We start from the raw sequence: 72,089 nt of genomic DNA, 5'->3' as shown, positions 1-72,089 counted from the left end.
AACCTGTTCATCCACGTCAAACTGCCTCTCTGCAGCTTTGTTGTCGTGTCGTTCCTTCTGTCGATACTGCTTCCTTCTCACCGTTTCTGCGATGCTTGGTTTCAGGAAGTCCAATCTGGTTCGCACATGTCTCTTTAAAAACAAGTCAGCCGGTGACTCGCCAGTCGTGCTGTTAGGAGTTGTGCGATACCGAAGCAGGAAGTGTGAGATTTTATCATCAATGCTCAGGTCTTCCTTTGCCAGCTTTTTCATGCCTGCCTTGAAGGTTGCAACATACCTCTCAGCTAGGCCGTTGGTAGCTGGGTGTCTCGGAGCACCAGTTGTGTGGAGGATTCCATTCCTCTTCACGAACTGCTGGAACTCATCTGATGTGAAGGTTGTTGCATTGTCAGTGACTATTTGTTCCGGAACTCCATATGACGCAAACAGCCTCTTTAGCCTGGTAATGGTCGCTGCAGAAGTTATTTGTGTCATTTTGTAAACTTCCAACCATTTTGAGTACGCGTCGACCACGATCATGAACATGTTACCCATGAACGGGCCCGCAAAGTCAATGTGAAGTCTTTTCCAAACACCCCCAGGGAACTCCCATGGGTGTAGTGGGACCTGGCGTGGCATGTGTTGATCCAGCTGACAAGTCTCACACTCTTTGCAGACTTTTTCGATGTCGATGTCGATTTTAGGCCACCAGACATATTGCCGTGCGACTGTCTTCATCTTCACGATGCCTGGGTGACCGGCATGGATCTCTTTTAGCACTGCTGATCTCAGTTTTGCAGGTGCAATCACTCTTGTCCCCCACAGGACGCATCCCTGCTCCACAGACAATTCATCTTTCTTTTTGTGAAACACCTTCAGTTCCTCTGGTATTTCCTTCGGCCATCCTTCCATGATGTACCTGTGCAGCTTTGAAAGCTCTGAGTCGTTTCTTGTTGACTTGGCGATCCGTCTTGCACTCAGTGGTGCCCCCTCCAGGTGCTCACACACCAGTGCATCAATGTATGCGGACACTGTCTCTGTTCCGGCATCCTTGGTCTCAGGCAGCGGAACACGTGATAATCCATCTGCGTTGGCATGCTTTTCAGACTGGCGGTACAGTATGTGGTAATCATATGCAGATAATATGATGGCCCACCTCTGGATACGTGCTGCCGCCATTGTTGGAAGTCCCTTATGCTCTCCGAACAGTGTTAGCAGAGGTCTGTGGTCTGTAATTAGGTTAAACTGCCGTCCCCACAGGTATTGGTGGAACTTTTTCACACCAAACACCAAGCTCAGAGCCTCCTTCTCGATTTGTGAATATTTCTTCTCTGCTGGGGAGAGAGACCGTGAAGCATAGGCCACTGGATGCTCTTTTCCATCTGGCGTTGTGTGCTGAATTACCGCTCCGATCCCATAAGCAGAAGCATCACATGCGAGAGTTAGCGGCAGGTGAGGATCGTAGTGCATTAACACTTTGTCACTTGTCAAAAGTTGTTTACACTTGTTGAAGGAATCTTGTTCAGCCTTGCTCCATCTCCAGGTGGTTTCATCTTTTAGCAGGCTGTAGAGCGGTGCAAGCACTGTGCTCTGCTGCGGCACAAAACGTCCATAATAGTTTACCAGCCCCAGGAAAGCTCTTAACTCTTTGACGCTTGTGGGTGCTGGTGCATCATGTATGGCTCTCACCTTGTCTTGGGACGGGTACACACCTTTTTCATCCAGCACATGACCCAGATATTCAATCTGAGTCTTGCCGAACTCACACTTGGACTCTTTCACCCTCAATCCGTTCTCCTGGAGACGCTGTAGAACTCTGTCCAAGTTCATGAGGTGCTCTGCTTCGTCTCTGCCCATTATAAGGAGGTCATCCAGATAAACCACCACGTTGAGGTCCTTCAGCAGGTTCTCCATAATTCTCTGGAAGATACTGACAGCAGAGTTTACACCAAAGCAGAGGCGGTTGTAAACAAACAGTCCTTTGTGAGTGTTTACAGTTGTATATTTCTTGGAGTCTTCATCAAGTAGTACCTGTTGATATGCTGAAGCCAGGTCTATTTTTGAGAACAACTTCCCACCACTAAGTGTTGCCAGCACCTCCTCAATGCGTGGTAGGGGGTATATCTCGGTGTTTGTAGCCTGGTTCACAGTAACCTTGTAGTCGCCGCATAAACGGAGTGTGCTGTCCCGCTTGGTTACCGGGACTACTGGGGCAGCCCACTCACTGTGCTTTACAGGGGAGATGATGCCATCTTTCTCCAGCCTTTCCAGTTCTTTTTCCACTTTTTCTTTCATTGCAAAAGGCAGGGGGCGTGCTTTGTGGAATTTTGGGGTTGCCTCAGGCTTGACAGAGATTGTTGCCTTGACGTCCTTTAATGTCCCGAGCTCATCTCTGAAAACTTCACTGTATTTTGCAATCACCTCAGGAATAGACCTGGGCGGCTGTGTATGTCCACTGACAGTTTTAATCATTCTCCAATTGAGTTTTATTTGTTCAAGCCAGTTTCTCCCACACAGTGAAGGACCCTTCCCTTTTACAACTACCAGTGGCAAATCAGCAGTCTGATCTTCATATGTCACTTTAGCCATGAACTGTCCTCTCACTGGGATGGGCTGACCTGTGTAGGTTTTTAGCTTGACACTCGCGCCCTCTAGCGGTATGTGTGAGAATGATCTTTCGTACACAGTCTCTGAGATAATGCTGACAGCGGCTCCCGTGTCTATTTCCATCAGTACATGAACCGCATTTACTTCAAAGTCAACGCTGAATGGCCGCCTGTCTGTGTCACCTGCACAAAGCACTGGGAACATATCCACTTCTGCCCCTTCTGCATGGACATAGCCTGTGGTGACTTTTTGTGTGCGCCTCTTCTGCGCTCCTCTCTTCTCATGCGTGGGACCGCCGGCCCTACACGCTTTTTGGATATGCCCCACTTTATTACACTTATGGCATCTACTGTCCTTAAAGTAGCAGTCACTAGCGCTATGATTCTTGCCTTTGCATCTATAGCACTCTTTTTGTGCTGAAGGTGAGTGTCTCTGTTTCCCGTTTACCTTGTTAACAGAAAAAGCGCCGTCTCCCTTCCTCAGCTGCTGCACATCTCGTTGAGCTGTTTCCATGTTCATTGCGAGTTCCAGGGCTTTTGCAAAAGTAAGTCCGTCCTCTGAGAGCAATTTCCGCTGGCACGCTTCATTATTAATCCCGCTGACGAAACCGTCTCGTAGGGATTCATCCAACCGGTCTCCAAAGTCACATTTTGCGGCTAACTGTTGTAGCTCCGCCGCGAACTGAGAAGCCGACTCATTACTTTTCTGGACACACCTACGAAACCTGAAGCGCTCCGCGATGACCAACGGTTTAGGCTCGTAATATCCCCGCAGAACGGTCACAATCTGCTGAAAACTTTTATCCTTTGGCTTTTCTGGCTGGACCAGATTGCGCAAAAGTCCGTAGGCAGAAGCCCCCATTGTGCTCAACAGAGTCGCCACTTGTTTGTCGTCTGCAACATCGTGTGCTTCGAAAAAGAGCTCCATGCGCTCCACGTAGGCAGACCATGGCTCAATTTCAGGCTTGAACTCGTCCGGTCTTGCAAAGGTCGCCATTTACCTCGTCCAGTTTATCTCGTCGCCAATTATGTGGTGTATTATTCCAATAACGAAGGCAGCTGCACACGTTTAGTAGCTTTTACTATGCAGTTCGGGGTAAACAGTACAACACAGGTAGCACGTGAGTATTTTACAGAAGCCTTACTGGGCATGCGCAGACCACTACTCCAGTACGGCAAGCCTACCAGGTCAAACAGTAATAAGGAATACGGCATTGCTGTAATACATCACAGTTCCCATTTGTGTTAAGTGCAGGCCTAAAAATCCCGTGAATTTATTTAGCCTATATTTTATAAATTATATGTAGGACCAGAGCGATATCAATGATGGGACGTCGGTCAGTGTGCGTTCGCGGTAAAACTATTTGCACTTCAGTCTAAAACCATGCCGCCTGGGTGATTTTGGCTGCTGCCTTGGTTAAAACGTGTGTGCATGGGGGACCGTTCAGATGTATCGTCATTACTTTCAATATAGATGCGCATCATGCGCGATCACAATGTGTCAGTGTTGGGTCAGACCAAGATTCTCCCTCGGTGTCTCTCCTACTGTTTCCCACGGAGCTCTGCCCCGTTTGAAAGGTGAAGGAAGCCCATATGTGAAAAGACGTCAGGTCAGTAAAATGTTGAACAGGCTGATAATCATGTGAAAGTGAAGCAACCTCATTCATAGTTCGCTCTGATTATACAATATCCAATGTAGACGCGCGACATGCACGCACACAACCGAAAGCAGCACCGTAGCTGCGCGCATTCGATGCGACGGCGACGCGCTTGTTTTTTCGTGCACGAGTATCAGCTGTGCGCTGCAGACGTGCACGGTTCCCTATGTTGCTGTGTCAGGCAGGTGTTTCCCACAGAGCTCTGCCCAATTTAAATAAACACAAAGGTTTCCAAAGTGCTGTACAGACAAACATAATCACAGAAGGCTAAAAATGAAGTAAAGGTGAGGTGTCAAGATGGGGGGGCGACCGCCATTCCGAAGGACCGCCATTCCGACGGTCTGCCAGTCCGAAAATTCCCGAAGGTCCGTCATTTCGAACTTCCCGAGGGGCCGCCGTTCCGAATGTGTTTTATTTTGAAAATTGACCGGATTCTCTCGTGGTTTGACTTCCTGCCCGGCTTGACACGACGCGCCGCGGGGACAGCGCCCGACCGGCCCCTCCCCCTCCCCCTCCGCCTCCAAAGTTTCACCCAGGTGCGAGTCTGATGCATTACATCCATGGTCTGATGCAGCCGCGGCACTCCTGCTGAAAATAAATGTCCTTGCTCTGTGCTTTGGTTAGGTTTAGGCAATGTAGAAAGGAGATGGTTAAGTTTAGTGAAAAGGTTAGGTAGAGGCCAATAAAATCGCAGTTAATATGTATCTCCCCCGGGAGTCGAACCCTGATCCACCGCGTCAAAAGCAGATGCTCTGACCACTACGCTACCACCGCAATTAGGCTTCTTTACTCCGTGCCGTAAACCATTCAAGATTTTTTCAGGTTCGGAATGGCACCCTTTCTTTCAGGTTCGTAATGGCACCCTTTTCCCATAAATAATTAAGGGTCGGCATTCCGACAAATTAAAGTAAACGTTCGGAGTGGCGGCCCTTCGGAATGGCACCCTGGAACCGTGACGGGCTCCCGCTTGGCCCGTGGCGATAATGTAATCCCCCGCGATGACGTAGCGAACGCAGCCATGACTGTTAACGCCCCTCTGCAGCCCGTGTGAAAATCAGCTGCAGTGTCTCATTTGTCCACGGGGAGGAGCAGTGATTTTGACCCGAGTTAATCTGTCAATCACTTTTCCTCCTCCTTTCTTTTTTCCCTCAGATGAATCGCTATAATTGCCTCCAAAACAGGCGATCTATAAGTAGCTTCAAAGATAAATAAACACCGACAGAGCACAAAAAAAAATGTATATCACTCGCAGTTTACCTGTCTACAGAATTTGCATTCTAGTAAATGTTTGCCTTGTGGTGGTTTTAATGGTAACACTGAAGCATATGGTGCGCAAATAAACCCTAACCAATAAATGACCAACATGCCAACGTGTCCGTGAATATAAACGCACGAGACTGTGTCAAATGAAAGTGTGGTCCTAAGTGACCGTCCTTATATTCAAACAAGAGGAAAGAGAAATAATTATAATAATATAATATATTATATTAATTATAATTAATTATAATTAAAATAAAACCACATGATTGTGCGTCGTGCGCCCTCGTCATGGCACAGCTGAGACTAAACATAGGCTACTGGATGTTTTTTGTTTGTTTGTGTGAAACCTGTAATATAAACAGTTATTTACAAGCCCCTCTTTCAGTTTTTGCCAGTCGGCAACCATGAAATCTGCTGTGCATCTCTGGCTTGCTCATTCACTCCCGATCCGCAAATAAATAAATACATTTCTAGTGACCACAGCGAGTCACGTCTCAGAACCACGGGCTACATTTGTGTATTTATTAGGGCTGTGCAAGTTGCGTTATGGCAACTCATTAAACCATAACGCCGACATTTATTATTATTTTTCACCACAGAATACTAATATCCCTCCCCCTGCGCTATGCTGACCTGACGCGTCTAGAATGGTTGACAGCTCTCTCTCTCTCTTTTTTTCACTTTTAATGATAAAGGCACGTCAAACCAGCCATTCCCATTAGGAGAGCCAAATGCCTGACGCGTGATCTACTGGCACTGACGCACCTGTCTTAATATGGAACTCAACATGAGAGCGAAGGTGCGCTCTGCTCTTATTTCCATCTCACCCCACACACGTCGACCTGTGTCTTGTGAAGACGTACAGCGCGATGGAGAGAGAGAGAGAGAGAGCATACAGTAGACTATACAGCGCGCACTGCACACCAGCTGATCCGCCGGTCCACTGAGATAAGCAAGTTAGTCAGATAATCAGGGCCGTTGCTAGGAATTCTGGGGCCCCTGAAAGAATACTAAAGTGGGCCCCTGCCCCCTGACTTTTCCACTTTTTTTTTGATCATTTTTTATTTAGCCTACTCTGTTTTGATGCTAATGCAGCATTACTATGAGTATTAGTCAGGGTCTTATGCAGAATAATTCAGTCATACAAAGATTAGACTAGGTGCAAGCAGGTGTCTTCAACTTTGTGAAGTTGTGATATCAAATCGGAATGGGGTTTATAGGGGGATTGACAGTATAGGCTCGTGCTATAACTAGTACATTATAGTGAAAAATCAATACATTTAATTAATAAATTTAATCCAGAGGAAGTACAGAGTTAAATGAAATTCCAGCACTGACTCCATATGTTCAGAACATCTGCAATCCTGTGTGTGTGTGTGTGTGTGTGTGTGTGTGTGTGTGTGTGTGTGTGTGTGTGTGTGTGTGTGTGTGTGTGTGTGTGTGTGTGTGTGTGTGAGAGAGACAGTTGAGGGTCCTGTCACTATGCCTCCTATTGATTATGCGCCCTGGCTACTTGGCCAAGGGGATGTCCCTTTGTCCGAATGGTTAGCGCACATGACTGTTACCCGGGAGTCTGGGGTTTGAAGCCCGCCCTGGACCCTCTTCACCTTGCCACATGTGCCTTTCCTAACCTCTGCCATGAATCACTGTTGCAAAATTACAAAAAAATTTGTAAGATAGATAATAATGTAAGATAATCATGAAAATAAAAATGTTTAAAGCAGGACCTTTTAAGGAAATACCTGCTCATTTTCTAATCAATTCATAGTCAAAGCAGTGGGGGATGCTTGGAGATGGTAATGCTCTGGAGCAGGTGTGAATGTTCAGGGGTTTGGAGTGTGTTGTTGCTCAGGAGAGAGTCTGGTCCAGCTAGCCTTCCAACATAACCTCCCCTCCCCCGGTCCTCCTTCAAAGTTGAACAGCCAGCTCCATTGCAGGCTCTGTGCGATTTGTGTGACAATGGGTGACCAATAGGTGGCCCATTAGGGCAAACAAAAGACTGAGCAATGATGATGCTAATTCCCTGGTCGAAGGCATGCACTGAATACCTGCAACTGCAAACATCTTCCAAAAGGCTTTCATCACTCCCTTAGTTTTTTCCTATTTAAATGTAGATTCACAGTACATAAATTGTGATAAAAAAAAATGACAGTAGGTATTATTAGCTACAACAATTTATTTCCAGATAAAACAGTGGCCAGCGCATCTCCAGTAGGTCTGTTATAATTTCACTTCTTAAATCAAACATGTACTCGTGGTTCTATGAATTATGTGAATTTCCACTCACCACCAGCGGCGGCACTTTAAATGCCGCCTCTGGCGATATGTACTGTTCTGTGAGAGAAGCGCCATCTCTTGGTCATGTCATGTATTTCATTGAATGGGTGGAGTTCCAGTAAAAACTAGTCACACCCAGGAAAAGGAGGGGGTCACTCCAGCTGCTGGGACTTTGCTGGAGCTCTGCTGGAACTCTCATGGAAACAGCATGGGAACAGCATGGCAGCAGCATGGCAGGGGAATTTCTATGTGGCTCCCACTGTAGTGTGGCTGCACCTTAAAATTTCAGACATGTCAGAAATTCATCCGACCGTCCGACGGTGGTTCGGCAGCCGGCGATCGGTCGTTGCTCCCCCCTGTACACTGTATGAATAAAGACGCACGACGAGACGGAAAATCGGGCCTGAGTGTCGCAAGGTCATGCGACTCAAAAATCGTGTCAAAATCAGGCTAAAATCGTACAGTGTATGCCTGGCTAAACATACAGTAAAAGTTGTTGTCAACTCCCCTTAATCTTCCAGTTATCTCTGCTTCTCGTGGTTCTGTGTCACTAAAGCACAGCCTCACTGCTCTCTCTCTCTCTGTGTGTATGTGTGTGTGTGTACTGCATATACAGCCCTGTCTCATCCAGGGAATAGAGAACTGTGTCAACAAATAAATCAATGCATGGAAAACTATCCCTTTATAATATTAAAGAGAATATCAACTATGGATGAAAACTTGATGACTGGTTGCTACCCACCACTTAACTGAATATTATTACTTATTACAATGTGGTGTCAGACCTGATGCTGATCTGTCATCACTGATACCAGTTTGAAGCAAAAACACAGAAGCCTGCTGTCTAATCACCTAATACAAGCCCATCATGCACATTTTTCATAGAAACATAAAGAACACACATTCAATATGATTAGGCTAACTCTTAATTTAATTTGTCAATTGTTCCGTTTATACAAGCCAAAGGAAGCATAGTATTTCAATGCTTGAAAAAAAACCTCATCTCTGAGGCCGTAAATGAGAGGACTCAGACATCTTGGTGCAAGATAAAACAGTAAAAAATTTAAGTACCTGACAATTTCAAACAAATTGTAGTTAATCTGAATCAAAGCAACTTCTACAAATGGACACCACATCTGGATGAGACAAAGCAGAAGCTGAAAACCATGAAGAGCCACTGTTCTCAACCCTTTCCTTGATGACTGTTTATCCTCTCCTGATGCAGCTTTGGCCACTTTCATTATTTTGACATAGGAGAAAACAATGATGATGGACATAATCAAGAACTGGACTTGATAAATAGCTGACCTAAGATTATGCTGCCATATGTGTAACATAAACAGTTCCACTGAACAGAAGTAATATTGTTTGTAAAAGCCAAGTGATGCTGATGCAAAGAAGGTGGAGAGAATGAGTATCGCTGGTACAGAGCTGAGGGCATGAATGATGAAAATACAGTTCAGAGTATTATGCATGGAGCTCAGCTCTCCATGGCGCAGGGGCATGCATATGGCTACATAGCGCTCCAGAGTCATTGCTGCCAGAGTAACTGGAGTGACTGTAACATACAGAAATAATGCAATAAAGATGATAATGCATACCCACACTTCAATAGTAATACTAAAATGGGTGAAGATAAGAAGGATATCAGACACAAACAACAAAAAACTGTCTGACAGTAACGTGACAGCAAATAAGATGTAACGAGCAGTTGTGTAGAAATATTCCTTTTTGAAAAAAGTTATGATGAGCAACAAGTTGACGAAAAGAAAAATCATCACCAGCGTCTGCAAAACAACAAACTGGATTTTTAGCAGCAAGTAATCATAACTAGACATTGAGTTATTAGCAGCCATATGTTCATATATTTGTTAAGCAAAGTCACACTTGGTGGCACTGCCAAAAATTAGTGTCCTTATGTATGCCATCAATACAAAATTGGGTTGTTTTTGCAAAATGATCAAAGTCTGATTTGCTCAGGTAGTGTGTTACAGACAACACCAGGCTAGACCCTCCATGTTGTCCAAGCCTTCAGAGAAAGTGCTGGTTACTTTAAAGACTCTCTCTCTCACAGAGTGATGTGATGTAACCCTCTCAGGTAAGGCTATTTTCTAGGCGAGGGTAATTTTTTTTAAGAGATAATGAAGCTTAAAAGTTGAAAGCCAGTTTTTCAACTTTTCAAATCTCTTGTATAAACATACTGTTTCTCATGGAAGATTTTTTGTGTGTGTGTGCCTTAAACAGGTTTAAAGAGACCTAGAGGAGTTTCCTTTTGGTTATAAAAGAGTCTCATATTAATTAAATGTGGATAAATCTACATTACTCATACTTGTTAATGTGTCCATTTTCAATAAATATATCGTTGTGTCTTTAGGTTACAAGTGTGACCCACACTGAATGTGTTCACATTTGTTTTAAATTGTATTTTATTAGGGCCACGGGCAATCGCACCGGGCACTGGTCCCAACAGCTATGAAATAGCTGCAGGGACCAGTGCCCGGGCAAAGCCCGGGCACTACTGTTATTGTGTGGATTTTTTCCTAGTTATTATTTTCTTTCTTCATCTTCCGGACGACTTTCGATTCGCAACTATTATTATTATTATTATATATCAAAACGTGCGGCTTCATCGGGATCGGTGGGCTATTACTTTTCTCAACAGTTTACGAATTTTTCGCGACGTAAGTCGCGAAAAACTGCGCAAAATTTTTGCATGTAAGTCAATGGGACGGGCGGAAAAAAAAGAGCGAAAAAGACCAATCATTGGAGTTTAACAAACGTCTACTGCTCAGGCATACTTTCACCTAGAGACTCCATTTAAACTTTAAACAGTAGACACAAGTCTTGTGTATTGGCATATTACTCCACGTTTTGATAGGTCATATAGTTTTTGATCAATCCCTGTTCAATGACCATGATCATTTTTGGAGAAATTATGAGATTATAATGGGTGTGTATTGGACGGAATGTTCGTGTCAGAGTGCGTGACATCATCGGTTAGAGTGGGAGAGATGCCAGAAAAACTCCAGATTTTTTCTCTTTCCAAACTCGGCCCGGCCACAATTTACACTCTACACACATATTTTTTTCAGAATTTGTAAGACAAACTTGTCCTGTCACTCATCATCTGCTCAAAATATCAGAGAGACTTACAGAATTTAAACTCTGAGCCTCTAAGTGCGGCCACGTCTGTCTCTGCTCCTCATTGACTCCAATATAAATATTTTCTGAGAGAAGCAGAACAGCCTGATGTTTTAAAACTGCCAGCGTCGCCAAAATATTTACTGTAGAAACACCAAATCGTACCAACATTTTCAGTAAGTCCTTAGAGCAACGTTGATCTGTGTTTTGTTCTGATAGGAGTTACCGTTTTGTCATGCTAAGCCTAATTGTGAGGCCGGTGCAGAGGCAGAAAATGGCTCTTTTTCTCCACGTTTCTGTCTGTCTCAGCCTGCGGGGGCCCCTATCGCCGTGGTAACCTCTTTGATCCTCAGGCCAGAGCTCGTTAACTTCATAAACAATCCACCTGGCGCTCGTTTAAATGTTTATAAACACCGACACAGCTAAATCAGACTGACACAGGATGCAGCTACTAACTAACTATGTGTCAAGTCAGTCACACACACACACACACACACACACACACACACACACACACACACACACACACACACACACACACACACACACACACACACACACACAGACTCTAGAGCCAGCTTCATGTGATTACAGTCACACACACACACACACACACACACAAACACACACACACCTTCATGTGATTAAAACACAGTTAACGTGCAACAGAATTTAAACTTAAACCATGATTTAATCTGGTTTTAAAGTTAAACCTTGTTGGTGTCAAATGCGTCAAATGCCTCTCGTGGGAGCAGCTGATAGAGTCCCCCCCAGCTGAAAGCAGCCCACCCCACCAGCCAGAGGGTCCAGGACCATAGGGACTGCAGTGGAGGAAGGCTGCCTTAACACCCTGCACAATGGCACCCAGTACACAGAAGTTAGACAGGACCAGTCAGCCCATCACCTGGTCCGTTCAACAAATCAGTTTATGCTACTGTGATTTATGTAGCCTAGTTAAATACTACAGTAATCATCATAGTGTATTGGCAGGAAAGACCATTTAAATCTGTATCAAATATTGATTAATGAATTAATCGATAATTTACATGTTGGTCTTGGTTAAGTACCACCTTGAAAAAAAAAACAATGTTTTGTTGCTTAAGCTATTCAGTCATTCAATGGTATACTAAAATATTATATATTATATGCGATTAAAATGCAATTAATTGCGATTAATTAATTACAAAGTCTCTAATTAATTAGATTAATTGTTTTAATTGAGTCCTGGCCATATTACACAAGATAAACACACACACACAGTTAACCTAATGTGGTTACAGCTCCTCCATATCAGTGCTTATAGAAAGATGATCATGTGTCTGTCTGATCAGCTCTGTCTTGACCTTAAGATCGTGGGTTTGATTCCCATGTTGACAGAGATGGCAAAATCGGCAGTAGCCGTGGCCCATTCAAAATTTCCCGAGAGGAAATTTTCTAGTTGGTAATATAATCCTGTTTCAGAGCAGTTGTAACAACAGTAGATAATCTCATGCTGTGACACAAAACGGCCAATAGGTGGCACTAGTAGAATGTTGACTGGCCGCCGGGAAGCGTCTCTTTTTCTGTGGGGCGGAAGTTCCTCCTCATTCATACGAGAGCTGCCATGGTGAAAGCAACTTCTGCTCTTCGTTTCTTCTTGTTACACAGGTTGGTCGAATGTTAAGCAAAATAACAAACAGCAAACATGATTATTAATATGGTAAACATGATTAGAATATCGTAAAATAAGGGTCATAGCCTTAGCGTGTGTAAAGGGTGGACACAGTTTGAGTTTGTTTACATCGGTGGCGCTAGCAACGGTAGACTAATGGCCGCTGCGCAGTGTTGTGCTAAATTTGGACTCCCGCTGCATTTAAGTGAACATGTTATTCTTCTCTTTTTTTGTGTTAAAATATTGTCAAGTATATTGAATTTTCTGTGTTTCAGAGTGTATGGTGTTGAGTTAAACTTTTACGTAATGGCTCTCAATAAGTTACATGTGAGGCTCATTAATTGAGATGTTGTGAATAATGTGAAATGACTGAGAGTAATGTCAGTAATAGGAAGGGATTCATATTCCTCGTTAAACATGGTTTAATACTGTGTTATATGTGCCTTTGAAACACTCTTGTGACATATTTCGAGTAATTGTAATCACTAAGAGAGAGATAAAGATATTGTGTTTATTGAACTTTGTTACTGAATAAATTCATACGAGAGCTGCCATGGTGAAAGCAACTTCTGCTCTTCGTTTCTTCTTGTTACACAGTAATCTGCCTGCCTGTCCCTCCACTCGGGACCTGCAACACAAGCTGCCATTCCGACATCCCACCATTTAGACATAGCACCAGACATTCCGCTATTCCAAGAGTACCGTATGCAGGGACATCCATACCGGAAGTCCCAACCGGAAGTTGCTCTTCTTCGTGTGTATCATTTCTTTGTAGATTAAAAAAATAACTCAGTAACTCAATTGGTCCATGATAAAATATTTTTTCCCAGCTGATATCTTAGTTACAACATGATTGAGCTAACTAAATTGTTGTTTTTTTTTGCATGGATCGTTTATTAAGTTATTAAAAAAACGCTGCTAACAGCTAACAACTAGTTGCCCAGCCGCGCCGCTCCTGCTGACAGCAGACCAGGAGAGAGAGAGAGAAAAAAGAAATGAAATGTCTTTGGTGGGTGCTTTGGTTGGGTTTAGGCAATGAAGAAAGGAGTTGGTTAAGTTTAGTAAAAAGACCAGGTAGAGGCTAGACAGGCCAGAGAGAGAGAGGGGGCGGCGCCCTTGTCCCTGCACACGGGTCCCTCTCCGCTATTCTGACATGCAAACATCCCACCATTCCAACAAGACTTGAAATGTGCATTACTTAACAGGTGACTCCCTTCTTCAAGACATGCTGATAGAATACGTGGATTAAAGCAAAAAAAAAAAAAAAAATCTTTTGACTGAAATTTTTTTTCAAGCTAAATCATATCCCCCGTTCATCCACTACGCCGCCCTTTGAGAGCGGTTCCTTTTTTTTTTGCCACACAGTTTCTTCTCAAATATTTTCATATAAAAGGAGTATAGTGTGTATGCCTTAGCCCAGGAGTTCTCAACCTTTTGCAAGCTGCCCAGTAAAATAGCAGCACTGCTAGCCCTGTCAAACATGAAATATTTTTTTTTTTCATAATTAAAAAGTGATTCTGAAATGTGTCTGGAGTCAATTACTTGTTCAGTATGCAACTTTATCCAGAAAACGATTGGTTTTGTGGAACTCAAATATCCTATGTCGCATCACAGCTCCGTTCCTCGGCTGGGGCCAGCAGTAGTTGCATTGCTAGCCTTTGGTCGAAGCTGGACGCTGCAATTGGGTTAAAATGTTGAATGACAGTATCATCAGCCAATCAGATTTTGATGTGTTATTGACAGAACGCCCTAGGGCCAGCGGAGTTTCTAGTGCTGGCCTTGGTGTTGTCATTGAAATTAGCCTGACTGATTGTCCCATGGGCAGCTGCGTGATGACGCACGTAGTCTGTTATTCTGGAAAGCTGATGGCGGGTGATTTAACAGCAAGATTTTGTGATATGACTGCGGACCTTTGCAGAAAAAAAAAAGATTTCTTGCAAGACAGACGCCTTAAATGGATGCTAACTCAAACCAACAAGCTTTGTGTGGCATATGGGAAACTATGGTACGACTGGTTGACAGCTAGCTTGGAGCACAACAAGCTGTTCTGATGGACATGTCCACTCTTCAGTACAAGCCGTGGTGATGAGTGAGTGCTAGTTTTTTTTATTTTTTTTTGGCTCTGCATAGTGTTGGGCTAATAGGCTACTGTATGCTTTTGGTGTTGCTTCTGGGTCAAAAACTCTCTGTCTCTGTGTGTGGGTGTGGTTGTGTGTGTGGGTGTGTCTCAACCATTAAGAGATTGTTAATTTTTGTGGGCACGCTCTTTGGCATGTGTCTGTTACAGAAATTGATTTTATTTTTGAAGTGATGAAGAAGTCGGGCAGCAAACTGTTTTTTGATGTTTTGTGTCATATGGTGCATTGTAAAGTGGTGAGTGATCTAAGGCAGCCTTTCTCAAAGTGGGTGCCGTCTGACTGCGTCAAGGGTGCCGTGAAAAAAATACCTCTTCTGACATTTCATAGAATACATTCTCTTTACATATATGCAAAGGGGCCGTGTCCACCAGACGCCCTTTTAGCGCTCTGGGTGTCTACTTTCCATTCAGATCCTATGGAGCTTGGAAAAAAAGCTCTCGGCGCTTCCTTTTTTTGTCGCGGCGCTCAGAGTTGAAATATGTTCAACAGCGCTGCACTTATCAAGCGGCTCGGACGTGAGGCGGCTCGTTTCGGCAGCGTTCAGAGAGAGAGAGGGAGAGAGAGACCGCTCCGTGGACATGGCCGTTGGTCACGGCGCTCAGAGCAGTAAGGGCCGTGTCCACCGGACACCGGACGCTATGAAAAAAAATGCGTTGTACCAGGCACACGTCTCTGATGGTGAGTCACACCCCCTCCTCTTTCCAGTGGATCTGTGTCCGCTCTGTTCCGACTCCGGTGCGTTTGATGTATAAAAACACACTGCAGTGCACACGGTGGAAACTCTCTGATTGTTCACAACGGAGTCAGAACGGAGCGGAGACCGCCGGTGGATATTCATTTGAGCGCGTGCCTGAGCTGCGCGCATGTAGACCATAGAGGCTGCATTGCACTGACCCGTGTTCTCCCATTATACGGATATGCGGCTCTTGGCTGGATCTAATTTCTTCGGAACAACTTGTAATGACACCAAAGTTATTTGGGTGAGTAAATTATCGTATTTTATGCTAGAAATAAGGTCCAGAATGTAAAAACCGGTAATTATCCAACTGTCGGAATGGCGGTTGCCCCCTGTGTCTTTATTTTGATATTATTTTTTAGTGGTCGACTCGCCCAGCAGCTGCCCGGCGGGTCATGGGAATAATGCCGGCGGTCCGCATTTTCTTGGTATAGATTTCACTCAATCTGATAGATGTGTGAAGATGTCACAGGAGACACATGTCAACAGGATATTGGAAAGGTTTAACATGCAAAACTGTAAACCCAGGGAAACTCCCGTGTTTAAAAACTGTGTTATACAGAAGATGCTGTTAAGATGTGTGATGTTAAAATGTATAGAGAGGTAGTAGGCAGCCTTATATATTTAACAACATGTACAGGTCCAGAGTTAAGTTTTGTGGTAAGCAAGTTATCACAATATTTTTGTGAACTAACAGAGGAACAGTGGGTAACTGTGAAGGAGGTATTAAGATACCTCAGAGGTACAACAAACAGAGAGTTGTGTTTCAGAAGAAATGACAATGAGAAGTTAGGCCTAATAGTTTATAGTGATGCAGACTGGGCTGCTGAGCTGATACTACTGACAGATGCAGCACCAGAACAGTTAAATAGTTTCATGGAAAACTAAGAAACAGCCCACAGTAGCGCTTTCAACATGTGAGGCAGAATATATGGCTCTGGCCTCTACTATGCATGAGTGTATCTATCTAGAGCAACTGTTGGAAAATATAGATGATTACAAATACACACAAACAATAGTGTATGAGGATAACCAGGGAACAATCGCTTTAGCCAAAAACCCTGTAAGCAGACAGAGGTGCAAGCTTGTGGATATTAAATATAATTTCATAAGATCCATTGTGAACGAGGGAAAAGTAACCCTGGTATATTGCACTACTGAAGATATGGTCGCAGACATCATGACAAAACCTGTCATTGGATCAAAACTGAAAAGGTTTGCAGGTATTATGTTTGGTGTCTAAAGAGTGGAAGAGATACACTTCTGTGTTGTATCATATTGTGTGTAAATTTTTGTTTTTGATTTCAGCAACCTGAGTACAAGTGGGGGTGTTAAGAGACATTCTTTTATTTGGTGTACTCAGTGGTTATGATACACACAACATAAGACTGTGTAATAATGTGAGTCGTAAGTGTAAAGGCCAGAAGCTCATGCTATGTCATCACGTTTTGTTTAAGCCACGACCAGTGTGTTGTTTTTCTGTTCTGGGGAAGCTGGAAGTTAATTCTGCCATGACACAAGAGATATGTGAGTGTGTGCTAGTCTCGAATAAATATGCTCAAAGAAGCTAAAGAATATCTCTGCCTCCGTCAACTTATTCTCTGAGTTCAGCGCGAGTAAAAGCTGCAAAGCTCAACAACACCTTTTGACATTTTGTTGTGTAATGACTAAAAAGTGTTTTCTAACGTCACCCTGACCTTTAATCTTTGATCACCAGGTCTAATCCGGTCATCCTCAAGTCCATGTGGCCATTTGTGTCACAGTTAAGGGGATTTTTTGGAGGAGCTGACAGATATTGTGATCATAAAGCAGAAACCATGTTTTGTGAGGAAACCTTGCAACTTCATCTTTATAAAGTTGTTATCGGCCTTCTACTGTCTTTCCTTCATTTTTGTAATTTGTTTTAACTGTGTGTGAATTCTTCTTCAGGGTGTGTGTGTACACACCGTACATGTGTAAAGCCGGGCATACACTGTGCGATTTTTGAAAATCTTGTCGTTAGTACCAACACACACTGTACAAGTAAATCTAGTCTACGATCTACGGCCAAAGCTCACGATTGATGTACTCACACTGTACGGTCCGATCATCGAACACGACCAGAGTACTCACACTGTACGGGTGAAAACCATGTGAAATCGCCCCGTCGGCCCCTGCTAACTGTTCTGTCTATTGACAGCTGTCAATAAAGATTTATTTGAAAGCACCAAACAATGTCTGCCCAAGCAAGTCAGAGCTTTTCTTTCTCTCACACTGTGACCTTGAGAGATGCAGCACATCTGAGAGGAGGATCGCGCCTGTGTGTGTGCATGTGTGTTGCCCCTTCTCCACTACACAGTTAGCCCTCTACTCGACTCGGTTTAGGTGCTTTTAATCACAGCTGAGTTCTTCATAGTTCCTCCTCAGCGGAGGCTGGATCATGATACTACAGCGGGTCCGTCAGCGCCGCGGTCACCCGAGCTGATTGTGGCAGCGGTCACCAGAGCTGACCGATGCCGCTCTAATCAATGAGAGCATTTTCCACGACTCTCTTTTTTCTCTCCTTTCGTCAGCTCCAAACTCACTCTTCTGCACTGCGATTACGAACCACAGTGTGGTTTCCAACACAGCTGTCATTTAACTCACATGTCAGAATAACAATAGTGGGGGGGGGTTACATCCTCCCTGGAGTAATGTGTTTGTTTATCTGTTTGTGTCTTTTCAGGCGAGCTAGTCTGCACAACCCATGTTTAGATGTTTTCTGTTTATTCGCTGTTTATTTATGACACTTTGCGCATGTGCACTGAGGGAGAAATGCTCCGGTCATCTCGGGGCTCTGCTTCCACTCTGCGACAGCCTCCGTCGTCTGACTAAAGGTGCAGCCACACTATACCCGACCAAATCGCGGACGCGGAGTGTCGTGTCGTGTCGCACTCACTGAGAATACATTGGTCGCACCGTAGGGTATCCCAGCATGCTTTGCGCGGCGACGGTGACACCCAACGGCGCAACCCAATATATTTTCAATAAGGGCAACTTGACACTCCGCGATTTGGTTGGGTATACAGATGTAGCCACCCAGAAGTTCCCCCTGGTCCCTGGTGGGACCACTGTGGGACCGTGATGGGTCCGTGGCGGGTCCGTGACGGGCGGGGCCACATTTAACTCAACATGAGAGTGAAGGTGCGCTCTGCTCTTATTTCCATCTCACCCCACACACGTCGACCTGTGTCTTGTGAAGACGTACAGCGCGATGGAGAGAGAGAGAGAGAGAGAGAGAGCATACAGTAGACTATACAGCGCGCACTGCACACCAGCTGATCCGCCGGTCCACTGAGATAAGCAAGTTAGTCAGATAATCAGGGCCGTTGCTAGGAATTCTGGGGCCCCTGAAAGAATACTAAAGTGGGCCCCTGCCCCCCTGACTTTTCCACTTTTTTTTTGATCATTTTTTATTTAGCCTACTCTGTTTTGATGCTAATGCAGCATTACTATGAGTATTAGTCAGGGTCTTATGCTGAATAATTCAGTCATACAAAGATTAGACTAGGTGCAGCAGGTGTCTTCAACTTTGTGAAGTTGTGATATCAAATCGGAATGGGGTTTATAGGGGGATTGACAGTATAGGCTCGTGCTATAACTAGTACATTATAGTGAAAAATCAATACATTTAATTAATAAATTTAATCCAGAGGAAGTACAGAGTTAAATGAAATTCCAGCACTGACTCCATATGTTCAGAACATCTGCAATCCTGTTTGACTGTGTGTGTGTGTGTGTGTGTGTGTGTGTGTGTGTGTGTGTGTGTGTGTGTGTGTGTGTGTGTGTGTGTGTGTGAGAGACAGTTGAGGGTCCTGTCACTATGCCTCCTATTGATTATGCGCCCTGGCTACTTGGCCAAGGGGATGTCCCTTTGTCCGAATGGTTAGCGCACATGACTGTTACCCGGGAGTCTGGGGTTTGAAGCCCGCCCTGGACCCTCTTCACCTTGCCACATGTGCCTTTCCTAACCTCTGCCATGAATCACTGTTGCAAAATTACAACATTTTTTGTAAGATAGATAATAATGTAAGATAATCATGAAAATAAAAATGTTCAAAGCAGGACCTTCTAAGGAAATACCTGCTCATTTTCTAATCAATTCATAGTCAAAGCAGTGGGGGATGCTTGGAGATGGTAATGCTCTGGAGCAGGTGTGAATGTTCAGGGGTTTGGAGTGTGTTGTTGCTCAGGAGAGAGTCTGGTCCAGCTAGCCTTCCAACATAACCTCCCCTCCCCCGGTCCTCCTTCAAAGTTGAACAGCCAGCTCCATTGCAGGCTCTGTGCGATTTGTGTGACAATGGGTGACCAATAGGTGGCCCATTAGGGCAAACAAAAGACTGAGCAATGATGATGCTAATTCCCTGGTCGAAGGCATGCACTGAATACCTGCAACTGCAAACATCTTCCAAAAGGCTTTCATCACTCCCTTAGTTTTTTCCTATTTAAATGTAGATTCACAGTACATAAATTGTGATAAAAAAAAATGACAGTAGGTATTATTAGCTACAACAATTTATTTCCAGATAAAACAGTGGCCAGCGCATCTCCAGTAGGTCTGTTATAATTTCACTTTTTAAATCAAACATGTACTCGTGGTTCTATGAATTATGTGAATTTCCACTCACCACCAGCGGCGGCACTTTAAATGCCGCCTCTGGCGATATGTACTTTTCTGTGAGAGAAGCGCCATCTCTTGGTCATGTCATGTATTTCATTGAATGGGTGGAGTTCCAGTAAAAACTAGTCACACCCAGGAAAAGGAGGGGGTCACTCCAGCTGCTGGGACTTTGCTGGAGCTCTGCTGGAACTCTCATGGAAACAGCATGGGAACAGCATGGCAGCAGCATGGCAGGGGAATTTCTATGTGGCTCCCACTGTAGTGTGGCTGCACCTTAAAATTTCAGACATGTCAGAAATTCATCCGACCGTCCGACGGTGGTTCGGCAGCCGGCGATCGGTCGTTGCTCCCCCCTGTACACTGTACGAATAAAGACGCACGACGAGACGGAAAATCGGGCCTGAGTGTCGCAAGGTCATGCGACTCAAAAATCGTGTCAAAATCAGGCTAAAATCGTACAGTGTATGCCTGGCTAAACATACAGTAAAAGTTGTTGTCAACTCCCCTTAATCTTCCAGTTATCTCTGCTTCTCGTGGTTCTGTGTCACTAAAGCACAGCCTCACTGCTCTCTCTCTCTCTGTGTGTATGTGTGTGTGTGTACTGCATATACAGCCCTGTCTCATCCAGGGAATAGAGAACTGTGTCAACAAATAAATCAATGCATGGAAAACTATCCCTTTATAATATTAAAGAGAATATCAACTATGGATGAAAACTTGATGACTGGTTGCTACCCACCACTTAACTGAATATTATTACTTATTACAATGTGGTGTCAGACCTGATGCTGATCTGTCATCACTGATACCAGTTTGAAGCAAAAACACAGAAGCCTGCTGTCTAATCACCTAATACAAGCCCATCATGCACATTTTTCATAGAAACATAAAGAACACACATTCAATATGATTAGGCTAACTCTTAATTTAATTTGTCAATTGTTCCGTTTATACAAGCCAAAGGAAGCATAGTATTTCAATGCTTGAAAAAAAACCTCATCTCTGAGGCCGTAAATGAGAGGACTCAGACATCTTGGTGCAAGATAAAACAGTAAAAAATTTAAGTACCTGACAATTTTAAACAAATTGAGGTTAATCTGAATCAAAGCAACTTCTACAAATGGACACCACATCTGGATGAGACAAAGCAGAAGCTGAAAACCATGAAGAGCCACTGTTCTCAACCCTTTCCTTGATGACTGTTTATCCTCTCCTGATGCAGCTTTGGCCACTTTCATTATTTTGACATAGGAGAAAACAATGATGATGGACATAATCAAGAACTGGACTTGATAAATAGCTGACCTAAGATTATGCTGCCATATGTGTAACATAAACAGTTCCACTGAACATAAGTAATATTGTTTGTAAAAGCCAAGTGATGCTGATGTAAAGAAGGTGGAGAGAATGAGTATCGCTGGTACAGAGCTGAGGGCATGAATGATGAAAATACAGTTCAGAGTATTATGCATGGAGCTCAGCTCTCCATGGCGCAGGGGCATGCATATGGCTACATAGCGCTCCAGAGTCATTGCTGCCAGAGTAACTGGAGTGACTGTAACATACAGAAATAATGCAATAAAGATGATAATGCATACCCACACTTCAATAGTAATACCAAAATGGGTGAAGATGAGAAGGATATCAGACACAAACAACAAAAAACTGTCTGACAGTAACGTGACAGCAAATAAGATGTAACGAGCAGTTGTGTAGAAATATTCCTTTTTGAAAAAAGTTATGATGAGCAACAAGTTGACGAAAAGAAAAATCATCACCAGCGTCTGCAAAACAACAAACTGGGTTTTTATCAGCAAGTAATCATAACTAGACATTGAGTTATTAGCAGCCATATGTTCATATATTTGTTAAGCAAAGTCACACTTGGTGGCACTGCCAAAAATTAGTGTCCTTATGTATGCCATCAATACAAAATTGGGTTGTTTTTGCAAAATGATCAAAGTCTGATTTGCTCAGGTAGTGTGTTACAGACAACACCAGGCTAGACCCTCCATGTTGTCCAAGCCTTCAGAGAAAGTGCTGGTTATTTAAAGACTCTCTCTCTCACAGAGTGATGTGATGTAACCCTCTCAGGTAAGGCTATTTTCTAGGCGAGGGTAATTTTTTTAAAGAGATAATGAAGCTTAAAAGTTGAAAGCCAGTTTTTCAACTTTTCAAATCTCTTGTATAAACTTACTGTTTCTCATGGAAGATTTTTTTTGTGTGTGTGCCTTAAACAGGTTTAAAGAGACCTAGAGGAGTTTCCTTTTGGTTATAAAAGAGTCTCATATTAATTAAATGTGGATACATCTACATTACTCATACTTGTTAATGTGTCCATTTTCAATATCGTTGTGTCTTTAGGTTACAAGTGTGACCCACACTGAATGTGTTCACATTTGTTTTAAATTGTATTTTATTGGTAATATAATCCTGTTTCAGAGCAGTTGTAACAACAGTAGATAATCTCATGCTGTGACACAAAACGGCCAATAGGTGGCACTAGTAGAATGTTGACTGGCCGCTGGGAAGCGTCTCTTTTTCTGTGGGGCGGAAGTTCCTCCTCAGTCATACGAGAGCTGCCATGGTGAAAGCAATTTCTGCTCTTCGTTTCTTCTTGTTACACAGGTTGGTCGAATGTTAAGCAAATCATAACAAACAGCAAACATGATTATTAATATGGTAAACATGATTAGAATATCGTAAAATAAGGGTCATAGCCTTAGCGTGTGTAAAGGGTGGACACAGTTTGAGTTTGTTTACATCGGTGGCGCTAGCAACGGTAGACTAATGGCCGCTGCGCAGTGTTGTGCTAAATTTGGACTCCCGCTGCATTTAAGTGAACATGTTATTCTTCTCTTTTTTTGTGTTAAAATATTTTTAAGTATATTGAATTTTCTGTGTTTCAGAGTGTATGGTGTTGAGTTAAACTTTTACGTAATGGCTCTCAATAAGTTACATGTGAGGCTCATTAATTGAGATGTTGTGAATAATGTGAAATGACCAGTGACGGCTGGTATCAATGGGCTAGTGGGGCTAAGCCCTCCCTGCATTACACAACAAAAGATGAGGAACAAATATTATAGCCTATATTATATTTTCTAAATAACATACAAAAGATTGTTCTAAGTCTTAGTAAAATCGGAACTGGCAACGATATTAAATAGTTTCAAGAAAAACACAGGATATCTCTAAATGGGCTAATTTTAATCAGCCCCAGCTCACCGAGTCTGCTCTCATTCATTTTCCGACTGTGGATGATTGACAGGTGCCATGTCCCGCCCTCGCCATTGACCGACTGTTGGGGCTAATTTCATTCAGCCCACAGGCCAATCGGTTCTGACCAATCAGCAGCGGGCTGACGCAGGGTCAGTGATTGACAGGCGTCATGTCCCGCCCCCTTGGTTCACTTGTCATTGGGGCTAATTTCATTTAGCCCAACAGCGCTGTTTCCAGACCAATGACAGGAACCGGAGGGAAAGTTGTGTTGTTGTGGGAGGGAGAAGACAGAAACAGCGGCGCTAGGCGCTAGCATCACAGGTAGCATTACTTTACTGCTCTAAACTGTCTTTGCTAACATGAACAAAGTGGAGAATCTAGTTTCTAAACTCACTGGGAGCACCAGACTTAAATGACATGGCAATAACAGACCAGAAAGGCCGTCGATATGAGCTGCATATCGTCTTTTTTTTTTTTTTTAATTGAGCAATATCGTCGGGTGTGTGTGTGTGTGTGTGCGCACGCGTGCGTGAGAGAGAGAGAGAGAGACTGTGTGTGTATGTGTGATAACCAGGTGAAGTTTTTTTTTTTTTTTGGACTAGACCCTTCTACTTAATGCAGTGTGTAGGCCTAGTTAGTTGCTATACTTTTGTGAGATGGGATAACCCTAACTTTTAGCTGTGTTAACCATTTAATGGGTATAATTTATTTATTAGCCCACCCAACTAATTTGACCACCAGCCGCCACTGGAAATGACTGAGAGTAATGTCAGTAATAGGAAGGGATTCATATTCCTCGTTAAACATGGTTTAATACTGTGTGTTATATGTGCCTTTGAAACACTCTTGTGACATATTTCGAGTAATTGTAATCACTAAGGGAGAGATAAAGATATTGTGTTTATTGAACTTTGTTACTGAATAAATTCATACGAGAGCTGCCATGGTGAAAGCAACTTCTGCTCTTCGTTTCTTCTTGTTACACAGTAATCTGCCTGCCTGTCCCTCCACTCGGGACCTGCAACACAAGCTGCCATTCCGACATCCCTAGCATAAATTACCATCATTTACTCATCCAGATAACATGGTGTCATTACAAGTCGTTCTGACAAAATTATCCAGCCGAGTATATCCGTATAATGCGAGTACACGGGGCACACAATACAGCCTATAAATAACACATTATCCGCTGCGAAACTCACCAATATTTTGTTATGATATGCTAGTGCTATTCCTATTACCCTCTGAGTCCGGGGTAACCTGTTATCAACATCCGGCATCTTTAGGTTAACCTACTAACCTCTGGCCTGGATGATGTCATCTCTGACCGCTGCCCAGCTCATTCTGATAATAATCATTCCACTTCGCCATTCGGGTCAATTTTTAGCTCAACTAGGCCAAGCTTTAGTAAGTCCAGGTTGCAGAGAGGAAGCCTGTGGAAGCTGAACTTCGTCCAGCTGCTCATTTTGTTCTGACAAGTCGGAAACACGCAGAACCGAACCATAGCATTAGCGGTAGCAACAAGCTCCGCCGCACTGCGGTCGGAGATGACATCATCCAGGTCAGAGGGTAGTTGGTCAACCTACAGACCCCGGATGTTGATAACAGCTAACCAGCTAACTCAGAGGAGAATAGCACCAGTGGTGTGCAGTCAGGGGTAGCAGGGCCAGCACTGCTAGCCCTGTCAAACATGAAATAATTATTTTTTTTCATAATTAAAAAGTGATTCTGAAATGTGTCTGGAGTCAATTATTTGTTCAGTATGCAACTTTATCCAGAAAACGATTGGTTTTGTGGAACTCAAATCTCCTATGTCCTTATAAACGCATCACAGCTCCGTTCCTCGGCTGGGGCCAGCAGTAGTTGCATTGCTAGCCTTTGGTCGAAGCTGGACGCTGCTATTGGGTTAAAATGTTGAGTGACAGTATCATCAGCCAATCAGATTTTGATGTGTTATTGACAGAGCGCCCTAGGGCAGAGTCCTGCATCGGGTCGGATCCCCGTGGGTATCCGACGGGTACCCCGCAAAAACGGTGTTCAACGGGTGGATAAGCTGTCTTGTGAAAATTCACGGGTCGGGCACGGGCGGAACTCAAATGAACGCGGGTGGGTACGCGGGTGTATGTGTAGGCCTACAGAGGAAAACTCACGCGCAGCTGCATGAACCAGCGTAGCAAATCTTTTTTTTTTATCACTCACGGCAACAACAGAGCAGCATCTTGATGTAAATAAACGATCTTTGGCCGCTCGTGTGACCGAGTTTAGCCGGTCATGGCTCGACTGCTCGGCTTCTGGGTAAGCTACAAACACACCGATGGGATCAATGTAAAGGCTGAAGTGTCCTGCTTTCATTAAAAAAAGAATTACGTCGCTATCATTCTCCGTTCCGGAAATAGCCGCGAAAGAGTACGCCCCCCCCTCTCTCTTTTCTTTTCTTTTTTCTAAAGAGTACGGCTGTACCCCCGTTATCGCCGGTGATCTAACGGGCAGCGGGTCTTAATATTGACGGGCGGGTCGGATCCGGGTTGTAGTCAGAAATAATCACGGGTGACGGGTCGGGACACGGGCTTAAAAACCAACGGGTCGGGCGGGCGCGGGTTTCCAAAATTGGACCCGTGCAGGACTCTGCCCTAGGGCCAGCGGAGTTTCTAGTGCTGGCCTTGGTGTTGTCATTGAAATTAGCCTGACTGATTGGCCCATGGGCAGCTGCGTGATGACGCACGTAGTCTGTTATTCTGGAAAGCTGATGGCGGGTGATTTAACAGCAAGATTTTGTGATATGACTGCGGACCTTTGCAGAAAAAAAAAGATTTCTTGCAAGACAGACGCCTTAAATGGATGCTAACTCAAACCAACAAGCTTTGTGTGGCATATGGGAAACTATGGTACGACTGGTTGACAGCTAGCTTGGACCACAACAAGCTGTTCTGATGGACATGTCCACTCTTCAGTACAAGCCGTGGTGATGAGTGAGTGCTAGTTTTTTTTATTTTTTTTTGGCTCTGCATAGTGTTGGGCTAATAGGCTACTGTATGATTTTGGTGTTGCTTCTGGGTCAAAAACTCTCTGTCTATGTGTGTGGGTGTAGTTGTGTGTGTGGGTGTGTCTCAACCATTAAGAGATTGTAAATTTTTTATTTTTGTGGGCACGCTCTTTGGCATGTGTCTGTTACAGAAATTTATTTTATTTTTGAAGTGATGAAGAAGTCGGGCAGCAAACTGTTTTTGATGTTTTGTGTCATATGGTGCATTGTAAAGTGGTGAGTGATCTAAGGCAGCCTTTCTCAAAGTGGGTGCCGCGGTACATTGGGGTGCCGTCTGACTGCGTCAAGGGTGCCGTGAAAAAAATACCTCTTCTGACATTTCATAGAATACATTCTCTTTACATATATGCAAAGGGGCCGTGTCCACCAGACGCCCTTTTAGCGCTCTGGGTGTCTACTTTCCATTCAGATCCTATGGAGCTCGGAAAAAAAGCTCTCGGCGCTTCCTTTTTTTGTCGCGGCGCTCAGAGTTGAAATATGTTCAACTTTTGGAACAGCGCTGCACGATAAGCGGCTCGGACGTGAGGCGGCTCGTTTCGGCAGCGTTCAGAGAGAGAGAGAGGGAGACCGCTCCGTGGACATGGCCGTTGGTCACGGCGCTCAGAGCAGTAAGGGCCGTGTCCACCGGACACCGGACGCTATGAAAAAAAATGCGTCGTACCAGGCACACGTCTCTGATGGTGAGTCACACCCCCTCCTCTCTCCAGTGGATCTGTGGATATGACTCCGGTGCGTTTGATGTATAAAAACACACTGCAGTGCACACGGTGGAAACTCTCTGATTGTTCACAACGGAGTCAGAACGGAGCGGAGACCGCCGGTGGATATTCATTTGAGCGCGTGCCTGAGCTGCGCGCATGTAGACCATAGAGGCTGCATTGCACTGCCCCGTGTTCTCCCATTATACGGATATGCGGCTCTTGGCTGGATCTAATTTCTTCGGAACAACTTGTAATGACACCAAAGTTATTTGGGTGAGTAAATGATCGTATTTTATGCTAGAAATAAGGTCCAGAATGTAAAAACCGGTAATTATCCAACTGTCGGAATGGCGGTTGCCCCCTGTGTCTTTATTTTGATATTATTTTTTAGTGGTCGACTCGCCCAGCGGCTGCCCGGCGGGTCATGGGAATAATGCCGGCAGTCCGCATTTTCTTGGTATAGATTTCACTCAATCTGATGGATGTGTGAAGATGTCACAGGAGACACATGTCAACAGGATATTGGAAAGGTTTAACATGCAAAACTGTAAACCCAGGGAAACTCCGTCGTCTTTAAAAACTGTGTTATACAGAAGATGCTGTTAAGATGTGTGATGTTAAAATGTATAGACGCAGTAGGCAGCCTTATATATTTAACAACATGTACAGGTCCAGAGTTAAGTTTTGTGGTAAGCAAGTTATCACAATATTTTTGTGAACCAACAGAGGAACAGTGGGTAACTGTGAAGGAGGTATTACGATACCTCAGAGGGTTACACCCCGCCTTTCCGAAGCCCCGCCTTTCCGACAATAGACTTCCATTCATTGTAATAGCGGGGTTTTCTATTTTTTCTAAAGACCCCGCTATTCAGAAAAGGCTATTGGGGGAAACCCCCAGTGCACAGTGCGCATTGATCCGTTTTTCCTTTTTGGGGTCGAAACGGATCATGTGCATAATTAACTGCAAAACAAGCAAATACTTCATATTAATGACATATAACGTTCATTATGCTTCTAGCCTCTACCTGGTCTTTTTACTAAACTTAACCAACTCCTTTCTTCATTGCCTAAGCCCAACCAAAGCATCTCCCTCAGTCAGCTGTCAGCACGAGCGGCGGCGGCTGCAGCAGCCTCGCACCCTGTGAGCTCAAGCCGGGTTCAGCCGCGCTCGAGCGGCGCAGGGGGGGAGAAAAAAAGTGTATTTCTATTACTGTGTGGAGAGTGTAAACAACGTCACGCGGTTCAGCACCTTGGACATTGGACAGCTGCGGGGGGGACTGTGTCGGAACAGCGGTGTTTCGAAGTGGAGGTATTTCGGAACAGCGGGGTGTCGAAGTGGAGGGGTGTCGGAATGGAGAGCTGTCCCCACCTCAGAGGTACAACAAACAGAGAGTTGTGTTTCAGAAGAAATGACAACGAGAAGTTAGGCCTAATAGTTTATAGTGATGCAGACTGGGCTGCTGAGCTGATACTACTGACAGATGCAGCACCAGAACAGTTAAATAGTTTCATGGAAAACTAAGAAACAGCCCACAGTAGCGCTTTCAACATGTGAGGCAGAATATATGGCTCTGGCCTCTACTATGCATGAGTGTATCTATCTAGAGCAGGGGTCACCAACCTTTTTGGAACTGAGAGCTACCAAAAGGGTAATAGTGATACAAAGGGCTACCGTACTTGATTGGAACAAACTCCCTGAATAACATAAAGTTGCATAGGTTACCTTAATAATAAACAGTCATATATAACGACTGCCTGATCACATAAATGTTAATCATTCCTCACAATAATTATTGACAAAATCACCATGGTAGGAAACACAGATTTATTTTAACACATATTTTTCATGTCATGTTCTTCCCTTTGTAACATTTTGAGCAAATCATGAACTTTGTCCCATGTTTGGACAAATTATCAGTTCTGTAATATTTACAAAAACAACAACAACTCTTTCACATTTTTAAATCAATCATATCACATTTGTATTAATCTCCAGATCTGTAGCCTTTTTAACAAATCATGAGCTCTGTACTATATTTGGACAAATTATCAGTTCTATAACATTTTTTTTAAGGAAATCATTAACTGTTACATTTTTAAATAATGTCATGTTCCCTACCACTTGCTTTGTAACACTTTGAACAAATCATGGGCTCTGTCCTATGTTTGGACAAATTATCAGTTCTGTAATATACCAAAAACAACAACAACAACTCTTTCACATTTTTAAATCAATCATGTCACATTTGTATTAATCTCCAAATAGCATTTTTGAACAAATCATGAACTCTGTCCCATGTTTGGACAAATTATCAGTTCTGTAACAACAACAACTCTTTCACATTTTTAAATGAATCATGTCACATTTGTATTAATTGATCTGTAGCTTTTTCAAATCATGTCACATTTTTAAATCATGTCATGTTCCCTACCACTTGCTTTGCAACACTGAACAAATCATGGGCTCTGTCCTATGTTTGGACAAATTATCAGTTCTATAAGCTTTTTTTTTTTTCAGGAAATCATGTTACATTTTTAAATCATGTCATGTTCCCTACCACTTGCTTTGTAACACTTTGAACAAATCTTGAGCTCTGTCCTATGTTTGGACAAATTATCAGTTCTGTAACATTTACAACGACAACAACAAATAATAAATGTTGCAATGTCTGTTAGTGTGAAGGCTGGCATTGCATGCTGCTTACCAGTGTACTGTAATCTGGGGTGTAATTAGACACCGCAACTCTGAGTGAGTCTTGTAGATGTGCATCAGTGAGGCGTGTTCTGTGTTTGTTCTTGATGAAGTTCATGTTGGAAAAAGTTGATTCACAGAGATAGGTTGAACCAAAAAGGCTGGCAACTTTCATTGCTGCTGTGCATACAGCTCTGTACTTCTCTCTGTCCACAAGGCACCAAAAGTTCAGTGCATCCTTTTGGGCTCTGAGGTGGAGGTCATTTTGCATCGTAAGGATTTCCATCTCCACTTGTCCAGCATCCAAGCTGAACATTGCACTTAGCTGCTCAGCCATATACGTCACGTCCACTTGCATGAAAGGGTTTGAAACAAATGACACACATGGCTGAAGTTTATCAAAGTCACAAAACCTGTTCTCAAACTCTTGCCCAAGTCTGTTAATGACCTCAGCGTACTTTCCTACAGCTTTGACAAAAGCCCCAGATGCAGAAACATTGTCATTAAGCACTGACTGCAAGGAGGGGAAGTGCAGCAGCTTTTTTTTTCTGTAAATGCACAGAGAAAATGTTCATCTTAGCTTTAAATGCGTTTACAGCACTTATGTCAGCCACAGTCTTGCCTTTTCCTTGCAACTCACAGTTCAAATGGTTCAGTTTCCCAGTGATGTCTGTTAAAAATGCAAGGTCGAGAATCCACTCAGTGTCCTCGAGCAGCGAGATGTCCTCCCCTCTGGACTGCATGAACTCTTTGATTTCATCCAAAAGTGACAAAAAGCGCTGCAGAACTCGTCCCCTGCTGAGCCATCTGATTTCTGTGTGCAGTAACAGGTCCCCATACTCAGCTGACAGCTCCTCCAATAACACCTTGAACATCCTGTGTTGTTTGGCTATGGCGCGGATGCTGTTAATGATCTTCATGACAGGAGTCATCACGTGATGAAAGCCGATCACTTTGGCACATATCGCCTGCTGATGAATGATGCAGTGGTAGTGTAGGAATTTGGGGAAGTCTGCGTCACCTTTGCAGTGCGCAATGAAGCCTGCATGTCGGCCCGTCATAGCGGGAGCCCCGTCAGTGGTCACTGACACCAGTTTTTCTAACGGCACCTTTTTGTCAACAAAGTACCTTTTCACCGCGTCGTAGACGTCAACTCCCCTCGTTGTTGTCGTCAGGGGAAACAGTGTAAGTAGCTCTTCTTTTACGGAGAAATCATCAAACACCATCCGGACGAACATCATTAGCTGGGCTGTGCTGCTGCTGTCCACGGACTCATCACACTGGACGCTAAACCAGCGGCACCTGGCCAGATCCTGGTCCAGCGGCTCTGTTAAGTTCCCGGACATCGCAGATACTCTTCTCACTACAGTACTTGCCCCCAGCTGGACATCGGAGAGAGTAGAGATGACATCGGGACCATTCTTCTCGTCTTTGAACAAAGTGTTTGCAATGAGCATCATTGCTTCTTTCAGGACCTCCCCATCCGAAAATGCTTTCTTCCTTTTCATCAGTAAATTCGCAGCTCTAAATGAAGCTTCGGTTGCTTTGTGGGATTTTATCACCGGCCTCTTGAAAAAAGACTGCTGTTTTCCCAAAGCTGCCTTCAACTCACGGGCTTTTTCTGCTCGCGACGTGCTACCAGGTGGGTAACTAGCATGAAAGCTTGTGTGACATGTGCTGAAATGACGCTCCACATTGTGCCGCTTTGTCGTTGCCACAGTCGCCCCGCAAATGAGGCATACACATTTGTCTTTCACCGTAGTAAAAAAGAACTCCTCCTCCCAGTCGCTGTGAAAATAGTATGTTTTATGTCGCTTTTCCGTCATGTTTTCTCCATTTATCGCGTCGTCACTGTTCTTCTGCTTGTTCTGCTGCGCTTGACTTCGAGCCGGTGTAACCGTTATTATGTCCGGCCGGAAACGGTGCCCAGTGAAGGATGATGTAGCAATATTGTTGTCCGGTGGAAATCGGGAGAAATTCAGGAGAATTGTGGCCCCGGGAGATTTTCGGGAGGGGCATTGAAATTCGGGACTCTCCCGGGAAAATCGGGAGGGTTGGCAAGTATGGTACCAACACACACTGTACAAGTAAATCTAGTCTACGATCTACGGCCAAAGCTCACGATTGATGTACTCTACTCTACTACGGTCCGATCATCGAACACGACCAGAGTACTCACACTGTACGGGTGAAAACCATGTGAAATCGCCCCGTCGGCCCCTGCTAACTGTTCTGTCTATTGACAGCTGTCAATAAAGATTTATTTGAAAGCACCAAACAATGTCTGCCCAAGCAAGTCAGAGCTTTTCTTTCTCTCACAGTGACCTTGAGAGATGCAGCGCATCTGAGAGGAGGATCGCGCCTGTGTGTGTGCATGTGTGTTGCCCCTTCTCCACTACACAGTTAGCCCTCTACTCGACTCGGTTTAGGTGCTTTTAATCACAGCTGAGTTCTTCATAGTTCCTCCTCAGCGGAGGCTGGATCATGATACTACAGCGGGTCCGTCAGCGCCGCGGTCACCCGAGCTGATTGTGGCAGCGGTCACCAGAGCTGACCGCTGCCGCTCTAATCAATGAGAGCATTTTCCACGACTCTCTTTTTTCTCTCCTTTCGTCAGCTCCAAACTCACTCTTCTGCACTGCGATTACGAACCACAGTGTGGTTTCCAACACAGCTGTCATTTAACTCACATGTCAGAATAACAATAGTGGGGGGGGTTACATCCGCCCCGGAGTAATGTGTTTGTTTATCTGTTTGTGTCTTTTCAGGCGAGCTAGTCTGCACAACCCATGTTTAGATGTTTTCTGTTTATTCGCTGTTTATTTATGACACTTTGCGCATGTGCACTGAGGGAGAAATGCTCTGGTCATCTCGGGGCTCTGCTTCCACTCTGCGACAGCCTCCGTCGTCCGACTAAAGGTGCAGCCACACTATACCTGACCAAATCGCGGAGTGTCGTGTCGTGTCGCACTCACTGAGAATACATTGGTCGCACCGTAGGGTATCCCAGCATGCTTTGCGCGGCGACGGTGACACCCAACGGCGCAACCCAATATATTTTCAATAAGGGCAACTTGACACTCCGCGATTTGGTTGGGTATAGTGTGGCTGCACCTTAAAATTTCTGACATGTCAGAAATTCATCTGACCGCCCGGCGGTGGTTCGGCAGCCGGCGATCGGCCGTTGCTCCCCCCTGTACACTGTACGAATAAAGACGCACGACGAGACGGAAAATCGGGCCTGAGCGTCGCAAGGTCATGCGACTCAAAAATCGTGTCAAAATCAGGTTAAAATCGTACAGTGTATGCCTGGCTTAACATACAGTAAAAGTTGTTGTCAACTCCCCTTAATCTTCCAGTTATCTCTGCTTCTCGTGGTTCTGTGTCACTAAAGCACAGCCTCACTGCTCTCTCTCTCTCTGTGTATGTGTGTGTGTGTGTACTGCATATACAGCCCTGTCTCATCCATGGAATAGAGAACTGTGTCAACAAATAAATCAATGCATGGAAAACTATCCCTTTATAATATTAAAGAGAATATCAACTATGGATGAAAACTTGATGACTGGGTGCTACCCACCACTTCACTGAATATTATTACTTATTACAATGTGGTGTCAGACCTGATGCTGATCTGTCATCACTGATACCAGTTTGAAGCAAAAACACAGAAGCCTGCTGTCTAATCACCTAAGACAAGCCCATCATGCACAGTTTTCATAGAAACATAAAGAACATACATTCACTATGATTAACTCTTAATTTAATTTGTCAATTGTTCCTTTTATACAAGCCAAAGGAAGCATAGTATTTCAATGCTTGAAAAAAAACCTCATCTCTGAGGCCGTAAATGAGAGGACTCAGACATCTTGGTGCAAGATAAAACAGTAAGAAATTTAAGTACCTGACAATTTCAAACAAATTGTAGTTAATCTGAATCAAAGCAACTTCTACAAATGGACACCACATCTGGATGAGACAAAGCAGAAGCTGAAAACCATGAAGAGCCACTGTTCTCAACCCTTTCCTTGATGACTGTTTATCCTCTCCTGATGCAGCTTTGGCCACTTTCATTATTTTGACATAGGAGAAAACAATGATGATGGACATAATCAAGAACTGGACTTGATAAATAGCTGACCTAAGATTATGCTGCCATGTGTGTAACATAAACAGTTCCACTGAACAGAAGTAATATTGTTTGTAAAAGCCAAGTGATGCTGATGCAAAGAAGGTGGAGAGAATGAGTATCGCTGGTACAGAGCTGAGGGCATGAATGATGAAAATACAGTTCAGAGTATTATGCATGGAGCTCAGCTCTCCATGGCGCAGGGGCATGCATATGGCTACATAGCGCTCCAGAGTCATTGCTGCCAGAGTAACTGGAGTGACTGTAATATACAGAAGTACTGCAATAAAGATGATAATACATATCCACACTTCAATAGTAATACTAAAATGGGTGAAGATGAGAAGGATATCAGACACAAACAACAAAAAACTGTCTGACAGTAACGTGACAGCAAATAAGATGTAACGAGCAGTTGTGTAGAAATATTCCTTTTTGAAAAAAGTTATGATGAGCAACAAGTTGATGAAAAGAAAAATCATCACCAGCGTCTGCAAAAAAACAAACTGGGTTTTTAGCAGCAAGTAATCATAACTAGACATTGAGTTATTAGCAGCCATATGTTCATATATTTGTTAAGCAAAGTAACACTTGGTGACACTGCCAAAAATCCACTTTAGTGTCCTTATGTATGCCATCAGTAAAAAATTGGATTGTTTTTACAAAATGATCAAAGTCCGTCTGATTTGCTCAGGTAGTGTGTTACAGACAACACCAAGCTAGACCCTCCATGTTGTCCAAGCCTTCTGAGAAAGTGCTGGTTACTTTAAAGACTCTCTCTCTCTCACAGAGTGATGTGATGTGATGTAACCCTCTCAGGTCTAAGGCTATTTTCTAGGGTATTTCTTTAAAGAGATAATGAGACTTAAAAGTTGAAAGCCAGTTTTTCAAAAAACTTTTCAAATTTCTTATATAAACATACTGTTTCTCATGGAAGATTTTTTTTGTGCCTTAAATGGGTTTAATTTTGTCTTGATTTACAAACTCAAAGCAACTACCAACTGACCTCAGCAAAGAGCTGCCATAGCAGGGTTTTCCCCCCAGAAAACTTGTTAAGCCCGGTGGTAGGGTGGCCCACCGCTGCCAAAGCGTGTTTGTTTTTTTTTGTGACAGGGGCCTGACCCTGACCATTGACTGATGGCAGGGCCCAATAGGTAACAGATTCAAAGCCCCTTATGAGTGAAAAAATATCAAGGACGTTCACATTGCCTGTCGTCAATGATCGACTTTGTAGTCATGTCATCTGATCTCCGGCTGTATGTCTTGGACACTCGGGTGAAGAGAGGGGCTGAGCTGTCAACTGATCACCACCTGGTGGTGAGTTGGATCCACTGGCAGGGGAGGAAGCTGGACAGACTTGGCAGACCCAAGCGTATCGTGAGGGTCTGCTGGGAACGGTTGGCAGAATCCCCTGTCAGGGAGGTCTTCAACTCCCACCTCCGGGAGAGCTTTGACCGGATTCCAAGGGAGGCCGGAGACAGTGAGTCCGAATGGACCATGTTCTCCACTTCCATTGTTGACTCGGCCGTCCGAAGCTGCAGCCGTAAGGTCTCCGCCGCCTGTCGCGCCGGCAATCCCCGAAACACAGCCATCTGAAAAGGGGTACAGATGCAATAATCGTTTCCATATGGGGAAAGCAGCACCCAGTCACTGATGGAGGACATTCACTGTGTCAACATGAAATACTGCTGCCTTTGGGATTATGAAGAACCTATTGTGGCAAGGTGAAGAGGGCCCGGGCGGGGATTAAACCCACACCTCCCGGGTAAGAGTCATGTGCGCTTGCTAGTCATCTTGTCATTGGCCAAGTAGCCAGGGCACATGATCAATTGGAGGCATAGTGACAGGACCACCACTGTCACACTATCACTCAATCATATGATCTCACAGATAACATTATGTGAAGAGTCTGCAGTATGTGACTGGACACCACTTACTGATAGAAGTTTTTGTTTTTGAGAAATTAAAAGGCATATCAGCCTTTATACTCATATGTAAATGCACACCACATCTGGGTGATGCAAAGAAACCTATCTGAGCCCTTTCCATGTTGTAATTTCATTCTGTACCAATGCAGCTTTGTGAATGCCTGTTGATTTTGTGTTTGAAGAATCCTAACCAGGAGTAGGCCTACTTTTTAAGCAGAAAGGATGGGAATGTTGGCATAAAGTTAAGTCAATTTCATCTTGATCAAATGCAATAGTGGTAATGCTATTCATGTGGATAATATACACAATATTACAAATAGTTCTGATTTTGTCCCTTTTGGGAACCTTTAAAAACTATTTGAGAGTGAGGCAAATCAATAAAGTCACAGCCCTGGCAGTTGAGCACAAACTCACAAACCAGATCAAATACCATTGCTTTTATTTTCTGCACTTTGGTTGGGGTCACACTTCTATGTTCATGACAACATGAGCTTTGGTTTGAGTAATAACTACAGGCCGAAAAAAAGAAACAAAAGTTGGTGATGCCGTTTGAGTGTCCAACATGAATAATGTATGTATTGTTCAGAGAGAACTGCTGGGGCACTCAAAATTTGGTCAGTGGTCTATGGCCAAGGGGAATCACTGAATCATATCATGACAGGCTACTTTCAATGTAGATGGTCACATCTGACTATAAATGCACAGAGAATTAATTATCTCCAAAAAACAGGTAGGCATGAATAGAGGAAAAGAGAGTATTCCTGTAAATTGAAGATTGTAAATCTTACTTTTTTTGCTTTCAACATTTATTAAACAGATACAAAAGACAAACCATATAAGTAATGACAGAGTTAATTATTTTTCAAAGGACTTAAGTGTTTTATAGATAAGATAAACATGAAAAAGAATATTATGGACATGATAACGCAAAATAAATTAAAAGAAACATTTAAGTTAGGCAAAAACATTAGCATTGCATTCACAGCCCTACAAAGAAAGAGATGGTAATTTACCATTTACCAAATGTGGAGCTCTAATTTGTCAAATGAAAAAGACTTTTCCTGCACATGCCACAGAGAGTATAGTACTTCAGTGCAAGAAAAAACTTTTCATCTCTGAGACCATAAATGAGAGGACTCAGACACCGTGGAGTGAGATAAAAAGCAATATAATTAAAGTATCTGACATTGATGTACAACATGAAATTAATCTGAAGTACAGCATTTTCTATGAATGGACACCACATCTGCATGAGGCAGAGCAACAGCTGGAAAGCATGAAGAACCACAGTTCTGAGCCCTTTCATTGAGGACTTTTTATTATCTCCTGATGCAGCTTGGGCCACTTTCATGATTTTGACATAAGAGAACACAATGGCAATTAACATGACCAAGAAGTAAAACTGACTTATTGCTGACCGAAGATGAGCCTGCCAGGTGTGTAAGATAAAGATTTCCACAGAGCATTCCCTGGGTTGTTTGTAGAAACTAGGAGAGGCTGATGCAAAGAAGACAAGGAGGACAACAGCACAGGGCATAAAGCTGAGGCCATGAACAATGAAAATACAGGTCATAGTATTGCGTGTGGAGCACAACTCTCCATGGCGCAGGGGCATGCAAATAGCCACATAGCGCTCAAAGGTCATTGCTGCCAGAGTCAATGGTGTAACCATGGTGTATATAGATGACAGAAAATAGAAAATGACACACAACCACATTTGCATCGTCAAATGAAAATAGCTAAAGATGAGCAGGAAATTTGTCACAATCAAGACCAGACAATCAGACATTAATGTAACAGCAAATAAGATGTAGCGCATAGCTGTGTAGAACACATCCTTTATAAAAAAGGTTATCAGCAGCATAACGTTGATGCAAAGGAAAAGTGATACAAACACCTGAACCAAAATGAGCCGGTAATTAACGCTGCGTAATAACAGTTCACCACCAGGATTCAGTGAGTTATTGTTTGCCATATATTTCAGATTTCACTTAAAACATGACATTTAAAATCCCGACACTTGCTTATCCTGTGGTGATTGAATGAAGGAACTCAAAGCTGCAATGACAAGAAATTGTGATTGACCAAAACAAAAACAAAAAAAATGCACATCACCAGCACGGCATCTATGAAGAGTAAATTAGACAGTAATGTATCAACAATTCAAAGGGTGTAAGATCTTTCATTTTGGTAAACCATGCCTCCATTAATGAATGTACTTTCCTGAGCTCAGTGCAGCTTTTTGAGCAACAGCTGTGTATCAAGAGTTTATAGGGACAGCTGTGACACAAGGGAGACATCAGCTAACTGTGTCATCATTGTCAACACGTTTCAGAGGCTATTGCAACTACAGATACATCATGTGTCTCCTCCAAAAAGTTTTTTTTTTCTTTCTCAGAGATGCATTTAAACTATATAGATATCCTGTGTGTGTAAGAATACAGAGGCCCTCAGAACTCAATTTGCTGCAACTTATGAAAATGCATACTGTTATGTGACATAATATTTCCCTTCAGATTTGACTATTTTTCTTGTAGCATATTGCAGGATGTGCAGTTTTTGCTGTTTTTTTTTTTTTTTCCAGTTTCACATACAAACACGGGGTGTGAATGAACCTCTCCCCACCCCTACTGTTGAATCTCTGTGTTTTACATCCTGGTCTTTATATTTAGCATTGCATTGAATGGCTTTAGGGATAGCAATGTCAGTAAGTTCATTGATCACCAAGAAAAACTACACTATGACATTTTGTTAAGACTCTCATGGTCTTCAGAGGATGTATCCTAATGACAGTGGTGAATCGAGGCCGGATGTACGCTGGGGCAAGAGGGGGCAACGCCCTCTTAAACAACTGTCCTACCCCCTTAAATGAAACTTTTAGATGTTGAGAAAGAAAATAATAGATTACCCACAAACTTAATATAGACAAAATATGCTACAGTAGTTGAAAAATCCGCTGGAAAAGGCACAAATGAGATGATAGGTTTCATCTCTTCTTTGCTCCTTTCCTCTGTGCGCTGTTTGTATGCAGGCTCACACAGCACTGCATAGCACTGATCAAGCTGGAGTTGTAACGGGCTGACTCGCGGTTGTTGAAGCCTGGACCCGACACGGATCGATACACATGCATTAATTTTTGTTCCGAGCCTGGCAAAAAAAAAAAAAAAAAAAAGGAGAAGAAGCCCGACGGCAGCCTGGCCAGGCTGAGTATAAACCCGACTCGAACCAGACGTCCGGTCAGGTTGGGCCGCAGTGTTGCCAACTTGGCGACTTTGTCGCTAAATCTGGCGACTTTCCAAACCCTCTTGGCGACTTTTTTTGTCAAAAGCGACTAGCAACAAATCTAGCGACTTTTTCTAGTGATATTACAAACGTTTCTGGACCTGAAATCACGTTATCACAGCTGTTTTCAACGAGCAGCAGCTCCACTAAAAACACTAAAAACATGTCAGCTAGTCTAATCCTCCAGTCAACGGCCCTGACCAAAGGCACCGGCTCATAATTTGGAGCTGGCTGCCCACTGCTCCTCAGGGATGGGTTAAATACAGAGAAAGAATTTCACTGTACTGGGGCGGTTTTTAGCTCAGTTGGTAGAGCACCCGCCCCATGTGTTGCGGCTATAGTCCTCACTGCAGGCGACCCCCGATTCGAGCGAGAATTTCACTGTACTAGCTGTATGTGTGACAAATAAAGTAGGGGAGCGCCGGGTCGATTGATACACAGCGATTTCCTCGAAAACCACGCAAGCTTGAGCTTTCAGATTTCGTCACTACGTTCAGCACGCAACACCTACCAATCCCGGGGAAAGCTTGTGAAATGACGTCACGCCATTCAAAAGTTATTCGCGCGAACCGGTTTTCGACTACGGTAAGTAAAATGTTACATGTGGTAGTTTTTTTGTGATCAAAAGTTGTATTGTGTGTTTCATGCAATAATAACATGACCCAACAACAGATGAATTCGTACAGGTCCTAAGGTATGCAATGTCATAGTTTTCAAGTTTAGAGGCAAAACAGGTTTAAGTGTCAGTAGTCGCTGGAGGGACGATTGATACACCTGTTTCAAATGTCCCTCACGCCACTGTGCGTAATTGTGGTCACATTGCGTGATCAATATCTGTATAAATCACTGAATTAATAGCTGTTTTGCAATGAACAACAACTGATTTGAATGAACAACATGTATTTTTAATAAACACCACATATTTTTAATTAACAAAATGTGTTTATGACATGAATCAACAGATATTCAGCATAGTGAGGGAAAAATGCAGAGGGTAAGGAGAAAGACAACCAACCGTGGGCAGGTTCCAGCAGAGGTGTATGCCAGAGCTTGCAGGGAAGTGACAGCTGGCAGCACAATAAGACAGGCAGCATTGGCAAATAAGATCAGCCATTCAACATTGGCACGCTACCTCAGGCAGCAGCCATATATTATGGGCTGACCCCTAAGGAGGTCAGTGTTCTGAAAAGGGACAGGCACACCCATGTATGCTATGCACACATTACAATGAATAAATAACAAACATATACACACACACACACACACACACACACACACACACACAATAATTTAAGTTAAAAACCCCTTCAGGTCCGAAAATTTGCTTACGAGTTGGCTGTCCACTTTGCTTGTCCTTTCCCTGCCCCGTGGGAAACCAAGAAAATGGCGGGCAAGGACTGGTTCACTGGTTTCCTCGAGCGGAGTGGCAGCCTCTCTCTCCGTCGCCCAGAGGCCACCAGCCAGCAGAGGCTGGCAAGCTTCAACAGGAACAACGTGGAAGCGTTCTTTACTAATCTCAAGAAAGTCCTTGACCATCACGGGTTCCAGGCAAAGGATGTGTGGAACGTTGACAAGACAGGTATTTAATATAAAACAACTATACACTAACAACTAACTACATTCATAAATAGAAACTATGTACACAGATCTATATCAATGAGAAAACTACAGACACCATTAATAAATAGAACTATCAATATGAAAACTACATACACATAAATACATAGAACATAGAAAGACATACAACAAAATTTCATGAAAAATGTTAAATTAAAAGTCAAAAGTAAGAGTAATCAAATTCATCATGTCATGTGTTTGACAGGAGACACCACAGTCCAGGTGCCGGACTGTATTGTCGCTGAGACCGGCCAGAAGCAGGTCGGCTGCCCCCCCCGGAGAGGGGGACCCTGGTCACCATGGCCCTGGCAGGCAATGCCCAAGGTGACTTCATACCACCATTCTTCGTCTTCCCCCGTAAACGGTTCAAGGACCATTTCCTGCGAGGAGGACCCACTGGCTGTGCTGGCTCCAGGAACCAGACAGGCTGCATGAAGGAGGAGGACTTAGGCCCAATCCCATTTCTCTTTTTTACCCCTACCCCTTCCCCAACCCCTTGCCCCTCGCCCCTTGAAACGGAGCTACAAGGGGTAGGGGTAGAAAGTCAACCCCTCCGACTTGGAACACCCCTTCAACAATCACATACGTCATCACGTAGTCTCACTGGCTTTTACGTAAGCTGATGCGGCGAGCTTTTGCCAGAAATCAAATAGTCGTGTACCATATAACTTAATAAAATAAGATAAAACGTAATGCAGGCTGATCGGTTCATTGTAAAACATTTATTTACTGATGTAAATGTGGTGATTTCTGTACATTCAGAGCCCAGAGGCAGCGCTGCCTGCTCCTCTGTCTGATACATGAAGCTTCACTTTTCATTCAAATAAACTAATGCTACTGCCACAATTGTCAGATTTCATCTATGAGACCAACATTTAAAGGTGTACAGAAATGGCCATTTGTCCTGTTTGTCACGCCGAGTTGTCACAAGCTGCAACATGAGTTTACCCGAGTAAGGAAAACGAATTTGATTGGTCGTTATCGAGCGGGCGGGATATTCAAAGCTTGGGGCGAGCCCGAGCTCCGTGTGTGTGTGCGTGTGTCAGACGTTTGAATGACGGATCCAATATCAGTGGCTGGTGAATCGTGTGCAGGCTGACGTATAATCCGTGCGCCTGCATTATCCAATGCGGAAAAAAAAACTACACTAAAATACACACTTTCATCCCGGATTTACTCAAAAATTGAATTTTGCACAAAGTTTGGGCTACATCGTCTGAAAGATGAGTTATTACACTAATTTTATGACCCAGAGTGGGCTTAAATTCAATTTTCTTTTCTGTACACCTTTAAATGCTAAAAAGAATTTAACATGCCGGTGGTAAACCTCTGAAAACCTGCGGGTAAGTTAATTAGCGATCGCCTTCTCTCCCGGCGGGACCGGGACGAGGACAGCGCCGGTGGAGCAGCGCTGCAGACGGCTGCTGCCTCTGTGAGGAGCCGCTCCTCCTGGAGCTTCACTTCTCCGAAAAAACGTCGGAGCAAACTTCTAACCAGCCGTCATTTGGGTAAACTAACCGCACATTTGGGACCTAAACAGTTACTTTCTCGCAAGAAAAAATATTAAAACTTAATAAAGTGACGTAATAACAGCGCTACAGCAAGAAATAAAACAGCTTTTCGTTTTACAGCCACCGCTGCCGGTTGCCGCAAGATGCATTCTGGGAAACTTTTCATACCCCTCCGTTTGGAGTGTGCCTCTGAAAAATCTCCGTTTGGAGGGGTATGTAGCCCTACCACTTCCCCCTACCCCTCTGTCCTTACGGGAATTGGGACACCCCTACCCCTACACGTGAACGCGCAAAACGGAGGGGTAGGGGTAAGTGGTAGGGCCAAGGGGTGACATGGGATTGGGCCTTACTCCTGTTCCTGGCCCACTTCGCCAGGCACACCCGGGTTGTCCCACCTCTCCATCACAGCCATCGACCTTTGCAGGGCAAATGGGATAGTCCTGCTGTCCTTCTCTTCTCACTGCACCCATAGGATGCAGCCCATGGATGTCAGTGTCTTCGGCCCCCTTAAGGGGTATGTCAACACTGCGGCGGACAGGTGGATGAGGTATCACCAGGGCCCAACATCACCCTTCATCGTGGCCAAGGCATTACCGGATGCAGCGACTGTCCTCCAGTCCTGGGATCTGGCCATTTACTGTAAATCCTTTTGCATTTAAAGGGATAGTTCACCCAAAATTCAAATTTCACTCATTATCTACTCACCCTCATGTCGACTAAGGGCTGGGAGAATTTTCAGAGTCCTCCGTGCCTTCTCTGAGTTACGGGGGGTTCTGCGAGGTTACACCCCGCCTTTCCGAAAATAGACTTCCATTCATCGTAATAGCGGGGTTTTCTATTTTTTCTAAAGACCCTGTTATTCCGAGAAGGCTATTGGGGAAACCCCCCCACTCCGAACGAACAGACGGACATAATCAGAAAGGAACCGGAGGCTGTATTTGGGGTCAAACGGATCGTGTGCATAATTTACTGCAAATAAGCAAATACTTCATATTAATGACATGTTCATTATGCTTCTAGCCTGTCTAGCATCTACCTGGTCTTTTTACTAAACTTAACCAACTCCTTTCTTCATTGCCTAAGCCCAACCAAAGCATCTCCCTCAGTCAGCTGTCAGCACGAGCGGCGGCTGCAGCAGCCTCGCGCCCGTGTGAGCTCAAGCCGGGTTCAGCCGCGCTCGAGCGGAGCAGGGGGGAGAAAAAAAGTGTATTTCTTTTACTGTGTGGGAGATCTCCAACAACGGAGTCGGGGAGAAAGCAAGTGGGACAGATCTGCCCAGTCCCTGAGCGGCGCACGTTTCACAGACAAGCCGCAACACAGAGGGCTCAATGGGGTGTGTCCAGGGGCAGTTTGCAATTTTCATTTATTGCACGGCGAGGGTTAGATTTGAGATTTCACCGTGGAAGAAGGAGGCAGCAGTGAAACGGGAGGAAACTGATGTTCTGGTCAGGTCCAAGCTCGCAGTGTCCGAATATATGGTCGCGCAAACAGACCTCACGGGCTGACTGTGCTAAAATAGTCTGGGAGGGAGGAGGTCACTGAAATTGTTATCCAGGTTTGCTCTGACATATTGAGAGCTGTTGCCCAGTAAAAAAAAACAACGCACACACCCCTTTTCCATTAATAAAGACACTCATATTTAGTAACTTATATTTAAACCCGTGTGCACAGATCACAACATAAACAAACAGCTGTGCGTAAAGGAGGCATCACGGAGCGTTTCTCTTTTTCTTTTTTCTTTAGAATTTACCTGAGATGGGAGATGTGAATATCTGCTCACTATCTGATGCCGAGACTGATTGTGGTTTGCTGAGAGAGATGATAGTTTATTTGTTTTCAGTTTTTCATTATGGTCGCTTGACGATGCGGCCGCTTGCCCACTAATAAATAAATAAGTAAATAAATAAATATAGCGGATCATCGTAACGGCACAGTGCGTAGTGTCAACACAGCAGCAACATGCAGTCATCCACCCTCACTGTCCTGCTCTTGGGACATCCACGGCTGCTTTTTTGTCCTAGTCCCTCCCTGGTTTCATCTGTGTTAATTCAGTCAGGCTGAGTTTCCATTACGCATGCCGACAGCCTTTGATCTGTCATCAGTGTGACTGGACAATCGATATAGATATACGTGTATGTGCTGATTCAGATAGTTACAATAAATAGGGGTTATTGTGATTATTAATCGCATTTAAATGTGCCTGGAACTGTGGAAACCTGCCTGTTAGGTCTTGGTGACGTGTGCGCACTGCGCGCTGGGCAGTCAAAATACCAGTCCGCTGGCTGCGCTTCGCCTTGCGCCAAGAGTAGACCTGGTTGGAGCTGGCGAGCTGTCGGCGCGGCCTTTTAACACGAAATTGTAGCTGTGCCAAGCTAAATCTGTCGACACCTCCCCCTGCTGGGCCACCACACCCATCTCGGCGCACCGCAGTTTACCAATTTACCAAATCCGCTGCACACGCTGTTGCACTGGAGGAAATTACCATTGCGCCGGCCTCACCAGGCTTCGCCGCACTGCGCCCCCCTGAGTTGCGCCAAGAAATTAGAGCCCAGAGTGTAAACAACATCACACAGTTCAGCACCTTGGACAGCTGCAGGTAGGGGTGGTGGTGGTATTTGGGGGTATTTCGTAACGGGAGCGTGCCTATGTTCCCACAGCCCTATGTTCCCTCTGGACTCTCTCTACCTATCTGGACTCTATCTATCTGGCCTGTCTAGCCTCTACCTGGTCTTTTTACTAAACTTAAAGGGATAGTTCAACATTTTGGCAAAATGGCCCATTGCCATAATAGCTATAGTCATAGTAGTAGGTTCGTTACCTTTATTTGTCGGTGCAAGCTATTTTTAGAACGGAGGAGCGGAGCGTCTGGCTGCTCAGAGCTACGCTACGGAGGCTAATGGGATTTCTTGGTTTCCCTCATCAAACTCATCAAATACAAAATCCCAAAACTCCAAAACGCTTTCGTGGACAAGTTGTGACCTGCACAACCACCACGCTATGAGATAATAATGGAACGTTACGAAACGGAGCCGTTTTCGAGGTAAATACAGGGTAAATACAGAGACTGCTTGCTGAAAAACTGTCCCTGAACGCAACGCGCATCAGCGGTTTTGCATGAATTTACCTCTTAAACAACTCTGTCTCGTAACATTCCATTATTATCTCATAGCGTGGTGATTGTGCAGCTCACAACTTGTCCACGACAGCCTTTTGGAGTTGTTGGGTTGTGTATTTGATGAGTTTGATGAGGAAAACCAAGAAATTCCCTTAGCCTCCATAGCGTAGCCCTGAGCAGCCTTCTGCTCCGCTCCTCCGTTCTAAGAATAGCTTACACTGACAAATAAAGGTAACGAACCTACTGCTATGACTATAGCGATTATGGCAATAGGCCAATTTGCCAAAATGTTGAACTATCCCTTTAACCAACTCCTTTCTTCATTGCCTAAACCCAACCAATGGTGGGACCAAAGGGCTGTGGGAACATAGGGCCTAATTTTCAGTGACAACAAAAGTTAGAAATGAGGGAACATAGGGCTGAGGGAACATAGGGCCTAATTTTCAGTGACAACAAAAGTTAGAAATGAGGGAACATAGGGCTGAGGGAACATAGGGCTGTGGGAACATAGGAATGACCCCTTTCGTAACAGTGGGGTGTCGGAGTGGAGGTGTGTCGGAATGGAGAGCCGACGGTCCGCGCAGCAGTATTTGTCCATATAATGGTTGTGAATGGTGCTCACTTTTCTTCATCCAAAAAGACACACCAAAAAACATCCAAATACCTCCATACTGCTCGTCTGTAATGTCCCTTTTGTATTGAAGCCCCGACCTGAGAAATTGTAACGAAAAAAAATAAATAAGTATATATTTTAAGCTTGTTTGTAGCGGAAGCTCCCAGTGTCTCGGTTCACTGCTCTTTCTGTGTCAGTGCAACCGGCAGAACAATTTCTTTTAATCGAAATGCGGATCTTGACAATTACGCACGGGACAAAAATATTTGTTTGACCTATTTATATTGTGAGAAATTAGGGACTGTTCGTTATTTATGGAATGGGCCACCGGAGGAAAATGGGGGGGGGGTCATGTCATAATATTCTTTGTTGAGGGGTGGGTCCACTAAAAAAAAAAGGTCAGCGAGGGGGGGTCATTCAACTTTTTGTCTGGAGGACACTGCAATGCCCGCAAAAAACAAAAACAAAACAAAAACGGGACATTTCAAAGCTGCAAGCACTGATGACAATGAGAGCAATGGCCCCCAAATCACAACGTTATTTTATATTGCTATGGTCTGCCCTGAGTGGGTCTCGAACCCGGGTCTCCCGCACCGCAGGCGACGATGCTAACCGCTTTGCCAATAACTAAATGAAGACTTTGCACGCGAGTTAGCACGTCTTTTATGGGTGAGTGAGTTTAACTTCAGTACTGTACAGAGGCTATGAGCGCCTCGTACGTTCACGTTGCTTTCGTGAATTGTAAACACACAGACGCTCCCTCGGTTTTAGCGTCCAGCAGTTTAGCGGCTAATTCAACTGCAGTGATGGATAACTCTACCAAAGAGGCTGAACGACTTCATGAACTACATTTGAGGAATAAACGGCAGCTTTACCTGACGGGAGACCGACGCCTGAGCTACGGAAATCTCACCTCATAAAAACAAGAAATAAAAGACCACAACAATAGACAAAATAAACAAAACGTAAAAGTATAAAATCAGGTATTAATTCAGTATCCGCAGCCATTTGTGGCAAAGCTGTGCCAGTTAAGACTTGCCTTTCAAAGGTGCTAAATAAAGGGGGTCCGCCCGCTATTCAGACATCCTGCTATTCCGACATGTTTCTATTTAGACATCCCGCTATTACGACATCCCTCTATCTAGACATGCCGGTAGTCCGACACTTTTTGATAACGCTATTCCGACACGTGGTCTTTTTTTTTTTTTTTTACAGCTGCGATACCCAGGCGCGTCTCTCTCTCTCTTTTCTTTTCAGCATACCTATCACCGGTTTGATGAGGGAGTGATGTTCTTAATCTCAACAACTCAACTATCAAGTCACAAACAAAACTGACACACATGATAAACAAACAGAACTATGCTGCAGTTTGTCAAGTTAACCTGTCACCTTCAGCACCACGGACAGCGCCGCGGAGAGCTGCATCTGTGAGCGTCTGGGCTTAGGGCCTGGGGCCTCATTTATCAAAACTGTAAGTAAGCAGTGTAAAACTGCTGCTACTAATTTTTTTGCTTAGGCCTACGGCGAAAAGATACCCAAAATATTTACACCTTTTTCAGATCTATCAAACTGTGCGTGCACAACTCTCCACAATTTCTCTCTGATAAATCAAACTGGATCCAAGAATGGTGCGCAGCTGCGCACGTGAACACACCTCCGCCCCCGGAATGCCTAGACACAACCATATATGGTCAGCATGTGCATATTAATTAGCCATGTGCGCTCTGTGGAGCGGCAACAAAGTGACAACAAAGTGACAACGAAGACAACGGGCGGAGGGTGGGGGAAAGAAAGCGAGATACATGGCATCGGGCAATAAATCAGTCAGAAAAATGATCTTGCATTTTAATAAGCCTCCCAAATCTCAGCTGCCTGTGTGTTTTTAAACTTGGAGGGTTTGTTTTTTCTTCTCTTATAGGCCTATGTATTTGTGTATGAGAAACAGTGTCTCAGATGAAAAAAAGTAAAGTGCCGCTACTCCGACAATGAAAAAAAAAATGTCGGAATAGTGGGACGTTTGAAAAATAATGTTAATGCCGCTATTCCGACAATTAGAAGTCAATGTCGAAATAGCGGCATGTCGGAATAGCAGCATGTAACCAAATAAAGACACAAAAACTGCCACCGCAATCTATTTCAGGTTTGGTAAATCACATTGCGTGCTCTAAATAAATCTATTTGCATCTACTCCTCCCAATATTTTGCGCGTTCTGACAGAAACGCCTATGCATTAAGGCAAACACACTAGATGGATTACACGTGCAATTTTGCCCGTTTAAGGGACACAATCTTCGGTGCGCCCGGTTAGTCAGCATGTGCAATCCTTTAGTAGATGGGATCATATGTTCCCCACTTTGTATGGGACCGGGGAACATAGAACCCTTTTTCTAAAAAAAGGTCCTATGTTCCCCGCTTTTCCCCAGAAGGGTCCTATGTTCCCCTCTGTGTCCAGACTGGGGAACATAGAACCCTTTTTTAGAAAAAGGGTCCTATGTTCCCTGCTTTTCCCCAAAAGGACCCGTGGAACATGCAATGTTTGTACCCATACCTGGACGTGGAGTTGTGAGTGACTTGGCATATTTTTGCCTATTTTTGAGTGAGAAGTTGAGTTGTGACTTTGAGTGAGAAGTGTAGGCTAATTGTTATGCAAATACCGCCATTTTTGACATCGCACAATGCATTGTGGGTACGCACCGACGCACTCTGGGATTGAAAGCGTCCATACAACGCAGCGCCGTGCTCCGCGGCTCTGACAGACGGGTCACGGCCGCAATGGACACAGAAGATAACTTTAGTAATATGACGGTTAGTCATAAATGTAAACAGAATCAAAATAAAACTAGTGAAACTAGTAAATCAACTTGGAGCTCGAGCGCTTATAAGAACCAGGCGCATATTTGCAACAGGCTACTTATTTTTGCACTGACCAGCACCAGACCATTATGCACAGAACAAGGAGGTCACTGCAGGAACACTGGAACAAAACTACTTTCCCCCCCGACATATCTTTATTGACATCAGACAATAAATACGACAGCTTGTCTGTGTTACCACAACACAAGGAGCTGATCAGAGCTTCTATTAGTCCAGCACAACCTGTCACGCTCCCGTGTTTGTGTGTCTCTGTGCACCTGCACGCGAGAGAGCGAGCGGGAGGAGCCGCTGACTGACAGGTGAGGACGCTGTAACACAATAATATATTACTATTAAAGGAGTCATCACCCGGAAAACGCATTTTTCCTTGTTAAAACATGTATACTGGTGTTGGACCTCAGTGGAAACTTGCCTGAAAACCTGGGGTTTGAAAGTGGCTGAGTTTTTTGGTTTGGGCTCTTTGTTTAAGCCAGAGTAGCTCATGAGGCTGCACACCACAAAATTACGAGATTTTGATTCTGCTCCTACGGTGACGTCACTGTGGAGACTGCTTTCATAAACGCACCTCTCTTCCACCACCCCGACATCCGCCGCGCCGCCATTACTTATTTTTTTATTTCCCACTGTAGCGCTGTTATTTCGTCACTTTATTAAGTTTTAATACTTTTTCATGCGAGAAAGTAAGGGTTTAGATCCCGAATGTGCGGTTAGTTTATCCAAATGACGGCTGTTTAGAAGTTTTCTCCGCGTTGGGAGAAGTGAAGCTCCAGCGAGCTGCAGCGAGCACCAGAGGAGCGGAGAAGTGACTGTCAGCAACCCGCCTGCAGCGCTCGTTTAGCCGGCCGAACGACATCGTCATGCCGCCGGAGGAAACGGTCGTTAATTTATGAAGTTTTAATGATTTTTCATGCGAGAAAGTATGGGTTTAGATCCCCAATGTGCGGTTAGTTTATCCAAATGACGGCTGTTTAGATGTTTGCTCCGCGCTGGGAGAAGTGAGGTGCAGCCTGCTGCAGCGAGCACCAGAGGAGCGGAGGAGTGACTCCTCAACCCGCCTGCAGTGCTCGTTCAGCCGGCCGATAACGACGTCGTCGTGCCGCCGGAGGAAAGGATCGTTAATTTATTAAGTTTTAATATTTTTTCATGCGAGAAAGTAAGGGTTTAGATCCCCAATGTGCGGTTAGTTTATCCAAATGACGGCTTAGAAGTTTGCTTCGCGTTGGGAGAAGCGAAGCTCCAGCGAGGCAGAGGAGCGGAGAGTGACTCGTCAGCAACCCGCCTGCAGCTGCTCGTTAACCGGTCAAACTACGTTGCCATGCCCGGGGAGGAAACGGTCGTTAATTAACTTACCCGCAGGTTTGTAGAGGTTTACCGCCAACTGGTTAAATTCTTTTAAGGAGATAAATGTTGGTCTCATTGATGAAATCTAACAATTGTGGCAGTCGTATTAGTTTGTTTGAATGAAAAGTGAAGCTTCACACAGAGCAGCAGCAGCTTTGCCCCGGGGCTCTGTAGCCTCCGTACAGAAATCACCACATTTGCATCAATAAATACATGTTTTACAATGAACCGATCACAGTTTTGTTTTATTTTATGAAGTTGTATAACATGGTTACGGTACATGACAGAGAGGGTTACACCCCGCCTTTCCGAAGCCCCACCTTTCCGACAATAGACTTCCATTCATCGTAATAGCGGGGTTTTCTATTTTTTCTAAAAACCCCGCTACTCCGAAAAGGCTATTGGGGGAAACCCCCAGTGCGCAGTGCGCATTGATCCTTTTTTCCTTTTTGGGGTCAAACGGATCATGTGCATAATTAACTGCAAAACAAGCAAATACTTCATATTAATGATAATGTTCATTATGCTTCTAGCCTGTCTAGCCTCTACCTGGTCTTTTTACTAAACTTAACCAACTCCTTTCTTCATTGCCTAAGCCCAACCAAAGCACCTCCCTCAGTCAGCTGTGAGCACGAGCGGCGGCTGCAGCAGCCTCGCGCCCGTGTGAGCTCAAGCCGGCTTCAGCCGCGCTCGAGCGGAGCAGGGGGGGAGAAAAAAGTGTATTTCTTTTACTGTGTGGAGATCTCCAACAACGGAGTCGGGGAGAAAGCAAGTGGGACAGATCTGCCCAGTCTCTGAGCAGGGCACGTTTCACAGACAAGCCACAAAGCAGAATGTAAACAACGTCACGCGGTTCAGCACCTTGGACAGCTGCGGGGGGGAGGGGGGGGGTGTCGGAGTAGCGGTGTTTCGAAGTGGGGGTATTTCGGAACAGCGGGGTGTCGAAGTGGAGGTGTGTCGGAATGGAGAGCTGTCCCCGACAGAGAGCAGCATAGTATGCGGTTTCCAATACGGCCTGCATGTAGCCCACTGGGCTCTGTCCTTCCTGCGTCCAATCAATGCGCGCCTCATTACATATTAATACAATGAACATCCGGACCAGTCAAAACCTCGCGCTTACTCTCACGAGACAAAGTTGCAGTATGAAAAAGTGTCAGAACAAGCTCTATGTTTGAATTTAAAAAAAAAAATGTTTCCAATAAGTTTTAAGAACTGATTCAAAGCCATTTAAGGGGGATTGGATACATAAAAAACCAGGTGATGACTCCTTTAAGGGATGTGAACATGTGTCAGTACCGGGGTACTTACACATTTAAAACGGTACCATACTGCGCTTAGATGGGACCGGTACTTTCGCGCACCACCACTGGCATGCTCTCTCTGTCTCTCTCTCTCTGTCTCTGTGTGTGTGTGTGTGTGTGTGTGTGTGTGTGTGTGTGTGTGTGTGTGTGTGTGTGTGAGAGTGAACACAGCGAAGGAGCGCTACGCGGAGATGAATTAATGGAACGATATTGCGTTGATGGGGGGGGACGGGCTCATGCGAAAATTGAAAAACATGTTGGTACCGATACCGGTACCAAAATGTTGGTATCGTGACAACACTACCGGAAACATAGGTACGCTCCCTAGTAGATCCGGCCCTAAGTGTCAGAGGTTGTGAGCTCAAGCCTTAGCTCATGCACAATAATAGAATAGAATAGAATAGAATAATGCTGATGTTCTTGTTGTCTTCCTATTTTGTCTGAAATTGCCTGGCCCTGACCATTGCTGCAAAGCAGCTTTAATTTAATATCATGTATAATAATAATAATAATGTTACACAATAAAATATATTGCCTGTGATGGCTGTTTACCATCACAAGCAATATATTTTATTGTGTAACATTATTATTTAATTCATGCTCAGAAACCACAACAAATTGATTTCAAACAGTGTTTTAACAAGGCAATGAACCCAAGCACGATAAAGGCTCCCAGTTTAGCCATGTTATCTAAACTACCCATCTAGACAGACATGTGATCAGGGAAGTACTTCTTTGAAAGTTTGAACAACACTGCTGAGTCATGTGTGTTTGGCAGTTGAATTTCAGATCGTTGTCATTGTCTGATGTGTGCACATAGCAACCAGCAGCATGAAACAGGGAGGTATCATTGGGGAACAGTGATCATGACACAGCAGTCATGGTTTGTTTTTTTCCATACGGATTTAGACTCCAAACGGCACAGTGAAGATAATGAGGTTTTTGTTGCTGTTCTTGGAAGGCAAATGAAGTCCTATGAAACTCATTAGAAATAATTGGTTCATTAATTATTTAAACTCTCAGTTGTTGGTTTGAGTGAAGATGGATGACACAACAGGCTAAAAAATAGAAATAGTTCAAAAACTATTGGTTTGTCATACTGTACATTGAATTTCAGACGCCATATTCAACATTGCTATGAATGGCAAAATGTTTGCATTACATAAAATGTTTTACATTGTAAATTAGATTACGTTAGTGTCTAACAAGCAACAAACAGGCTATTTAAAACATTCTATAGGAAAGAAGAAGATAAAGAGAAATGTGAAATATAGTATAAAGGATGAATTTCTGGATGATGAATTCAGATAGATGGGACAGATGGTGCATAATCTTTGATATTTATATATGTTTATAGCAATTAAGAGCAGCAAAATATGATCTGTGAAAACACCAAATCTTGTGGAAGTCTTACAGCAGGGCCCTCTGGTCAACTCCATGTCAGATCTTTGTCACATCTCTTTCTTGCTGTTTATGTTTCTTCTCAGTATCTCTACAGAAAACAACCAAAAGACGTCATGTGGCCAATAATGATATCAATGATAAAATAGTAAAACAGTAAATGTTTAATGTAATGTGGAGAGAGGAAAGAGTAATTAAAGCCGCAAGCGGCGATGATCGGGCCCTCGCGACCCCATGCCACCCAGGCCTGTGTGGAGCGTGTGTGGCGCTGTAGCGCTGCCACACATAAACGGAAGACAGAAAGTCCCCCGCTGTATTCAAACTGAAACATGGGATTAAATGTTGATAGGGAGTCGTGTCAGAGTAAATATGACGATCAGTGATGATTGAACAGGCGCGATTCAGCCACAATGTCTGAGCGACCCAACGGTAGTCCGCCGTTGTTGTTGTTACGTCCATAGACTGAGGAGCCTGCTGCAGTGGTGTGTGTCTCTGGTTACAGGTAGAGCGGTGGGGGGCACGACATCATCGTTTCAGAAAAAAACAGTTTTTCCACTGGGGCGGCGTTTTCAGATTTTCCCACTCTGGGACACGTTTTTAAAAAATCCCCTTTTCACCCTCCGAAAACGCCGTCCATCTGGACGCGATGCCAATCCGATAAAGTAGCCTATTTATCCAGATTCAAAAAAGCTGTATCCGTCTGGACCGGGGCCCTGAGTGAGTGACAGCGCTGTCCGCTGTCTCGGTGCTGAACGTGTCACTGCTCGTGAGAGAGACACAGAGAGAAAGAGACAGGGAGAGATGGTCAGGGATGGCGCTGCGCCGCCGCGCTGCTGACAACAGGAGAACTGTCACCCGCGTGCATGTTCATAATCCAGAATAACGTTAATGAATTACAGTAATTATGTAAAAGCCAAAATGATTTAATACAGTAGCCATACCACCAATTGATACTTAATGATATACAGTATATTGATGATATTTTTTTTAATGTTTTATTTTTTTACCAGAGTTCACCGCAGGCCTTTTTTGGCCACAGGCCCTAATGCAACGGTATTACTTGCATTAATGGTACTTTTGCGGAGGAGGAAGGGAGAGGAGGAAGGGAGAAAAAACCTGGGAGGAGCGAAAAAACGCAATGTTTCGTTCATCTAACAGGGGGCGGTAATCAGATGTGGGCAGATGAGCTCAGGGGCGGACCTTCATCACACATGTGAAGTTTCGAGCAAATCGGACAATGCATGAAGGAGTTATGATAAATTGATGGTTCATCCACCAGGGGGCGGTAGGAGCGTAACAGAACATGGGCTGGTGCATTCAGGGGCGGACCCTGATCACACATGTGAAGTAGGAGCAAATCGGACAATGTTGATGTAAAATACGGCATTTCCTGTTTCCACAAGGGGGCGACATGAGTGAGATTGCTTATGAGCACATGGAGACGTTGAGGGCGGGGCTCTGATCATGTACCGAAATGTTGAAGCAGTTTGGATGAAGTATGTAGGAGAGAGAGCTGCTTGAATATGCATGGCAATGGATCAAACATGGCGGCGCAATAGCAGCCACGCCCCTTGACGTAGAGAAAAGCTTTTAATAACTTTTAATCAGCATAGTCTCTGGATGATCTGTAATCGATTTGAAGTTGATGGGACAAAATCCCTAGGCCAAGTTCGTTAAAATACAACGTGTGGAAATCATGCCAAAATGACACATTAAAATAAAAATGGCCGACTTCCTGTTTGGAGTAGACCATTGGTGCAAGAGACTTTTTTGTTCCTCGGGACAACTAACACATGTGTACCAAATTTCATCTTCCTGGTCCAAAAGAATCCTATGGGCATAGGCGCCGATTCCGTGGGTGCTCCGGTGCATGAGCACCCACTGACCAGGTAGAGCACCCACTGGGGGCACGCCACCAGATGTGCTGTGGCCCCTCAGCTGTGTCTGTGGGTATGTGTGTGTAGCCTACGAAGGAGTATTAGGACCAGCCAAAAAAAAAAAAAAAAACAGCAAAATAAAAAAAAAATCCGGCACAAGAAAAAAAAAGTCAGTCAAGAAAAAAAAAAGCCAGGCAAAAAAAAAAAAAACTGCAGAGGCTTGACCACGTAGCCTACCACAACAAAGCGACAAGCGACTGTCGGCTCAATGGCAGCAGCAGAGTGACAGACAGGCTGCCAAACTCTTCAGCGCCATAAAAGTGAACAATAAAGCCGATTAACTTTGACTCAATGCCAGAGTATGATAATGAAAACACGAATGACTTCCGTGTCCAACCCCTGCTGCTAACATACAGCAATCAGCAATGCATGTTCTTCATTGCTGTCCCCCATATTTATGGCTGCCCCCCCCCCAAAAAAACAAAAACAAACAAACAAACAAACACACACACACAATCATTTATAAGTTACATCATAGAGACGTCATATGAGCTAACGTTTAGTGTGACTAAACGTGACTGGAGACACCTCCGTGACTAGACCACCGCGATCCAAGTCTCTGCCTCCTCCTGTAGTATTTACAAATACAAATACTATACAGGATAGGCCTATCTCCTCTCCTCCTCTCCTGGTATTTGTAGTATTTACAAATACTACTACAAGAGCCTGTCTGTCACTCTGCTGCTGTCATGGAGCAGTCAGTCGCTTGTCCCTTTGTTGTGGTACGTGGCCAACCCAGCAGTTTTTTTTTTTTTTTTTTTGCCTGGCTTTTTTTTTTTTCTTGTGCCGGATTTTTTATTTTTTTTTCCCTGACTTTTTTTTTTTCCTGTGCCGGATTTTTTATTTTATTTTATTTTTTCACCTGACTTGTGGAGCTGTGGCTGGAGAGCAAAAACAAAACTCATTTTTTTAATATTTTGGCCTGGACCGGCCGGTGACAAGCCTTTCCTCTGCTTCACCATGGAGCTCTTTCAGGCCACAGTGTCTTCTTCCACACTTGTGCCCTATTCTCATCTCTATCTTGATAGCTGGAGCTACTGTCAGATATGTATATGACAGAAGGCCCACATATGCTTTAGCTTTACACTGCTGAATAGTTGGAGCAGACATGTCCTGAGATTTTCAGCCTTATAGAATTAGCCTATCTTTTACAGCAGACACACACACACACACACACAGGACTCGGACCGTACGCAAATATATTAATATCAAATTTTCACGCTGATGTTGCATGCACAGTTTCATGCATTTTGGGGCATGGGAAAGGCTCCAAAAAATGTGTACTACAAATAATAATATTAATATACAAAGCAATTCCAATAGGGCCTTCGCCGACGCTTGTCGTCGCTCAGGCCCTAATAAAGTTAAATGGACTGTACTTTGACGTATGGTATATTCTGGAAATTATGTGTCCTTTGTTAACTAGTCTTCATACATTTTGTCCTGTTTTGTCTGTGAAATGAAAGTTCTGGATGCAGGGTGACACAAAGTGTGTGAAAGAAGTTGTACAATCAAAAATAATGCTTGTTCATTTTATTGATTCAGACAAAGATGGTAGACACTGTTAATCCAGCTAGAACATCGAGCTCTTGGTGTTGCAGATTTCTAGATAATCATCTAATACAAGTCAGACCAAGTCAAAAACACACACAATTGTACCATATAATACATGTGACAAATAAATAAAAAAAAACAAGAGAGGAAATATGAAAACAGTTACAGTTACAGTTGGCATAATCAGATCAGAAACAAGAGTACAAAGGTATGACCCATATCTACCTTAAAAATTTATGCTTGATGTTAAACCTGTATTCATCATAGAAATGTATCAGATCATAATGGAGGATAGGGCACTGAGAGAAACTAAACTGGGGCATATTCAGGGATTTGTTGTTTTCAATGAATATTTCAATTTCAGCGAATATGTTTCATGCAAATTGGCTGTAGTTTCTTGCACTATCAGAGTTTCAATTTGTTAGATGATCATTTTTTTTGTTGTACAAGCTGCGAGAACACAGTGTCTTAGTGCAAGAGAAAACTTTTCATCCCTGAGGCCATAAATAAGAGGACTCAGACATCTTGGAGCAAGATAAAATGTAATGTAATTAAAGTATCTTACATTAATATATATCATAACATTAATCTGAAATACAGTATTTTCTATAAATGGACACCACAATTGAATGAGACAGAGTAGTAGCTGGAAAGAATGGAGAATAACTGTTCTGAGCCCTTTTTGTGAAGACTTTTTATACTCTCCTGATGCAGCTTTGGCCACTTTCATGATTTTAACATAGGATGACATGATAGTAATAAGCATGATCAAGAAGGAAAACTGACTTATTGCTGACCTAAGATGACCCTGCCAGGTGTGTAAGATGAAGATTTCCGCAGCGCATATTCTGCCCTGGGTGTAGAAGCTGTACGTCACAGATACAAAGAAGATGGAGAGAACAACAATGCAGGGCACAGAGCTGAGGCCGTGAATGATGAAGATGCAGCAAAGAGCACGGCGTGAGGAGCACAGCTCTCCATGGCGCAGGGGCATGCAAATGGCCACATAGCGCTCCAGGGTCATTGCTGTTAGAGTAACTGGAGTGACAAAATTATACAGCGACGACACTATGTATAGAAGAAGACAACACCAAGTCTGAATGGTGACCCGATAAAAGGTCATGATGAGCAGGAGATTTGTTACAATTAAAATCACACAATCGGACAGTAATGCATTAGCAAATAAAATGTAGCGCATAGTCATGTAGAAGACATCATTCATAAAAAAGGTTGTGATCAACATAATGTTGATGCAGAGAAAAACTGAGATCAAAACCTGAATCAAAATGACCTGATCACTGATCTTCCGCCGTAAGAATTCATTATCACCCAGTGAGGTGTTGTTAGCTCTGTCTGTCAACATGGTGATTTAATACAAAAGGCAGCGTCACTATTCATTTGATCCTGATGATCAGGACAAAACGGTAAAAATGATGTGTCTAAACTTCACCTGTCAGTATAATCTAAAATACTCCTAACACTTGTACCTGGTTAGGTTTGTATTGATCAGTGAACACACATCAGTCTTTTAAAGATCCAGGTGAGAAGTGTGAGATCATTCCATTTACCGAACCCTCCAATTAATTACATGTAGCCTACTTACACAACCTGCTCTGTCCTCTGACAGTCACTGAAGACACAAGTAGAATACAAGGGGAATGATAGCAGCTTTTAACTTTGAGCTGTGACGTCAACATCACTATGCAATACGTATTCTCTTCACATTGCAGCTGACACTGGGTGAGGACATGAAACACCCTGGACATGTTGGTCCATTACAGGCCTGACATATAGACAAACAATGACATTCATATACTATAATATACTAGTATAATTATATTATATACTTATCAAGAAATGGTAATTTGAACAAAGTAGCCTACTTGTAACTGATTTTAGTCTGATATATCTTGGCACTAAACTTTTTCACTTACAAAAGTCAAAGCATTTTGGGCCTTTTAACTGGAGGGCCTTGGATGACCCTGTATTTTCTTTCTTGCTTGTCCTCATTAAAGTGAATAAGGATGCAGTGTGCCCACTTTTTCAGCAGTGTTCTTGTGTTTGCATTGTGTGTTAATTTTCCAGCCTGGGATCAATAAAGTACAGAAATCTTATCGTAAAAAGTTCACTGCTTAATCTTACACTATCAAATGTGTGGCCTGTACAGTTAAAGCAGAAGTAAGCGATCCGGTCGTTTTCGCTAATGCTGCGTTCGAGGCAGGCTTTTGAAATCGTAAATTACAGCTTCAAGTCACAACTTACGACTTTGTAGCGTTCCAGGCAACCCACCCGTGTTTTTCCCGACCTGTTTTACCTGTGAAAGTCACTATAACGGCCACTCGTAACTTCCGACCCGTGAACTCGTACCAGATCAAACTCGTACGACTTCACACAGGTCGGAAAAACACGAGTTACGAGTTGCCTTGAACGCACCATAACAGTCCTCGTCCCTACGTCTCCACATGCACGGCGTCCCTTGGCTGCACACACAGCCCTGCATGCCGTTCTCTCTCCTCATTGGATAAAAACTGTAGGATACGATAAATGTTTTCTCCTCGGCTCAGAGCAGAGCAGAGTGACTGACAGACCCCTGTTTCGGTCCAAACACTCTATGTAAGTGATTGCTGTCAGAAGATATAACTATTTAAGACTTATATTAACACAAATATATCACTTACTTCTGCTTTAACCGATAGTTAACTTTCACACATATCATGAGGGAATACCACTCTCTGACACTCTAAGTGTTCGCCTGTTTTTCATCAAATACAGTTTTCTCAGCATAGACATCATTATAATTAGCTGGTTATCTTGTGTGTGATCATAAACTCCAGTGAAACTAATTAAGAGCAACTGTTGATGGCTTCATTAATTATTTAAAAATTGTTTTGCTGATGTTGGCGCCTACATCTGTAACAGTGGGAAAACAAACAAAAAACTAGTAGAAGCTGACACCTACAGGGGAAGACATGAAGAATGCAAAGACAATGTTTTTTATTGATCTTTTGAAAAACCTTGATTAAAACCAGTAGTTTACTGACAAAATGAAATACAGTAAATAGATTATTAATCTGGTAGGTGGCTGGTAAAGCCAGTAATCTTCGATAATCAGCAAAAGTCCTGCATCTTTCAACTAGCACAAGGCGTTTTGTGGATTTATTTTAGCAATGTGACTCGGTTTATGTTTCTATGGCACTGAGTGTGAAAACAAGCTTGGAGGAGGCCACTAGGTGTCACTCTAGGACAGAAGAATCATCTTCTGTCAGATATCAGGTGTGAGGAGGGTGTAGTTAATGAATCACTGCTATGTGTAGAGAAAAGTGAACTGTTTTAATTTGAACAGATTTGTGAATTATTTAATTTTTATAGTTATTCGTTTCATGTTGTTACTGTAACTCATTGCCTCTCATCTAAAGCACTTTGGAAAAACATCAACATCAGATCAACACCTGCTGATAATGATCTTATACTTTATAAATCCTATTTAAAAAACAACAATGTAATTTAATTGTCTTACTTATTAATAGTCACATATAGTCATAGAAGTCAACTATAAATCATAGACTGATCAAACTATCACACTATCAGGCACACCTGAGACTCCACTGGAGGGAAACTCAAAGAAAGGAGGCTGGAAGGAGAACTGAAACTACATGAAATGTGAGAAAGAAAAGAAAGGAAGAAAAACTCAGAGTTGAATAAAGTAGCAGATGAAGCAAAAAGAAAACAGTGACTTAAACTGTCTGGGTCGGAGGACATTTTCCTTGCAGAAAAGTCCACACACACAAGCACTGCCTTGAACTCAATTTAATTCATTCTCCCTTCATGCACACACATCCCTCTGAAGCTTACTCAGCTTAATTGCACTAATCCCCACCCACCCATACATACTCACCTTCTTACCTTCAAACTGAATAAACTGAACTGGAAAACTCAAAAACAATAATGTGTGATTTTCAATGATTATGAGTATATACAAAGGCCTGAGTATGGTGGCCTTATCAGTCTCCCAGGCTGCCAGAGATTTTGAATGAATACTGCTGGAGCTGTTGGTATCACAGACCATAATTGTGTCAGTTATAGAGACAATAATGATGGTAAATCTGTCTTGGATCATGATTTAATTGCATTTTAATTTCTAACCAAAATATTTAATTCTTTATAATGACCATGAATCAGCAGCAGGCATAATGTCCCTCCTCAGTAGATCACGTGAACATTTGTTCATATTCTGAACTATTTAATCAATAAATTAAGACATTTGAAAATAAAACACACAAATTATTATGCTTTATACGTTGAACCAAAACAGTATAAGAGAGGAAATTACCAGTTAATTGATGGTCACGTTTTTGATAATTATGTTAAAATAATAATAGTCTAATTATATATAGGAGTGATTAGACACATTTAACTGCACTGAACTTGAATAAGAGTGAGTATACAGAGTATGTTTATAGAACTAGTTACCTAGTTAAGTAACTCGATACTTCCTCATTCAGTGCTCATGAAAATGACATGAAACCAAGTAGAAATTATACTTGTGGACACAATGAGTTTACTATTTGTACAGTGCTGTACACAAAATGACTAGCTACACTTGACGAAGTAGGCTACAACTGACTACATACACCAAGTGAAAATGTAGGCCACTGTATAATTTCTATTTGGTTTCATGTAATTTTCATGAGCACTGAATGAGGAAGTATCGAGTTACTTAACTAAGTAACTAGTTCTATGAACATACTCTGTATACTCACTCTTATTCAAGTTCAGTGCAGTTAAATGTGTCTAATCACTCCTAGGATATATAATAAGACTATTATTAGGCTATTTTAACATCATTATCAAAAACGTGACAATCAATTAACTGGTCATTACCTTTCTTATACTGTTTTGGTTCACCATATAAAGCATAATAATTTGTGTGTTTTATTTTCAAATATCTTAATTTGTTGATTAAATAGTAACTTAAAGTCACAAACTAAAAGAAGTGGACTAGGAACAAAATTAGATCCTGCCCTCACTGTCCTCCTTTGCGTTGAAATGTTTGAATAAACGAGAGAAAGGCCTCACCATCACCAGTTGTCACACATGATCATGGCAATGTTTTCACCAGTAGAGGGCACCAGTGTCCCATCTCACTCATCCGTCCGCAGCGGAACCATAGAGAGACCTCAGCGAGACGGACATTTTATGGTGGCGGACCAACATGGCCACACTCAGGAGGGGGGCAGTCTACCTCAGTTTCCTCAGGTATGTGTTTTTAGAGCTAGTTAACGTCGTACAGACCAAATGTATCGTTTTAAATAGACGTGTTTTTCTTAGCTAAACGGCTTTTCACAGTAAAAAAGCAGCTGACGACTGTAATATGTGAAAATGAGCAGGTTTAGCTTGACAACAGCAGTTTGACAGTTCACACCCTTCACGTCGTTTCCTGGTTCATAACGTTGGCTTTATTGTTTTTCAGTTTTGGTTTCTTTGCTCTCATTTTAGGACAGTCGATCTGAATTGTAATACTTTTACAAAGGCCTGCAATTTAGAGCGTGATTTCCTTTCAAACTGCATGCCTTCATCGGGCACTGATAACATGGAATAAACTGTACTACCAACTGTGCCACAACCTCAATACTAGTGGTTGTGGTACAGTGGTAAACAGTGGACATTAGAAGAGTACATTACGGAACACAGGGCACATGTAATGTAAACATTTCAGAGACCCTTAATGTGGTGATCTTCTGCTTTTCCCTGTTGTAGTAGGCTATGTGCCTGCAAACAGCACATTCTGTCCCTTCTTGTTGTGAAACAAGCAATCGCCCTCGGCTTTTTGTGCCACCTACATGCCAGTACATTTTATAGATTATCTGAGTTATTGATTAAACCAACACTAAGGAACTTTGCAACCTTCATATAATATTTTCATAACTTTTGTGATGGTACATCGACTTACAACAGGTTGAATGACACCTCTGTCATGGCCTGAGGGGGGTCTGTATCGCCTTCACTGGCACTAAGCAACTTTGAGGAGCATGGTAGGAACCCGGCTCTCTCTTAAGTTTCACTTTCACTTTTGCGAGTCACCACGAGGAGGGAGCAGGCAATGCAGCACCTTTCTGTCGGATTTCTCAGTGTGTTTACTGAGAAATGATCCGAGAAATGATCCGCTGCTAACAGAAACTTAGTTTGGACGTCTTCTGTTAATTTCCATGCGCTAGTGCTCATGGGAAATGGAGTCTTCCTCCAGGCAAAACACTACCGCTTTGGGCCACTGGCGCCGCCAAACTCAACCAAAACTGAAAGTTCTTTAGTACTGCTTTAATACAATATGGTTAATCAAATTGCAAATTGAACTCTAGGTGCAGTCCCACAAACCTTATTCATGTACTGTATGAAATGAGAGATAAGACACGCAACATTTGTCTTGCTAATGAAAAATAATAACTAGGCTATATGTCTGGAGATGAAACTGTCTATATTTCTACAGTACAGTCAATCCTCCTTAGAAGAAATGAGAAGCTTTCCAATTTCTCACCTAGTTGTTATTACAAATCAGACAATGGAGCAGTAAAATTCACTTTTTACATTACTATACGCATAAGAGTGGGCTATTATACGTGGTCTGGTCTGTAATAGGATGTGAGGCTCTTTTCACAAAATAACAACACTATTTTCCCTACACTTCAGTTTTGATCCAAGCACTAACATACTTGTCATGGAGAGTCATTTATTTCACTTTTCCACTAAAATAGACATTGTTTATGAGCGTAATTCCCATAGTTATGTTTTTAAAAGAGTACTATTCAAAAGCCTTAGTTCTGTTATTAAATGTTACTCAGAACCTTAATGTAAGAGTCCCAGATAACACATGATGTGAAAACATCCTGAACATCCTTCTGAAACAGTTTATTTGTTTTGTCCAGGAGTTCAGCTCGTGTCCTGTTCAGCTGCAAAAGACCAGTGGTGCATAAACTGGGGAAATGGACAAATGTTCTATACACAAGTATTGCAACTTTAACTGCTGGTGGTGCACTCTGTGCTATACCTTTCAAACAAGTGAGTATAACTAACAGTGTGCGCAGTTAACCTTGTGTGTTGAAAAGTAAAAGTTACATTCACTGAAGCACTGTCCTTACAATTTTGACATTTTCACTCAATCTCAGGGAAATTCTGAATCATTTCTCTATTATCACTAAAGTAAAAAATGTAATGTTTTAATATATAATCCAGGCATTTTCTACATTTTCTGATGACAGAACAAAGTATTTGGGTACTTTCTTTCAACTCTTGTTTATTCTGACCCTTCTCCATGTTTCCCTGTGTCTCTCTGCTGCAGGTTGATAACCTCTCTCATGACTCTCTGATCAAACGAGCTGCATCCCTGGTAACAGACAGCTCCAGCACTTTTCTCTCACAGACCACCCTGGCTCTTATAGATGCCATCACAGAGTACTCAAAAGTATGTGATCTTGTGGTAAACATTTGCATTTATATGGATCGTTATCATAATTTCAAGTATGTATTGAGAAACAGAAATAAGGATGATATTTTCCTTGCCTTTCATCAACCCCTTTTGTACTTTCCATAATGTGTGTTTTTAGTGTGGTGCAATTTGATGAAACCAAACAATTTTCGATGTATTTGTTTATTTTGTTTTTTTTAATGTAAAACTGAGCTTATTTTTTTGCCTCAATTTATCTTGAAATAGGTCAGAGTTGAGAGCAGAGCAGGTCAAGGGTTCAAGGTATAGAGCTGTCTAGGTCTAGAAGAGTCATAATGTGGTGTGCAGAGATGCAAGCTGCAGTGAATTTCGTTAAGTATGGCTGACATCGCACCCACAGCACACTAAAGCGCACACCCTTTTGCCTTCGGTTTTAATTCGGAGTTGAACATCTCTGTCTGATGTCACCACAACAGAGCTGAAAAACATACCCCCCCCTAAATATATAAGCCATGTTTAATTATTTTTTGTTATTTTATTATTATTTTCTTTAGCAGGGACACTGCATATCAATAAACGTTGCTGCGCCAGAGTTAGCCAAAAAGGCTATTTCTCATTGCCAGTCCCTGGACAGATGTTACAATGTCACCCTAAAACAGGAAGTACATAATACATGCAAACAATAAAATGAGATATAAGAATGTTAAAAAAAACAAAAAAAACAAAGACAGCGTACATTAGACTACGAACATATATCCACATGTATCCACAATTCATTTGAGCTATTTGGGTCCTTTAAAAAAATAAATAAAATTGATCTGTCTGTTCTGCCTACGTTTGCCTGCAGGCTGTGCACACACTCATTGCCCTCCAAAGAAGATATCTGACCTCACTGGGAAAACTGAGTCCATCTGAGGAGGATTCAATCTGGCAAGTGATCATTGGCCAGCGCGCACAGGTTAGTTGATGTTGTACCTTTCTGGTAAAAAAGAGTACTTCAAAATAAACCTGTCTGTCTGTTTTTCTGTTCATTCGTTGATAGTCACACCGTAAATATGATAGCAGAGTTGCAAAACTACAAACAAACCAACTTGCATCAATAGAGTTTCTTTGAGTCCAACTTTGGTTTTATAATTCTCTCTCTCCTGACAGGTCAGTGACAGAAGTAATGAATGCAAACGATTCGAGTCGACATGGATCAGCGCAGTTAAGATGTGTGAGACGGCGGCTGAGGCAGCATACACATCAGGTGTGTGAAAGGAAATGTCTCAGTGTGAATATATATGGCTGTGATGTTATGGTTGCAGTTGTGAGGCTGGTTTTCTCAGGGGTCTTGTCATGGTGAATACAAGTGTTAAGCTGTGAATCATCCTCTTGAAGCTTTGTACATTACTGTTTGTTGCTGGCCCTATTCAGCTGCTGTCAGTGTTACACTTTGGACAGTGTACAGATCATTTGCTGTCACTCGGCAGGACTTTGTGTGAGACAAAATGGAGATGATGGACAGGAGTGCCTTCTTAATGACCACACCTAATGTCTGAGCTTGAGGTAGTGTTTTTACGTCAACCCCTTGAACTCTGTGTTTACGTCTGTGTGTTCCCAGGGGCCGAGCATGCGTCCATCACCGTGCGGACAAACATTCAGGTGGCCCTGACGCAGGTTGAGGAGGCACAGAAGCTTTCGGCAGATGCAGATAAGAAGCTTGCTGAGACTAAAGTAATGGAGATTGAAAGGATGGCACAACACGCTGTGTCACAGAGTAATGATGATGAGGAGGTGCCTGAGGCTTATTTGAGAGAAGACTAAACCAAACACGCAGAGGTATTGGGGGTATGGGGGGTGGGGGGGCAGAAAAAGAGATTAATAGACTCTCAAAGTAAAAAAAATAAATCGTTTTGACTTGTATTTGACTGTGATTTGCTTTGTCACTTTTGTTGTCAATTGTGCACAAATTTACACACAAAATTATAGAAAATGTCTCCATTGTCTATCATTTAAAGGAGCTATTTCTAAGTTTTCCTGCTAATGATGGCATTAACAGCTGTTCACTTGCATTGTTGTTGCCATCCAACCTTTATTCACAAAGAACTCTCTTCAGCAATGGAAAGCAATACCACTGATAACTCTAGTTAACCTTCAATGTGCCCTGCTTAGAGGGTTTTCAGGGTGTACTATTACCTCTTTCTTTAAAATAATGCTAATATAGTGACATAATGAAAATAAAAAATGTCATGCACCATCACATCACCACCGCCACCTGCTCCATGTAAGAGACAACATTTGGTTGCAGAAAAAATTGACAAATAGCCTTCAATACTATGAATTGATAAATGACTATCAACTGCTTCTGCAGAATAGCAGATTGTGTTTTCTCTCCACTTTATTGTGTTGTGATTTGAGATTAGATTTTTGCATTATATTTTGTCAGAATTTACTGTAATAAAGACAAGGTGGTATAAAAACACAAAGCTGGTCTTTATTTGATGTAGTAGCATCAATGAAGTAAAGCATTTATCACATGCAAATTTTTGTCTTTTGTAACATTGCATTTGTCCAAATTCGTCCAACATTTAATCATTGCTCAAAATGTAAAGAAAACAATGTGATTTTTTTGACGAAATTTTTGCTTTAAATAGATTTTATACATGAGAGATGACGTCCATACCAACAATGTGAACAGAATGATGTCTCCAAAATGTTATTTGCTGAAATGTCAGAAGCCAGTAAGCACTGTAAATGCCCAAGAAAAGCACTTTACTTGCTAATGTTGCTAATGTGAAATTCTGTCGGTGCAGCTGGATTTCCCATTGATTCCCACTCACCTGTTTGTTTCAAGAACATCTTTAAAGGCAGTGTTGCTTTACTTGTCGTTTGTATCTCTCTTCTTCACTCAGCACCTCTACCTTCACTGCAAATTGCCCATGTCCTGGCTGTCTCCCATGGAGCTTTTTATGCTGTTTCTCAGCTCCACTTGTCATCACTTCATCTGCAGCATCATCTCCTTTCACGCTGTCACAGAACAGAAAACAAACCGGCCTACTTCTGGTTAACATTTAAGAAAACTGAGACCCTGCTAAGTAATTAAAGCAGAAGTAAGCGGAATTTTTGTGTTAATATAAGTCTTAAATAGTTATATCTTCAACGGCAATCACTTACATAGAGTGTTTGGTCCGAAACACGGGTCACTCTGCTCTGAGCCGAGGAGAAAACTTTTCTTGTATCCTACAAGTTTTATCCAATGAGGAGAGAGAACGGCATGAAGGGCTGTGTGTGCAGCCAAGGGATGCGCGTGAATGTGGTGACGTAGGGACGAGGACCAATAGATCCATGACGAGGGCGGGGGCTGCTAACTCCATCGGCTGACAAGAAGTTATGGTGCGTTCAAGGCAGCCCGTAACTCGTGTTTTTCCGACCTATGAACTCGTACCAGTTCGATCTGGTAGGAGTTCATGGGTCGGAAAAACACGAGTGGCCGTTATAGTGCACTTTCACAGGCAACAGGTCGGAGAAACACAAGTTACGGTTGCGTGGAACGCTACAAAGTCGTAAGTCGTGACTTGAAGCTGTAACTTACGGTTTCAAAAGCCTGCCTGGAATGCAGCATTAGCCAAAACGACCGGATCGCTTACTAATGCTTTAACTACACTTTTATTATTCAATCAATTTGTTCCCGGTGCACAAGTTACAAAGCGACAGATATCTCCCAATTCATATTTGGGCTAGTGATTGGTAATGGTTGTAAAATATGTACTGTAATGCCATGAATGCTCAGTGACACTGTTTGCAAGTAGATTTCACAAACTGCAGCTTGTTTTCATTTTGTCTCAATATCCCAGATGAACTCAGGATTTAGGATTTCAGTCAGACAATAAATCACAAATCTATTCTTCTGACGAAAACCAAAGGCTAATCCACTTTATAACTGCATTTTATTGAAAATGTAATTTGAGGTTCAAAATTGTCGAATCTGTCTTAAAACAGTACCCAAAGGCTGTATGAATGGTACAACAGGATTTACTCACTGTAATTGTACCTCATAATCATATTCAACAGATATACCATCTGCATACTTCTGATGGTAGTTTACCAAATGTAAATATATAAAAAATATATAAAAAATGTATATAGCATCATAATTCTGTGCAAAAACACTTGAAAGTTGTGCAATTTGTCTACCTCAGACTGCCTGAAGCCTCAAATTGGTTTCAGATTGACTTTGGAATCTGTTTATGTTTTCACACAGAATGAGGACTGTAGGTTTCATTTGGCATCACCTACATTAGGCACACACATTCTCTTAATTGAATGAAAAATCTTTGTCAGTGTCATATATAGACGCAATAGAGTTTTGTGAAGCTATCCTTTACATCCAGCAGATGGCGCTTTAAATCTGTTGCAATACATTTTTATGTTTCATTGCTGCAGTTGGATTCATTACATCTGCAGTTTCATTTCCAGTCAATTGAAATGTTTTTATTGGAATCTATACTTTGTATTGTGCCTACAATTGCACTACAAAAGATATGACCCTCAGTGCTGTCACTCTTGCTGTGAATGATTTAATGGGAGCCCCAGATTGTTCCACAACCTCATGTGAATATACTGCATTTGCATGGGATTTTTTTGTCTTTAGAAAAGCATTTGCATGTCAAGTCCAGTGTGATGTGCATGAGTTATTAGCAGTTTGAAATCTAGACACTGAATGTCTGTTACCTGCTACTTCGTCCTTTGTGCATATCCTTCATGGGATATTAAATATTGGGGCAACTTAAATTGCTTGTTAACGTACATACTTAACCTCCATGTTTATTATTAAATACACTCACTGCAGAAGCCTTACTCTTCAGTAATTTGAAAACTCTCTGAACAGGTATGCTCTCGTAATTGTCTTCTCATATGCCTTTCAAAGGTCAGTGTGTACTGCAGAGGGTCATTTCAGTGGGAGCTCATTATGGGGAAGACCTATGTGGTGCTGCAAGCACAAGTGTGTAGCGTCAGCAGTGAGGTGACCTCTTCCTGCTGTAGATGGTCAAGCCTTGGCAGGGGATAGGACCATGAGTGTGGCAACAGAGCAGGGGGGTTGGGGGTGGGAGATTTTGAGGTGTGCAAGGACTGGCTCACCAATGTGACTAGTGAGGAATGTCGTGTTTAACAAAGGCTGTTTTCACAGACTGTAAAACCAAATGTCCCAGACAGTCTGTGTGGATGTGCACCCACTGGTCACAGGAGAGGTGGTGCCAGTACGGCCTTGCTTGCCTGGAAGAAAATGTAATAGTGCTTACTTAGTAAGTATTTTTGCAGCATAAAACCTAAATGAGGTAACCACAATTACAAAGGCCATGGCCCATAAATGCTCATAAAGTATTTAGTGTAACTAAGGGGGTTAGAGCATTTATGCAGCGTGAGTTATGTGTGAAGTAAGCCTTAATGAAACTATTCGACCCAAATTGGTAATATCATTAACACATTAAATGTTTTGTGGAAGAAAATAAGACATGATTTATCATCTTATAAAGACAGGAGCTTCATCGGTGCACTGACTTTACAGTTCCGATGCAAAGTGGCCTGGGAGGGGTGATTGATTGGTGAAAAGGGCAGCACTTTCACCTGGGGATTTATAGCTCTTTGAGGATATAAATAAACCACCAGAGAGTATAAAAGCATGGGGTATAGTGCGGTGACACATCATGGGTCATGCTTTAATCACAGTGAAGCCGGGCTCCAGCGCTGGAAGAGGGAGGATTCCTGCAGAGTTCACATCCCCTGATGAGGACTCCGAGCTAATACAGTCCACAAAGACGTCACTGCAGAATGAAGTGGAAAGCTCGACATGAGGGATCCACATTGAAACCAGCATTTTTGCTTATCTTCAGTGAATAAATATGATGTCTGCTTGAAACTGCTGAGGGAGCAAGTTTATCAGTTGAAGCTACAGAGCATGATAATAACACCGTGCTGCACACGGCGCTGAATTCCTGAATGTGTAAAAGCTGTAATTATCTCAAAGAAAAGAACAATGCAAGTGTTTCATTACCACTTTGTTTAAGAGTTGAGTAGTCAGAGTGCTCCTCTGCTGAAACTCACAAGAACAAACTTTGTCACGTCTTCAAAATCAGAAATCAGCCAAGTTGTATGTGACTGCTTTGTCCTTTAGTAGCTGATCTCATGGGGTTTATATTAACTTTCACATTCACTTCCTCATTCTGGAAAAGTTTTATAACATTGGTTACACATTTCCTATGCAGGACATGGGCCTCAGCAGTCACTGACACAACAAACACTGACTGTCACTTCATGTCATAGCTATTTATTTAAACAGGTACTGTGCAGTATTTTTAGACTCTATAGGAATACTACATACAATATCTATGTATAGAGTCAGGTATTGTTGTTCAAAATGTTAGAGTTCACTTCTTTGCCTGCCTTTTGTCCAATTTACAATTTGCTAAATAGACTCTTGGAAATTAACAGCAAATGCTATTGTGGCCTTTGTGGTAGCAAAGAAAGCCTGATCTATCCTAATGTATGTTAAAGTCAGTAATCCATATTTTGAGTGATTGATTGAATTGTTATTGTTACGGGAGTCCAAGAGCCCCCACAAATGTGTCGAATGTAAACAAGATTTATATCAGCTAATGATCGGAAACCTGCACATAAACTTGATCGATAGCGTGTAAAAGCTGGGTTACAAGCCTGATACCCAACAACACCCATAGGGCCTGCCAAAACAGATAAAGGTACAGTGTCTCCTTGAGCTAAACAATGAACCATTATCTGTTCAGTCACTGCTGTGAAGAAGATAATCAGGCTTAGAGAAAAAAAAAGGTATTTGTACAATTAACGCTTTCAGCAGTTGCAGTTTAGTATGTAAAGGCAGTTTGTACAAGTGTGCCTTGGGGACAGGAGGATCTTCCTTCTGATCTAAACAGTTTCACCTTCATATTATTCTTTTAAAGGTTAGAGGGGATATACATAGATTACGATTATATCCGTAGTCTCCTCTGCATTGAATTGTGTAAGCATTATTATTTATTTTATGTTAACTTGATAAAGCGCAGTGCAGTTTAAATTGACATATTAATGGCTTTGAAACTAGATGTGAGGCTCTTCTACAAGAGGGGCCTCACATCAAGATTATGCAACAATGCACGTGTCAACTTAAAGCCTTAAGCGTTTCAGTTTATCTTGTGCCTCAGTGTTGCAAATACAATTACCAAACAAATGTGGTATTAATCAGATTTCCAAAAACGAATAGCTGCATGGTGAACTGGGAACCTTTGGGGCCCCTAATGTTTTGGGGTCCTAAGGCAGCTGCTCACTTTGTCCAGATGGTAACCTTACCTAAGTTATATCCCAAAGCAAAAGTCAGTGTTTATAAAATGCTTGATGACTGAAAGTCTAGAAGCAAATGTAGATCTTTATGGTATGGTTTATTCCAGGACATTCATGTGACAACACACTCACTAAGTCACTTTGTAGATTTAGATTTAAAATGTAAAACATGTTATGAAACTCAAGACAAGGATTCTCAGAGCTATATGGCCTCACTTCCACCATCTAGCCTACATCTTTTATATTTTTTCTACTCAATGAAACATTTAATGCAATTTCAGCCCTGGAAGACTGGTTGCTTTCTGGATGCCTGGGAAAATAATGAAACTGCCATGTAAAGTGGGGATCAACAGGGGCCCAACAACAAACTTTTGCCACAGGGCCCCCAGAGGTTAATCCGACCATTGGGGAGTGGAAGTATATCAACAGAAGAGGGAAATACTGCAGTAAAGTGCAAGTGTCTCAAAACTTGACTATACTTGAGTTATATAACTAGCTACTGTCAAATCAAAAAGCAGCAAAAATGACCACTGAAGAATACAAAACATCTATAAAGAGAATGGTGTGATTTCGAATGGATGCAAAATGATCTCAGACAGGCACGGCTACTGCAGATGTGGCAAGGTGAAGAGGGCCCGGGCGGGGATTGAACCCACACCTCCCGGGTAAGAGTCATGTGCGCTTGCCAGTCACCCAAAGGGACATCCCCTTGGCCAAGTAGCCAGGGCACATGATCAATTGGAGGCATAGTGACAGGACCACCACTGTCACATCTCTCCCCCTCTTTTCACAAGCACGTCCTCGTGCTTCCGCGCAGGCTGCCACACATTAGGAATCCATGGACCCACCCCTAGTGCTACATGGATCCTGCCAACAACGCCAGAATGTGGCAAGGTGAAGAGGGCCCGGGCGGGGATTGAACCCACACCTCCCGGGTAAGAGTCATGTGCGCTTGCCAGTCACCCAAAGGGACATC

General features: G+C 43.0%; 5 protein-coding genes across 5 annotated transcripts; 1 reads left to right on the top strand and 4 right to left on the bottom strand.

The window, feature by feature from the left end:
- Positions 1-8,718: 8,718 nt before the first annotated feature.
- On the bottom strand, positions 8,719-9,618 carry LOC310996314 (odorant receptor 131-2-like; the record flags this gene model as incomplete). The annotated part of the gene is made up of 1 exon (XM_083985690.1): positions 8,719-9,618. The coding sequence occupies one exon, from the start codon at positions 9,616-9,618 to the stop codon at positions 8,719-8,721; it is 900 nt and encodes a 299-aa protein (XP_083841816.1).
- Positions 9,619-21,020: 11,402 nt separating this feature from the next.
- On the bottom strand, positions 21,021-31,197 carry LOC310996313 (uncharacterized protein; the record flags this gene model as incomplete). The annotated part of the gene is made up of 2 exons (XM_083985689.1): positions 21,021-21,884; positions 30,337-31,197. 2 exons carry the CDS (start codon positions 31,195-31,197, stop codon positions 21,021-21,023), a joined length of 1,725 nt encoding a protein of 574 aa, XP_083841815.1.
- Positions 31,198-33,511: 2,314 nt separating this feature from the next.
- Positions 33,512-35,461, bottom strand: LOC310996312 (odorant receptor 131-2-like; the record flags this gene model as incomplete). The annotated part of the gene is made up of 2 exons (XM_083985688.1): positions 33,512-34,360; positions 35,378-35,461. 2 exons carry the CDS (start codon positions 35,459-35,461, stop codon positions 33,512-33,514), a joined length of 933 nt encoding a protein of 310 aa, XP_083841814.1.
- A 1,369-nt stretch (positions 35,462-36,830) lies between these two features.
- On the bottom strand, positions 36,831-57,706 carry LOC310996310 (odorant receptor 131-2-like; the record flags this gene model as incomplete). The annotated part of the gene is made up of 2 exons (XM_083985686.1): positions 36,831-37,210; positions 57,130-57,706. The coding sequence occupies 2 exons, from the start codon at positions 57,704-57,706 to the stop codon at positions 36,831-36,833; spliced, it is 957 nt and encodes a 318-aa protein (XP_083841812.1).
- Positions 57,707-61,540: 3,834 nt separating this feature from the next.
- Positions 61,541-66,472, top strand: LOC310996195 (diablo IAP-binding mitochondrial protein-like). Its single transcript, XM_083985577.1, has 6 exons — positions 61,541-61,599; positions 63,264-63,396; positions 63,677-63,799; positions 64,629-64,739; positions 64,934-65,030; positions 65,385-66,472. Exons 1-6 carry the CDS (start codon positions 61,556-61,558, stop codon positions 65,585-65,587), a joined length of 711 nt encoding a protein of 236 aa, XP_083841703.1. The 5' UTR covers positions 61,541-61,555; the 3' UTR covers positions 65,588-66,472.
- The last annotated feature ends 5,617 nt before the right edge of the window (positions 66,473-72,089 follow it).

Source organism: Trachurus trachurus (genome assembly GCF_905171665.1).
Source record: "Trachurus trachurus genome assembly, chromosome: 13".
Lineage (NCBI taxonomy): Eukaryota > Metazoa > Chordata > Actinopteri > Carangiformes > Carangidae > Trachurus > Trachurus trachurus.
This window is presented reverse-complemented; position numbering and strand designations above follow the sequence as displayed.

Excerpts from the sequence above, each read along its gene's own strand:
- LOC310996195 (XM_083985577.1), top strand. The coding sequence starts at position 61,556 with ATGGCCACACTCAGGAGGGGGGCAGTCTACCTCAGTTTCCTCAG. Across the intron at positions 61,600-63,263 it reads GTCTACCTCAGTTTCCTCAG|GAGTTCAGCTCGTGTCCTGT; the intron begins GTATGTGTTTTT and ends TGTTTTGTCCAG. Across the intron at positions 63,397-63,676 it reads GTGCTATACCTTTCAAACAA|GTTGATAACCTCTCTCATGA; the intron begins GTGAGTATAACT and ends TCTCTGCTGCAG.